The following is a 72,089-nucleotide window of genomic DNA, read 5'->3' as shown; positions in this document are numbered from 1 at the left end:
AAAAATTCAAGAATTGTTTTTCGTTTTTTTTTTTAAGGCCATTCCGCGTGTGGTATAATTGATAAGGCAGCTTTATTCTTCAGGTCAGTATGTTTACAGCAATACCACATTCATATCTTTTTTTAAGTTTTGTCACTCAACTCAAGGGGGCCGAATAATATTGCACGCCCCACTTTTCAGTTTTTAATTTGTTAAAAAAGTTTAAAATATCCAATAAATTTCATTCCACTTCACGATTGTGTCCCACTTGTTGTTGATTCTTCCCAAAAAAATGTGAATTTTATATCTTTATGCTTGAAGCCAGAAATGTGGCAAAAGGTAGAAAAGTTCAAGGGGGCCAAATAATTTCACAATACACTGTATATATATATATATACAGTGCCTACAAGTAGTATTCAACCCCCTGCAGATTTAGCTGGTTGACACATGCGGAATTAACTTGGCATTGTGACATTTGTACTGTAGATCAGCCTGGAAGTGGGAAATGCACTGCAGCAAATTTTGTTTTTGTTTTTTTGAAAACGTTAAAAGTTAATTCAGAGTGTCATTTATTATTCAACCCCTCAAACCACAAGAATTCTGTTTGGTCCCCCTAAAGTATTAAGAAGTAGTTCAGGCACCAAGAATAATGAGCTTCACATGTGTGGATTAAAGATCTCTTTTGCCAGCCTTTTCTGACTATTTAAGACCCTCCCCAAACTTGTGAACAGCACTCAGACATGGTCAACATGGGAAAGACAAAGGAGCATTCCAAGGCCATCAGAGACAAGATCGTGGAGGGTCACAAGGCTGGCAAGGGGTACAAAACCCTTTCCAAGGAGTTGGGCCTACCTGTCTCCACTGTTGGGAGCATCATCCGTAAGTGGAAGGCTTATGGAACTACTGTTAGCCTTCCACGGCCTGGACAGCCTTTGAAAGTGTCCTCCCGTGCCGAGGCCAGGCTTGTCCGAAGAGTCAAGGCTAACCCAAGGACAACAAGGAAGGAGCTCCGGGAAGATCTCATGGCAGTGGGGACATTGGTTTCAGTCAATACCATAAGTAACGTACTCCACCGCAATGGTCTCCGTTCCAGACGAGCCCGTAAGGTACCTTTACTTTCAAAGCGTCATGTCAAGGCTCGTCTACAGTTTGCTCATGATCACTTGGAGGACTCTGAGACAGACTGGTTCAAGGTTCTATGGTCTGATGAGACCAAGATCGAGATCTTTGGTGCCAACCACACACGTGATGTTTGGAGACTGGATGGCACTGCATACGACCCCAAGAATACCATCCCTACAGTCAAGCATGGTGGTGGCAGCATCATGCTGTGGGGCTGTTTCTCAGCCAAGGGGCCTGGCCATCTGGTCCGCATCCATGGGAAGATGGATAGCACGGCCTACCTGGAGATTTTGGCCAAGAACCTCCGCTCCTCCATCAAGGATCTTATGATGGGTCGTAATTTCATCTTCCAACAAGACAACGACCCAAAGCACACAGCCAAGAAAACCAAGGCCTGGTTCAAGAGGGAAAAAGTCAAGGTGTTGGAGTGGCCTAGTCAGTCTCCTGACCTTAAACCAATTGAAAACTTGTGGAAGGAGCTCAAGAATAAAGTCCACATGAGACACCCAAAGAACCTAGATAACTTGGAGAAGATCTGCATGGAGGAGTGGGCCAAGATAACTCCACAGACCTGTGCCGGCCTGATCAGGTCTTATAAAAGACGATTATTAGCTGTAATTGCAAACAAGGGTTATTCCACAAAATATTAAACATAGGGGTTGTATAATAATTGACCCACACTTTTATGTTTAAAATTTAATAAAATTCAACTGAGCAACATAACTTTTTGGTTTGTAAGATTTATGCTTCTGTTCATAAAACCTACTCTCGTTTGCAGTTTGAAGGCTCTAACTTATTTGCATCTTATCAAACCAGCTAAATCTGCAGGGAGTTGAATACTACTTGTAGGCACTGTGTATATATATATATATATATATATATATATATATATATATATATATATATATATATATATGGGTGTACATACGGTATATATTATATACACACAGTATATAGTAAGTGTGTGTCTGTATATATATGTATACTGTATGTGTGCATGTATGCAGTATATTGTGTGTAAATACATTTTTAAACTGAATATATATGTTACTATTATAGAGTATCGCCAAAAGCCTACTAAGTGGGTGCAAAGCTCTTTGAACACATACCGCCTGGTCCAATATGATGCATAAAGAAAAAATAAGCAGCATTCCAGGTCACAGCTACATGGGCCAATAAAAAGTCCTCTATTTTTGCATCTTAACCTGGAATGCTGCTTATTCTTTCTTTATGTATCATATTGGACCAGAGGGTATGTGTTCCTAGTGCTTTGCACCCACTCAGTAGCCTTTTGGCTCTGCTCCATAATATTTTTTATATATATGTATACTGTATGTGTGCATGTATGCAGTACATTGTGTAAATATACAGTACAGACCAAAAGTTTGGACACACCTTCTCATTTAAAGATATTTCTGTATTTTCATGACTATGTAAATTGCACATTCACACTGAAGGCATCAAAACTATGAATTAACACATGTGGATTATATACTTAACAAAAAAGTCTGAAACAACTGAAAATATGTCTTATATTCTAGGTTCTTCAAAGTAGCCACCTTTTGCTTTGATGACTGCTTTGCACACTCTTGGCATTCTCTTGATGAGCTTCAAGAGGTAGTCACCGGAAATGGTCTTCCAACAATCTTGAAGGAGTTCCCAGAGATGCTTAGCACTTGTTGGCCCTTTTGCCTTCACTCTGCAGTCCAGCTCACCCCAAACCATCTCGATTGGGTTCAGGTCTGGTGACTGTGGGAGCCAGGTCATCTGGCGTAGCACCCCATCACTCTCCTTCTTGGTCAAATAGCCCTTACACAGCCTGGAGGTGTGTTTGGGGTCATTGTCCTATTGAAAAATAAATGATGGTCCAACTAAACGCAAACCGGATGGAATAGCATGGCGCTGCAAGATGCTGTGGTAGCCATGCAGGTTCAGTATGCCTTCAATTTTGAATAAATCCCCAACAGTGTCACCAGAAAAGCACCCCCACACCATCACACCTCCTCCTCCATGCTTCACGGTGGGAACCAGGCATGTAGATTCCATCCATTCACCTTTTCTGCGTCGCACAAAGACACGGTGGTTGGAACCAAAGATCTCAAATTTGCACTTATCAGACCAAAGCACAGATTTCCACTGGTCTAATGTCCATTCCTTGTGTTCTTTAGCCCAAACAAATCTCTTCTGCTTGTTGCTTGTCCTTAGCAGTGGTTTCCTAGCAGCTGTTTTACCATGAAGGCCTGCTGCACAAAGTCTCCTCTTAACAGTTGTTGAAGAGATGTGCCTGCTGCTAGAACTCTGTGTGGCATTGACCTGGTCTCTAATCTGAGCTGCTGTTAACCTGCAATTTCTGAGGCTGGTGACTCGGATAAACTTATCCTCAGAAGCAGAGGTGACTCTTGGTCTTCCTTTCCTGGGGCGGTTATCATGTGAGCCAGTTTCTTTGCAGCGCTTGATGGTTTTTGCAACTGCAGTTGGGGACACTTTCAAAGTTTTCCCAATTTTTCGCACTGACTTACCTTCATTTCTTAAAGTAATGATGGCCACTCGTTTTTCTTTACTTAGCTGCTTTTTTCTTGCCATTATACAAATTCTAACAGTCTATTCAGTAGGACTATCAGCTGTGTATACACCAGACTTCTGCACAACACTACTGATGGTCCCAACCCCATTTATAAGGCAAGAAATCCCACTTATTAAACCTGACAGGGCACACCTGTGAAGTGAAAACCATTTCCAGTGACTACCTCTTGAAGTTCATCAAGAGAATGCCAAGAGTATGCAAAGCAGTCATCAAAGCAAAAGGTGGCTACTTTGAAGAACCTAGAATATAAGACATATTTTCAGTTGTTTCACACTTTTTTGTTAACTATATAATTCCACATGTGTTAATTCATAGTTTTGATGCCTTCAGTGTGAATGTACAATTTTCAAAGTCATGAAAAAACAGAAAAATCTTTAAATGAGAAGGTGTGTCCAAACTTTTTGTCTGTACTGTATATATATATATATATATATATATATACACTATATTTATGTGTGTAAGCATGTATAAACTGAATATATGTGTTGCTGTATGTATATACTTTATATATGTGTTTGTACATACTGTATGTGTCTGTATATATATATGCAGCATATAGCGTATGTTTGTATGTGTAACATACCTGGCGGCGTCCTTGCATGGTGGTCCATCTCCCACTGTGCAAGAGCGCGCACTTGATCTCCAGTCCAGAATGTCTCTCTGGCTTCCCTCCATGCTGTCTGTTTGTGTCTGTTTCTGCTGCTTAAGGGCGGCGCCCGATCACTTCCTGCTTTTTGTACCTGCTGTGGGTCACACCCCTTGTGCGTCCTCAGCCTATTGTTGTCTGTCACCTGGTATATAGCTCAGCTGCTCCAATCAATCCCTGCCTGAGCATAGTGTTTCATTCAGTGTGTGCTTGCACTCTGAAGGTGCCAGGTCCCGTTCTGTGTTCTCTTGTCTGCCTTTCCTGGAGGCTGTATTTCCAGGCCTGTCTGAACACGCTCCTAGCCTGTTCCTCCCGCCTTCTAGGGGCCGATTACCTAGACCCGCTCCTGTATCTTGTCTGTCCTGTCTGAACACGCTCCTAGCCTGTTCCTCCCGCCTTCTAGGGGCCGATTACCTAGACCCGCTCCTGTATCTTGTCTGTCCTGTCTGAACACGCTCCTTGCCTGTTCGTCTCGCCTCTCTGGGGGCCGTATTCCCAGACCCGCTCCTGTATCCCTCTGCAGTGTCGGTCTCCTCCGTACACTCAGTTCCAGTCTGAACTCTCTCCTATCCTTTACCTGTTTTGCCTCTATGTCCGATGTCCGTTCCCTTCCTTTTTTTGCAGAGTCTGAACTCGTACCTAACTCCTGCTTGTTGTCTCTGTACTCCCGTTTGTAAGTTTGTGGTCCACTCGCTACTTCACTGCAAGTACCCTGTGGGTATCTGGCTCTGCCTTTCTCTTCCTGTCTGTTCTGTGTGAACAGAGCCCTGTCCCCCCTGCTCTGCCTTGCTCACCGCTCCGGCGGTTCTAGCCTGCTCTGACTCCTTTGCTCACCACTCCGGCGGTTCTAGCCTGCTCTGACTCCTTTGCTCACCGCTCCGGCGGTTCTAGCCTGCTCTGACTCCTTTGCTCACCGCTCCGGCGGTTCTAGCCTGCTGACTCCTTTGCTCACCGCTCCGGCGGTTCTAGCCTGCTCTGACTCCTTTGCTCACCGCTCCGGCAGTTCTAGCCTGCTCTGACTCCTTTGCTCACCGCTCCGGCGGTTCTAGCCTGCTCTGACTCCTTTGCTCACCGCTCCGGCGGTTCTAGCCTGTTCTGACTCCTTTGCTCGCTGCTCCGGCAGCCTTGCTCCGCTCTGACCCTTTTGCTCACTGCTCCGGCAGTCTCGCTCCGCTCTTATCCTTTTGCTCACTGCTCCGGCAGTCTTGCTCCACTCTTGCTCACCGCTCCAGGCGGCCTCGTCCTGCTTTACTCTTGCTCACTGCTCCGGCAGTCTCGCTCAGCTCTGACCCTTTGCTCACTGCTCCTGGCGGCCTTGTCCTGCTCTACTCATTCTCACCGCTCCAGACGGCTTCATCCTGCCCTGCCCTGCTCTCGCTCACCTCTCTGGGCGGCCTCACTCTGCTGTGTTTGTCCGCCACATCTGTGGTTCTGTTCCTGAGTCCCAGTGTGTACTGGGTCCTATCCCACCAGTGTCCCTACCTGCTAGTGCCTCCCTGTCTGCACTCTAGCTGTGCTTGCCTGTACCCCTCTGCCTGTATTGTTCCTGAGTCCCAGTGTGTACTGGGTCCTATCCCGCCTGTGTTCCTACCTGCTAGTGCCTCCCTGTCTGCACTCTAGCCGTGCTTGCCTGTACCCCCCTGCCTGCATACCCGCCTGCCTGCATACCAGTCGTGCCTGCCTATACCCACCAGTCTGTGCGCCAGCCTACCAGTCTGTTCCTGTGTTCCCCTGTGTGGGTCAACAGCCGTGTCTGGGGTCTGTCCTGGAGTAGCACCTGGTCCCTCTGCTCGGTTCCTCCTTGGTGCACTGGCGTCGTATGCCGTCGTGCGACCCTGGTCGGATCGGGTGAATACCTAGTTACGCCCCTCCAGGCATTCACTCTCCGGCACGGTCCAGTGGAATCACTACAATCACACGCACACGCCGCTCAGCCCGGGCGTGTGCATTACAGCATGCTCAGGCCATGGTTCCCGTTGAGCCCCACGGCCTTCGCTCTCTGAGAAGTTTTCCAGCGAATACATGCATTAAAATAAATAAATAAAATTTTTTTTTTCTTAGCTGAGTTCCAGGCGAATTACGCACCCGTCCAGATGGATCTATCTGCTCTCGTTCCTGCGGATCCGCTACGTTACTATGGGGATCCAAGACAAAGTCGTGCATTTGTGGAGCAATGCATGCTACACTTCAAGTTCTACCCTCTATGTTTTCCCACCGATCGGGTTAAGGTGGCATTCATTATGTCTTACCTGGCGGGTGATGCCTTGGAATGGATCAACCCCCTATATGAAACACAGGATCCGATCCTCCTGGACCTAATGGCCTTCCTGGTGGCCTTTCTAATGGTCTTTGATGATCCTAACCCGGAGGCTCCTGCTGAAGCTTCACTTCCCAATATCCCGGAGCAACCCCGATGGGTAATGTGTGTGGGTAGCGCAATAGTCCTCCAGCCCAATGAGACTACTGCCCACCCAGAATCCTCACAGGGTGATTACGCTTTCCGGAATACTTCTCCCAACCTCAAGAGGCAGTCCAGACGTGCTAGACGTAGAGGCAAGCCGTCACGCCAGGGTCTGTCCTCCCTGAGATCTCCTGACCCCAACCTTGAAGTCCCTAATGAAGCTTCATCTCCCTGTATCCCGGAGAAGCCCCAACGGGTAATGTGCGTGGGTAGTGCACCGGTTCTCCTGCCCGAAGAGACTTCTGCCCATCCAGACTCCACACAGGAGAACTTCCTGCACCCGGCATCAGATGCTTCACCCACTTTAACTGGTGTGCATGTCCAAGGATGCTCCAAAGCTGTGGTTACCTCAGAGTCTGTGCACCTCTACTACCTGGCGGAGGACCCCCTGTTGTCTCCTGAATCCTCCGGGATACCACTCGATGACAAATGGAGAGAGACTTCTCTACACCCGGTACTCGATACTTTGTCCGCTTCGTCCTGTGAGCCTGACAATGGGTACCCCAAAGTGGTAGTTACCCCCGAGTCTCTACACCCCTCCGACCAGGCGGAGGACCTCCAGTTGTCTCCAGAACCCTTCGGGGTGCCACCTGGTGGTGAATGGACAGAGACTTTCCTATATCCTGGATCTGATACCTCGCTTGCTTCGTTCAGTGAGTTCGACCTAGTGTACTCTGAAGCAGAGGTTACCCATGAGTCTCTACACTCCTCTGACCAGGCAGAGGACCTCCAGTTGTCTCCAGAACCCTTTGGGGTGCCACCTGGTGGTGAATGGACAGAGACTTTCCTATACTCGGTACCCGATACCTCGCCTGCTTCCTCCAGTGAGTCCAACCTAGTGTACTCTGAAGCAGATGTTTTCTCTGAGCCTCTGCACTCTTCTGACCCGGCGGAGGACCTCCAGTTGTTTCCTGAATTCTCCGGGGTACCACCAGATAACAAAGAGACAGTGACTTTTCCTCATTATGTACCTGATAACCCGTCTATTTCTTCCTGTGAGCTTGACAAGATGTACCTCGAAGCAGAGATTACCCCCAAGTCTCTGTCCCCCTCCAACCCGGTGAAGGACTTCCAGTTGTCTCCTGTACCCTCTGGGGTGCCACCTGAAAATATGTGGAGAGAGACTTCCTCGTGTGCTGTTCCTGGTACTCCACCCGTTTCGTCTGTTGCTGAGGATGGCTGGATAGGAGGTAGCATCCTAGCTAACCAGATGGGATCAGTTTTTCCTGTGGACAGTGGAAGTGATCTCCTTGAAGTGAACGACTGGTCCTCGATTTCCCTGCGGAAGATTCTGGCAGGCCTGAAGAAGAGGGGGCGTAAAGGGGGGGTACTGTAACATACCTGGCGGCGTCCTTGCATGGTGGTCCATCTTCCACTGTGCAAGAGCGCGCACTTGATCTCCAGTCCAGAATGTCTCTCTGGCTTCCCTCCATGCTGTCTGTTTGTGTCTGTTTCTGCTGCTTAAGGGCGGCGCCCGATCACTTCCTGCTTTTTGTACCTGCTGTGGGTCACACCCCTTGTGCGTCCTCAGCCTATTGTTGTCTGTCACCTGGTATATAGCTCAGCTGCTCCAATCAATCCCTGCCTGAGCATAGTGTTTCATTCAGTGTGTGCTTGCACTCTGAAGGTGCCAGGTCCCGTTCTGTGTTCTCTTGTCTGCCTTTCCTGGAGGCTGTATTTCCAGGCCTGTCTGAACACGCTCCTAGCCTGTTCCTCCCGCCTTCTAGGGGCCGATTACCTAGACCCGCTCCTGTATCTTGTCTGTCCTGTCTGAACACGCTCCTAGCCTGTTCCTCCCGCCTTCTAGGGGCCGATTACCTAGACCCGCTCCTGTATCTTGTCTGTCCTGTCTGAACACGCTCCTTGCCTGTTCGTCCCGCCTCTCTGGGGGCCGTATTCCCAGACCCGCTCGTGTATCCCTCTGCAGTGTCGGTCTCCTCCGTACACTCAGTTCCAGTCTGAACTCTCTCCTATCCTTTACCTGTTTTGCCTCTATGTCCGATGTCCGTTCCCTTCCTTTTTCTGCAGAGTCTGAACTCGTACCTAACTCCTGCTTGTTGTCTCTGTACTCCCGTTTGTGAGTTTGTGGTCCACTCGCTACTTCACTGCAAGTACCCTGTGGGTATCTGGCTCTGCCTTTCTCTTCCTGTCTGTTCTGTGTGAACAGAGCCCTGTCCCCCCTGCTCTGCCTTGCTCACCGCTCCGGCGGTTCTAGCCTGCTCTGACTCCTTTGCTCACCACTCCGGCGGTTCTAGCCTGCTCTGACTCCTTTGCTCACCGCTCCGGCGGTTCTAGCCTGCTCTGACTCCTTTGCTCACCGCTCCGGCGGTTCTAGCCTGCTCTGACTCCTTTGCTCACCGCTCCGGCGGTTCTATCCTGCTCTGACTCCTTTGCTCACCGCTCCGGCAGTTCTAGCCTGCTCTGACTCCTTTGCTCACCGCTCCGGCGGTTCTAGCCTGCTCTGACTCCTTTGCTCACCGCTCCGGCGGTTCTAGCCTGTTCTGACTCCTTTGCTCGCTGCTCCGGCAGCCTTGCTCCGCTCTGACCCTTTTGCTCACTGCTCCGGCAGTCTCGCTCCGCTCTTATCCTTTTGCTCACTGCTCCGGCAGTCTTGCTCCACTCTTGCTCACCGCTCCAGGCGGCCTCGTCCTGCTTTACTCTTGCTCACTGCTCCGGCAGTCTCGCTCAGCTCTGACCCTTTGCTCACTGCTCCTGGCAGCCTTGTCCTGCTCTACTCATTCTCACCGCTCCAGGCGGCCTCGTCCTGCCCTGCCCTGCTCTCGCTCATCTCTCTGGGCGGCCTCACTCTGCTGTGTTTGTCCGCCACATCTGTGGTTCTGTTCCTGAGTCCCAGTGTGTACTGGGTCCTATCCCACCAGTGTCCCTACCTGCTAGTGCCTCCCTGTCTGCACTCTAGCTGTGCTTGCCTGTACCCCTCTGCCTGTATTGTTCCTGAGTCCCAGTGTGTACTGGGTCCTATCCCGCCTGTGTTCCTACCTGCTAGTGCCTCCCTGTCTGCACTCTAGCCGTGCTTGCCTGTACCCCCCTGCCTGCATACCCGCCTGCCTGCATACCAGTCGTGCCTGCCTATACCCACCAGTCTGTGCGCCAGCCTACCAGTCTGTTCCTGTGTTCCCCTGTGTGGGTCAACAGCCGTGTCTGGGGTCTGTCCTGGAGTAGCACCTGGTCCCTCTGCTCGGTTCCTCCTTGGTGCACTGGCGTCGTATGCCGTCGTGCGACCCTGGTCGGATCGGGTGAATACCTAGTTACGCCCCTCCAGGCATTCACTCTCCGGCACGGTCCAGTGGAATCACTACAATCACACGCACACGCCGCTCAGCCCGGGCGTGTGCATTACAGTATGTGTATAATGTATATACACTGCTCAAAAAATAAAGGAAACACTTAAACAACAGAATATAACTCCAAGTAAATCAAACTTCTGTGAAATCAAACTGTCCACTTAGGAAGCAACACTGATTGACAATCAATTTCACATGCTGTTGTGCAAATGGAATAGAAAATAGATGGAAATTATTGGCAATTATCAAGACACACTCAATAAAGGAGTGGTTCTACAGGTGGGGACCGCAGATCACATCTCAGTACCAATGCTTTCTGGCTGATGTTTTGGTCACTTTTGAATGTTGGTTGTGCTTTCACACTCATGGTAGCATGAGACGGACTCTACAACCCACAGAAGTTGCTCAGGTACTGCAACTCATCCAGCATGGCACATCAATGCGAGCTGTGGCAAGAAGGTTTGCTGTGTCTGTCAGCGTAATATCCAGAGGCTGGAGGCACTACCAGGAGACAGGCCAGTACACCAGGAGATGTGGAGGGGGCCGTAGGAGGGCAACAATCCAGCAGCAGGACTGCTACTTCCGCCTTTGTGCAAGGAGGAACAGGAGGAGCACTGCCAGAGCCCTTCAAAATTACCTCCATCAGGCCACAAATGTGCATGTGTCTGCACAAACGGTTAGAAACAGACTCCATGAGGGTGGTATGAGGGCCCGACGTCCACAGATGGGGGTTGTGCTCACAGCCCATCACCGTGCAGGACGCTTGGCATTTGCCACAGAACACCAGGATTGGCAAAGTCACCACTGGCACCCTGTGCTCTTCACAGATGAAAGCAGGTTCACACTGAGCACATGTGACAGACGTAACAGAGTCTGGAGACGCCGTGGAGAGCGATCTGCTGCCTGCAACATCCTTCAGCATCACCAGTTTGGCTGTGGGTCAGTAATGGTGTGGGGTGGCATTTCTTTGGAGGGCTGCACAGCCCTCCATGTGCTTGCCAGAGGTAGCCTGACTGCCATTAGGTACCGAGATGAGATCCTCAGACCCCTTGTGAGAACATATGCTGGTGAGGTTGGCCCTGGGTTCCTCCTAATGCAGGACAATGCTAGACCTCATGTGGCTGGAGTGTGTCAGATGTTCCTGCAAGATGAAGGCATTAAAGCTATGGAATGGCCCGCACGTTCCCCAGACCTGAATCCGATTGAGCACATCTGGGACATCATGTCTCGCTCCATCCACCAACGTCACGTTGCACCACAGACTGCCCAAGAGTTGGCGGATTCTTTAGTCCAGGTCTGGGAGGAGATCCCACAGGAGACCATCCACAACCTCATCAGGAGCATGCCCAGGCGTTGTAGGGAGGTCATACAGGCACGTTGAGGCCACACACAATACTGAGCCTCATTTTGACTTGTTTTAAGGACATTACATCAAAGTTGGATCAGCCTGTAGTGTGTTTTTCCACTTTAATTTTGGGGGTGACTCCAAATCCAGGCCTCCATTGGTTCATAAATTTGATTTCCATTGATGATTTTTGTGTGATTTTATTTTCAGCACATTCAACTTTGTAAAGAACAAAGTATTCAATGAGAGTATTTCATTCATTCAGATCTAGGATGTGTTATTTGAGTGTTCCCTTAATTTTTTTGAGCAGTGTATATAAAATATGTGTGTACATGTATAGGGTATATCTGTTATGTGCTGCATATATAGTTCTGTAATTGTAGTGTCACCATAATAGGGATCATCTCTAAGCACAGTTTATGTCTTATGTAAGCGTTTTACATTAGGGCCTGTTCACACTGTTTTTCTTTACTGAGCCTGGTGGTTTCTGCCTGAATTTCCTATGGAGCCATAGACTGCAATGACAGGAATGAACTTCAAATGAATTCCATGTGTGATTTTTTTCTGTATATGTCTGTCTGTTCCAACAGCCACAGAAAAATGGACGCTTAGAAGAAAAAACACAAACAGGGACTTTAAGAAACTAAATCAGAGGATCAATATCAGAAAAAAAAGCAAATGGAATTCATTTGAAGTCCGCTTGTGTCATTGTAGTCTGTGGCCCCATCGGGAATTTGTGTGAATCCTATTTTGGGGGGATTCAAGCAGAGCCCCCGGACGCACTGCAGAAAAAGTGTGAAAAGGGTTGAACATACTATAGTATGGAATAGTGCAGTCTACTATACAACTCCAAACTCTCCCAGTACAGCAGACAGACAGACACAGACCACAAGACACTTTTTTTTTATAAATCCGTTGCATGTCAATTCTTCCAGCATTTTTGCAGTGTTTTTTTTCCCTATTCAAATGAATGGGAAACGAAAAGGCTGAAAAAACGCAGAATTTTTCCTGCCAACACTCTGGTTTTTGATGCAGAACAATCCGCAGAAAAACTGTGCAAGTGAACAGACCTTACAGGGGTTTTCTGCGAGTGTAAAAATAATTCTCATGAAATGATGACTCCCCCGCGGCTCCAGCACTGATGCTCTAGAAGTCTATGGCAGTCGTGGTACTTGGCTGCAGTGATCTTGTGGCTCTACCTCTAGCTGCAAATTGAATAATGACTATCAGGGACACGGGAGCATCGGCACTAAAGCCAGAGGGGATTTAGCAGGGTAGTTTGGGGGACATATAGGACTTTATTTTATCACTTTTTATTCTGCCATTTGTGAGGTAGAATGTACAAAAAGATGGAAATTCTGCTAATGTTTTCTATTTGACTGTTAGATTTCATTCACATGACTGTACTTTCAGTCCGAGTGTTAACCGTGATAAAACCAGACAGCACTCGGACCAATGTGATCCAATGGGGCAGTGCAGATGAGGGATTTTTTTTTCACTGACCGAATTGCAGCATGCACTAGTTCCTACCATAAACCAGATGAGACACCCATTCAAGCCTATGGGTGCGTCATAAAAAATCAGATGCCACAATGTAGAATCCGATTTTACATTGCAGTTCTGTAACATAAGAAACTGTAAATGGTCCTGTAAAGGGTTAATAACTGCTGCTGTAAAACACGGATTGTACACGGAAGACAAGTGAGAAAAAAATTGCTCCACTTTTCAGAATGAAACTCTGAAAGATGTTTTATACGGTCGTGTGACCCTACGCTGAGGCCCCCTTCCTACGTCACTGTTTCCGGCACGTGTGGCATCCATACAGTACGTGTGACATTTTTTTTAGGGATTCCAAATGTACTCATTTCAACCTATGGTGCTGCTCACATGTCCATTTTTTTCCCTGCAGCCGGATGACAGGGGCCAATACAAGTCTATGGGTGTAAACACATCCAGCACACGGATGGCACCTGGGTACAGTCCATGTGCCGTGTGTATGTGTTTAACATTGAAAGCATAGTGGAAGCATTGTAATTTCATTTCCAGTATCCATACAGGAAAAACACGATGACACACACACGGCACACGAATGACACACTGATGGCACATTGATTACACTGGTACCAGTGTAAGGCTACGTTCACACATTCAGTATTTGGTCAGTATTTCACATCAGTATTTGTAATCCAAAAACAGGAGTGGGTGATAAATACAGAAGTGGTGACGTGTTTCTATTATACTTTTCCTCTGATTGTTCCTCTCCTGATTTTGGCTTACAAATACTGATATAAAATACTGACCAAATACTCAACATGGGCACGAGGCCAAACAGTGTTGTTGGTGGAATATTTCAGGATTGGGGGCCCCAATATGTCTAAAACCGGTCCTGCGTGTGTACCTGCATATATAGCGAGGTCTTAGCATTATGGAAACCTGTTTACTATAAATGTGAGTTACTGCAAATTATTACTTCTTGTATAAAAATACTCCTCAAAATTGCAAAAAAGAGTATTCGTAACCTGCTGTAAAATAAGCGGTGCGACCTGTGCTCCTATGAATGCTCACCAATGTACCAAAGTGTATTTTGTTTTTGAACATTTTTCTAGTTTTCTTTTTTCCCAGTGATGTTCATAGGCTTCCATTATTTATGTTAGAGTATCATCCATATTTATTCCCCGCAGCACAGGCAATATGTCCGCTCTTTCCCCATAGAGTAGGACCCACTGACTCATTTTTATTTTATTTTCAGTGAATTTTTATTTCGTTTTCTCAGATTAAAACATTTGTAGCTTTTTATGACAAAGACGCAATCAATTATACAATCAATAGTTGCTTTACAATCAGGATCATTAGGTATGACTCATTTTTGTAAGTAATTTTTATTTGATTTTACAATGCAATGAATACAACACAAAATATAAAGCTCGCTCGCACATAGGGGGTTCATCTACAGAGTGTTGGGCGCGCAGGCCTCAGAATATCACAATACATATTACATTATCAAATGCAGAGAAAAGCGATCCCTATGTAACAAAACCTAAAATCAAAATCTATAATCATTACCATAAATACACAAATACACATAACAATATTCATCTACATTCAACTGGGACATTGAAATCTCAATAAATTGCCAATTTTGCTTTCAGACTCTAGAAGGTCACTTCTACGTTATTTCTTTCTTTGAGCAATATCTAGAAATAGATACAGTAGCTTCCATTTTGTTAGGAATTTACTTGCTTGTTCATCCTTTTTTCGGGATCTACCCTATCGGTGTGTAATATTTTTGTTTTATTTTTGTGATTAGTTCGGACAAGGTGGTAACTGATCTTACAACCAATGTTTCAAGTTGGAGCACATGTAATAAACAAGATGGATACATATAATGTTTGGAGCCATCATTGCCTTCAAGTAAAGTCAATGAATAGTCGACACTATGTATACAAGCTGGTGAACATGGGGAATCAACTTGAACAAATAGAAAGAACCAGCCCGGCACTCACGTGTTGATTAAATGCTTCTTTAATGGCAATCCATATAAAGCAAGACATTTCAGCCTCTCCTAGGTTTTTGTCAATAGTGGAACAACACATTCGACATGATTGTATATCACATATAGCCACGGAAATGACTTCATATAAATTAACATAAAAAGGAGGAACCAATATACCTAGAATGTTTTGCATATTTTTTCTTTTTGTTTCCTCCTTTTTATGTTAATTTATATGAAGTCATTTCCGTGGCTATATGTGACATATAATCATGTTGAATGTGTTGTGCCACAATTGACAAAAGCCTGGGAGAGGCTGAAATGTCTTGCTTTATGTGGATTGCCATTAAAGAAGCATTTAATCAACACGTGAGTGCCGGGGCTGGTCCTTTCTATATCATTGCCTTCAGACCATGAATTAAACAGTATGAGTTGAGACCTCAAATTTCTTTCACCCCCTCCCCGACAATCCTCCACTGATTACCTGAATGAGTACATAACCAAAACCCATGAGATACAGTCTTAGGTGTCTGGCATTTAGGGCAGGTAGTTATTCTGTTCGGTTTCAATTCTGCTCTTAGTGGGTCAAAATAATAAGTTACATTGTACATAGGTTTAACCCTCTGAATTTACCGTCTTGCCAGTAATTTTCCATATATATTCTGTTACCTGGAAGTAACTTGCAGATCATTGGACGGTGACTTGTGCGGAAGACGCTGAGTCTTTGTGCTGAGATCTCTGCTGGAACGTGGACTTCTATGACTTTGATATATCAGCTTGTACATGACACTGTCCCTACAGAAGACATGATATATTGTCATTTACATCCCAGAAGAGGCGGCACGTGACGTCCCATATCTGCACAGTACCAGGGCTGGGGTCAGATATAACCAGAAGCTCCTCACCGGAACCAACCGACACATTCCAACTGTCATCTCACAAGGGGCAGAAAAAGAAAGCATCTGATTGGTTGGTTCTACTGTCACTCTGAAATGATGGAAAACAGAGCAAGCAGCTGATTGGTTCATTCCACCTGTCACTTATATAAATGACAGAATCAAGGAAGAAGCATCTGATCATTCAGAGCTTCACATGTAAAACTGTGTATGGAGAAATATGTCACATGATATGATATTTAAATCATTCATAATCCGTATCTGTTACAACAAGTAGAAGTGCTGTCAGATATAAAGAGATTCCAGCTTGATAATTAAAATATAATTTTATTATTATTAATACATAAAAACAAGAAACCAATTAAAAAGAAAGGGCAATAGGCCTCCAAAAAGGATGGAGACAGACAGTATATTACAGATCCAAATAGTAAGATTGGATATATCTGCATATAGAAATCCTAAGCATAAGTGCAAAGGAACGGACCCCATATTGGAATCCCTCACTAATAAGTCATAAAATATAACTTTAATTTTTAATTGTAGAAAACTTGCTGTAGGGTATTACTAAAATATTGTCCCTAATCTGTTCAATCTCATATTATAAGGTATACACCTATATTTGATATGGACGAAACACGGGAAGTCACCAACTTTATAACAGAATAGGACAAGCAGACATTAAATCACAAGTCTCCCCAACATGTTTCACCTCAGGTGCGGCTTCATCAGGGAATGGGACACTGACATGAATCACATTCATACCATTCATACCCAATTTGTACCCAAGAAACCATCAATGAAATATATACTTATTATTACATAGGAATATACGTGTGTTAGTGTATTTTATGTCTGGCATTCTGTACATGAATCAGGAGTCTCAGGATGCACAATGCTACTCTACACATCCCACTCAATGAAATATTAAGAAAATATATGGAATGAAATATAAATTTGCACTGATACATAGTAAAACATGCTGGAGAGAGCCGCTATCGTTACGGGGTCTGTGTCTGGGGGCCACAGGTGCAGGAAGGACTCTGAGGGAACGGAAGACAGGTGAGCACTTTTTTTTTCCTCTGTCCTCAGTATAGGGGGAGCACTGTGGGCAGTATGGGGGACGAGAACCCTGAGCGCTGTATGGGGGGACGGGGACCCTGAGCGCAGTATGGGGCGGAGGGTGGCCCTGTGCGCAGTATGGGGGGGGACCTGGATGGGGGACATGTCTGCAACATAAGGACCAGGATGGGGGACCATGTCTGCAATATGGGGGACCTGGATGGGGGACCATGTCTGCAATATGGGGGACCATGTCTGCAATATGGGCGACCTGGAGGGGGGACCATGTCTGCAATATGGGGGACCTGGATGGGGGACCATGTCTGCAATATGGGGGACCATGTCTGCAATATGGGGGACCTGGAGGGGGGACCATGTCTGCAATATGGGAGACCTGGATGGGAGGCCATGTCTGCAATATGAAGATCATGTCTGCAATATGGGGGACCTGGATGCGGGACCATGTCTGCAATATGGGGGACCATGTCTGCTGGATGGGGGACCTGGATGGGGGCCATGTCTGCAATATGGGGGACCTGGATGGGGGACCAAGTCTGCAATATGGGGGACCATAATGGGAGACCATGTCTGCTTAATGGGGGACCATGTCTGCAATATGGGGGACCTGGATGGGAGACCATGTCTGCAATATGGGGGACCTGGATGGGGGACCATGTCTGCAATATGGGGGACCATGATGGGAGACCATGTCTGCTGGATGGGGGACCATGTCTGCAATATGGGGGACCTGGATGGGAGACCATGTCTGCAATATGGGGGACCTGGAGGGGAGACCATGTCTGCAATATGGGGGACCTGGAGGGGAGACTATGTCTGCAATATGGGGGACCTGGAGGGGAGACTATGTCTGCAATATGGGGGACCTGGAGGGGAGACCATGTCTGCAAGATGAGGACCAGTTCAAAAGGTGTATAGAAGATAAAATGGTATCACTAAAAATGTCACTTTGTCATGCAAATAATGCGGCCCCCCAAATTAAATGTTTTTCCGTGTGCGGCCCATATGCCCAGCTGAGTTTGAGACCCCTGCTGTATACAATGAAATTCATTGTTATTCTCATAGACCCTAAGTGGAGTTTAAATTTTCTCTAATACATAACAATATACGTGTGTCAGTTTTATTACTTATGAATCAAAAAACTCAGGATAAACAATGCTATACATATAACCTAATGACATATTAATGAAATATACTGACAGAAAAATACATTTCACTTATGCATGTATACAGAAGCATTGTGCATCCTGAGCTTCCTGGTTCTTGTACAGAATGCCAGACATAAAATAGGCTAAAACATGTGTATTGCTCTGTATCAGGGTAAATCTATATTCCATTCACGGTCTATGGGTACAATTATGAATTTCATTGTGTAGTGTTTCATTAGCTTATCTGGTTGGGATCTATGACATTGTTCATCCTGAGTTTTCTAGATGAGCTCTCATCTTTAGACAGACAGTACAGCAGAAATATCAGATACACATAAGATACACTGTACACACATCAGATACATGGTACACACATCAGATACATGGTACACACATCAGATATACTGTACACACACATCGGATACATGGTACACACATCAGATACATGGTACACACATCAGATACACGGTACACACATCAGATACATGGTACACACATCAGATACATGGTACACACATCAGATATACTGTACGCACACATCGGATACATGGTACACACATCAGATACATGGTACACACATCAGATATACTGTACACACACATCGGATACATGGTACACACATCAGATACATGGTACACACATCAGATATACTGTACACACACATCGGATACATGGTGAGCACACATCATTTACACGGTGCGCACACATCAGATATACAGAGCACACACATTGGATACACGGTGCGCACACATCATTTACACGGTGCGCACACATCATTTACACGGTGCGCACACATCAGATACACGGTGCGCACACATCATTTACACGGTGCGCACACATCAGATACACAGAGCACATACATTGGATACAGGGTGTGCACACATCATTTACACTGTGCACACACATCAGATACACAGAGCACACACATCAGATACACAGAGCACACACATTGGATACACGGTGCGCACACATAATTTACACGGTGCGCACACATAATTTACACGGTGCGCACACATCAGATACACGGTGCGCACACATCATTTACACGGTGCGCACACATCATTTACACGGTGCGCACACATCAGATACACAGAGCACATACATTGGATACAGGGTGTGCACACATCATTTACACTGTGCACACACATCAGATACACAGAGCACACACATCAGATACACAGAGCACACACATTGGATACAGAGTGTGCACACATCATTTACACTGTGCGCACACATCATTTACATTGTGTGAACACATCACATACACGGTGCGCACACATCATTTACACAGTGCACACACATCACATACACGGTGTGCACACATCAGATACACAGAGCACACACATTGGATACACGGTGCGCACACATCATTTACACTGTGTGAACACATCACATACACGGTGCGCACACATCATTTACACGGTGCACACACATCAGATACACAGAGCACACACATTGGATACAGGGTGTGCACACATCATTTACACTGTGTGAACACATCATTTACACAGTGCACACACATCACATACACGGTGTGCACACATCAGATACACAGAGCACACACATTGGATACAGGGTGTGCACACACCATTTACACTGTGCGCACACATCATTTACATGGTGCACACACATCAGATACACAGTGCACACACAACATTTACACGGTGCACACACATCGGATACACAGTGAGCACACATTGGATACTCGGTGCACACACATCGTATACACAGTTCAAACACATCATTTACACAGTGTAAACATATGATATACACGGTGCACATACATCGGATACACGATGCACACACATCATTTACACGGTGTACACACATCGTATATCGTATACACGCATCGTATACATGGTGTGCACACATCACTTTGGGAAGACATATCTCGACTTCCTGAAGAAGAAGCCAATAAATGGATAGAGGCAACAGAAATAGAAATAAAATCCATGCATGACTCAAAAACATGGACACTAACAGAATTACCAGAAGGAAGAAAAGCTATAGGATGTAAATGGGTTTTTAAAGTAAAGTAACGAACAGATGACACAGCTGAACGATGCCGAGCAAGACTCGTAGCTAAAGGTTATTCTCAAAAATATGGAGAAGACTATGATGAAACATTTGCTCCAGTTGTCAAACATACTACAATAAGAACTTTGTTTGCAGTTGCAGAAATGAAACAAATGGAACTGAAACATCTGGATGTAAAGACAGCATTTTTGAATGGAAGCTTAACAGAAGATATTTACATGGAACAACCTCCAGGATTCAAAGATGAAAGTAACCCAAACATGGTGTGCAAATTACAGAAAAGTATATACGGTTTAAAACAAGCTGTTAAAGTGTGGAATGATAAAATCACAGAGGTGCTCACAAATGAAAAATTTAAAAGAAGCAAAGCTGATCCTTGCCTGTACACAAAAAGACTAATGGTCAGATGGATCTATGTACTCATATATGTTGATGACATTTTAGTTCGTTTTGAAAAAGAGATAAAGAGGACATACTAAAAATCCTGAATCAACATTTCGAGATCAAAGACTTGGGAAATGTGAAACCGTACTTAGGAATGAAAATAGAAAGAGAAGAAGATGGAAGTTTCCTACTTAATCAAAATCACATGATTCAAGACATATCCGAAACATTTGGATTGAAGGATGCAAAACCAGCAAAGTCTCTAATGGAAACTAATTATCTTAAAGAGATGAGTAGTGAGAAAAATGTGTTACCAAATAATGAAGAGTACAGAATGGCGATAGGAAAATTACTGTATCTAGCGACTGTTACAAGGCTAGACATTGCAGCAGAAGTAGGAATTCTGAGTAGAAAAGTGTCCAAGCGAAATAAAGCGGATTGGAATGCTGTGAAGAGAGTAATAAGTTATTTGAAATGAACCAGCAATGTTAAACTGAAACTGCCTACAAGTGATGAATGCATTTTATCTGTATACGTTGATGCGGATTGGGCTGGAGATCCAACTGACATAAAATCTACCAGTGGCTATCTTTTCTTTCTCTCAGGTGGACCAATTAGTTGGACTAGTAAAAAACAATCAATAGTAATGCTGTCATCAACAGAAGCAGAATATGTTGCAGCAGCACATGCGCGTCAAGAAGTTCTATGGTTTTAGACAATTGCTAACAGACCTAGGACAAGCACAGTTGGAACCAACAAAAATAAATGAGGACAATCAGGGATGTCTTGTTCTTGCTCAGATGGAAAGAGTTAACCCAAGAACCAAGCACATTGATGTGAAGTATCATTTCTTGAGGGACCATCAGGAACAAGGAATCCTGAAATTAGAATATTGTCCAACTGAAGATATGACAGCAGACATTTTCACAAAGGCATTGAATGCTGAAAAACATCAGAGAATAATGAAGAAATTAGGTTTGACTGAATAAGTCCTTACTGTTGAGAAAGGGTGTTGGTATATGCAACAGTTGTGGACTTCTTTGTTTGTGTGAAGGGGGACTTTATGCTGATCTGACAGTAGATGGCGATGTTGTGTAAAGTTTCCTTGTTTACTGTATTGTAAAAGAAAAAAAAGTCTCTCTTGTACTTTCAGTTTTGTTCTTACTTCCTGGTGCAGTACTGAGTGACTGCGCATTTTTTCCTTTACCTCATGTTCTGAGAAGTAAAAGCTTGTTATCCCATGTAATCTGCTCTGTGAAGTTTCTACCGCAACTGTGGGTATCCAGAAGCTGTGCAACACCAATGATGTTTCATTTGAGAATTCCAGTGAATTTTGGGATACTCACACGGGACAACATCAGGAGTCAGAGGCTGCGGACCTTTTAACAAAGCGTCATCTGTGACCTGTGTTTCAGGGGATGGGCTAGTCATTGCTTGCTTCGTGGTCTCCTTACAATTTCTACTGAGAGTGCTCTCTCCTTCTGGCTTGTCATTTCTCTCTAGAATAAGGCGCTAAGCTGAAATGCGTTGGTCTATCTGCACTGTCTCCTGGAATTTTCTTGGTGACCTGCTACTACAGTTTTTAAATTGTTCTAAATAAACTTTTTGCATTTTTATATATAACCTTTTTGGGCTTCTCTTTGCTATATTGTTCTCTCCTTCTGGCTTGTCATTTCTCTCTAAAGCTGGCAAGGGAGCGCACTGTGAATTCAAAAGAATATAGCACAGGAAGCTCATAGTGAGAATACGTCAGAATTTACAACCGACACATTATCATTAGAGTAAGGACTAGCCCAGCCCTGAAACAGACGTCGCTGATGCCGCTTTGTTTTTGGGAGGCAGCAGAGGCTACGGAGGTGACTGCAGCCTCTGCCCCCTGATGAGGGCTCATTTGAGTATCTCAGCATGCATTGGGAGTTCTCAAACAAAATTCCATTGGAAGTTTAAAAAAAAGAGGCAAGAAGTCAGACTGGGGAGGATACGTTAGGGAATTTGTAATTAAAGTGAGCTATAGTGTACAGCCGACAGCTGCTGCATTTTCACCCGTAGGAGGATGCTAAATTCACTTATAGCTCAGGTCAGTTTTAAGTCATATTGGTGGTCACTCAGTGGTTAATCTTTAATTCATATGGACTATATCATCTATAATGTTTGCAGTTATAAATCAATTATATATCTTTTATTATAATATTGATACATTGTTTTAAACTGTTAGAGTAATGGTAGATAGGCATAGAAAGTCTGACTAACAAGATTCATCTGAATAGATGCTGTGCAGGACTATCATCCCATAATTTACATAGGTTTAGCCTTGGACCTTATGTAGTAGGGTTGTCTTGCAGACCTGTGATGGTGAGGCAGGGAAGGTATTTTAGAAAGGTATGCAAGATGATAAAAAAGGGGAATTGTGAAAGAAATTGCTACATTTCCTTTTCATTTTGATTTTTGTTTCCTGAATATTCTTTAGTGGCGTTATCTTATGTCTGCACTTCATCCTTGTTTGTACTATATTGTGCAATATTTGGCTTTGACTGGATGGGAGTTTGGCTTCTGAAGTGAAGATAAAATTTCCCTTTTGAGATGGAACAATGAGAAACTCCAGGCTTCTATTCGGCCAAGGACAAACTATTTACGCTGGTATTTGGGACGTACAGTAGTTCAGGTGCCATAAAGACAATCCATCATCTCACAAAATCAGTATTTCTGCCAAATCATTGTCTTACCAATACTCATGCAAATAGTTATGCAACCATTATGCAATCTCTTATGTAACCAAGCCACCCCTATAAAAAGATGGGCTTATGTTAGTATAAATGAGACTTTCACAGTGACTCCCCGGCACCTGCGCAATAGAACACTGCTGCACTGTACTCAGCCAAACGGGCCTGGGAGGAAACAAAGCTCGCTCCCCGTGAGCTGCGCTTTGCGCATGCGCCGGGAGGTGAGGGGGAAAAAAGCGCATGTCACAGGGCCCTGTGACGTGCAGGGAGGGGGGGAAATATGGTAAACATGAACATAGGCGGGGAATTGGTGGAAGAACAAGCAGATGGGCGAAGATAGCTTGGCATCCGGGGGACACCAAGCCTGTGAAAAACCAAGGAGATAAAACTACATTTCTCTGCATTCAGACCTCTACCATGGGCCATACAGGTATGTATAGATTTACTTTTCTATACTCTGTATGCCCATAGTAGAGGTCTGATAACTCCAAAGTGGTGACAGATTCCCTTTAAAAACCACCAATACACATTAAAACATCAGTCATAAAGAGGCCTCATTCCTGATCGGCGATTAGGAATAAGTGTATAGCACCTGCAAGTGAGCAAAATTCTCATGAGTGACAGCTGTATACGAAAACTGACACCCTGCAGCTTCGGCCCCTACCGGTTTTGGAAACGATCGGGCCCAATTAACCCCTTTCCACTGTCAATTGCGACAACAGCACCTAAGTTGTTAAAAGGGGTTTTAAAGATTCCGTTTGATACCATCGCCCCCCCCGTGATCCTAATCGCTGATGGTGATAATTGCCATGGTACCCCAAGGTCATCTGATGACCCCACAGTACGGTGGTTTGTTGATTCTGCTATAAGCAGGGCCTAACAGGCTGTGTCAGTGAGTCACTGGCACGTCTTACGCACTGCAGTACAAGAGTAAACTTATTATTTCTGTGCTAAAAGGCTCAACGTATAAAAGTACTTAAAGTGTACGTTAAATGGTGGAAGGCAAAAAAATGAAACATCTCTTGGTTTCTGCGCTTCTCCCCAAACATACAATAAAAAACAATTAAACCAATTAAATAAGCCTTCACCCAGTTCCTTGGACAAAAAAATAAATAGAAAAGGTTACCAGTCTCAGAAAATAGTGACAATAACCTTTTTTGTTAAAGAAGGTTCTGAATTTTCTTAACTATTAAAATAAACCTCTCATGTTAAAAAAAAATGCTATTAACCTGCAGATATGGGGTAACTCTGCATGTTAATAGCGTTCTAAAGCTGTCCGGTGCCCACACTGAGAGCCCTGCAGCCGGGAGGAAATTAACTTTATTCCTCTCTTCAGCCTCGGGCTTTCAGTCATACTGGTGCGGCCGGTGTAGCTTCCGTCATAGTGAGTGGTGGCTGAAACCACGCCCTGGCACTGACTGATAGCCGGCTCAACATTAGAGCTCAGGTTTAGAGCTGGCTGTCAAACAGTGCCGGGGCGCAGCTACAGCCATCGCTCATTATGCACTGAGCAGCGACTGAAGCTGCACTAGCCATACCCCTATGGTTGAAAGCCTGAGGCTGCTGCAAAGAATAAAGGTAATTCCCTTCTGGCAGCGGGGCTCTCAGTGCGTGAACCAGGCAGCTTTAGAACGCTATTAACCTGCAGATTAACCTCATATCTGCAGGTTAATAGCTTTTTTTACATGACTGTTTCCCCTTAAAATATAAAAAGTTTGGTATTGTAATCATACTGACTGGGAGAATCATATTACCAAGTAAATTTTGCTGCAGAATGACTTCTGTAAAAACAATCCCCAAAAAAACAGTGAAGAAATTGCATTTTTGTCACCATTTCACCCCACTTGGATTTGTTTTCCCATTTAACAGAACATTATATGGTAAAAAGTTGTCATTAAAAACTACAACTCATCCAGTTTTTTGATCTTACAGTTTCCCTTTAACCCCTTAACGATGAATGATGAACATAGCACTTCATGAGCAAGTGTCAGTTCCCGCATCATGACGAGCTATGTCCATCATGAATTTAAGCGGTCACTGTGTGAAATCAAACAGTGACTGCTTCATGCAGACAGCTTCCACTGACAGAAATGCAGGGACCCATTTCATTGATCCCGCTCTCTGATTGCTGTTAGAGAAATTGCACAACAAATTATATAGCCCATTTTCTCCTGTTACCCTTGTGAAAATGCAAAATTTGGGGCTAAATCGAAATTTTTGTGGGAAAAAGTTCAATTTTAATTTTTTTCCTTGCACATTGCTTTAATTCCTGTGAAGCACCTGCAGGGTTAATAAACTTATTGAATGTGGCTTTGAGCACTTTGAGGGGTGCAGTTTTTAAAATGGTGTCACGTTTGGGTCATTTGTCATATAGACCCCTCATAGTCACTTCAGATCTGATGCGCTCCCTACAAAAAAATAGTTTTGTAAATTTTGTTTGAAAATTGAGAAATTGCTGGTCAACTTTTAACCCTTCTAAATTCCTAACAATAAAAAAATGGTGTTTCAAAAATGATGCTGTATGGAGGACCATGACAGGTGCATTATATTATATGGAGGACCAGGGCAAGTGCATTATATTGTATAGAGGAAAATGGGGGTTCATTATATTGTATGGAGAACCATGGGGGGTGCATTATATTGTATGGAGGACCATGGGGGTGCATTATATTTTATGGTAGACCATGGGGGGTGCATTATATTGTATGGAAGACCATGGGGAGTGCATTATATTCTATGAAGGACCATGGGGGTGCATTATAATGTATGGAGGACTATGGGGAATGCATTATACTATATGGAGGATTATGGGGGGTGCATTATGCTATATGGAGGATCATGGGGCGCATTATACTATATAGAGGATTAAGGGGGTGCATTATCATAGAATGGTAGAGTTGGAAGGGACCTCCTGGGTCATCTGGTCCAACCCCCTGCTCAAAGCAGGATTCACTAAATCATCTCAGACAGATGTCTGTCCAGCCTCTGTTTGAAGACGTCCATTGAAGGGGAACTCACCACCTCTTGTATCAGCCTGTTCCACTCATTAATCAAACTAACTGTCAAAAAGTTTTTTCTAATATCTAATCTGTGTCTCCTCCCATTTAGTTTCATCCCATTGCTTCCAGTCTTTCCTTGTGCAAATGAGAATAAAGATGATCCTTCTACAATGTGACAGCCCTTGAGATATTTGTAGACAGCTATTAAGTCTCCTCTCAGTCTTCTTTTTTGCAAGCTAAACATTCCCAAATCCTGCAACCGTTCCTCATAGGACATGGTTTGCAGACCAGTCACCATTCTGGTCGCTCTTCTCTGAACTTGCTCCAGTTTGTCTATGTCTTTTTTAAAATGTGGTGCCCAAAACTGTACACAGTATTCCAGATGAGGTCTGACCAAAGAGGAGTAAAGACCGATAATGACTTCACGTGATCTAGACTGTATGCTTCTGTTAATACATCCCACTATATGGAGGATTATGAGGGGTCGCATTACATTATATGGAAGACTATGTGGGGGACCATTTTAATATTTGGAGGGCTATGTGGGGGGCCATTATACTGTATGCAAGAAAGTATACAGCATGAAGGTTTGCATGGGGTCCATCATACTGTGTGGAGGGCTGTGTGGGGGCCATTATACTGTTTACTGTTTGGAGGGCCATTATATAGTATGGGGCAATTAAACTGTATGTAGACCCATTATCCTGCATGGAGGGCTGTGTGAGGGCCACAGTTGGGGGATTATACTGTGTTAGGGTCACCATACTTTACCTTAGGAATTGAGGTGGGGTACAGTTGAGTCATTATACTGTGCATGTGGAGGCTAATGTGGAGGAATTCACTGTGGGGGTATCATATTGTGTTTGGTGGGCACTTTTGTTGGCATTATACTTTATGGGGGCACTGAAAGAGGAATCTAAGACTTCAGCAGGAGGAAAATGACTATACAAAGGCTGAAAAGTTGTGAGATATGGTCTTCTGTGACGCTGACAATTATTTTTTTTTTGGGAGGGTGGACCCAATTAGAATTTCTGCTATGGGGCCCCATGATTTCTATGTACGCCCCTGGCTATTGCTAAAGCTCGGCTTTTTACCTGAGAACCATTGCAGACAGCTATTGGCTTGTCTACAGTAAACAGAGGAGAGAGACCGAGCATGCATGTCCAGCAGCACTAAGCACATTAACTGCGCCTGCACATTGATATACACTTTGAACACAAGAGGGTGCCATACTATATATTTAAATGAAGAAAATGACTGCATAATTGATGTTTATAACAACATGTAAATGCATATAACTCCTATTAACTATTTTTTTTCTAACATGAGATACCTACATAAGAGATATGAACACCTGTAGGGGAAAATGTAAATTTGCAACAAAGTATATATAAAGTAAAACACCTTTATAAATCAAATGTGTTTATCATATACATCACTGTATTATATAGAGTTTATAACAAAACGGGAAATTTTTAAAATGTTTTCATCCACCATTGAAGCTCGAGCAGGCATTAAAATATGTGTATCTGATACAATGACAGTAAGTGATGGTGGTACATATAATCCTTTACTTGTTCCATCAATAAACAGAGGTCCAATGAAATGTAAAACAGGGCCGAATGGAGTTTTCACTTTCCAGTATGAGCAAAAAGTGTCCCAGACCACAGAATATTTTTCATTGTTCGAGCTAAAAACCCATATATATTCTCCTTTTTGGAACCCAAATGACTTCGGGGAGAATCTGATGTAAATGCATGGTTAATTCTTTCCCATATCAACTTCATTGGCCAACATGCCTCATCAAATGCCGCCATCTGTACGAAATCCATCTCTGTATTGATTTCTGATGTCTTCTTTCTGTAATGTCTTCAGAAGTGTTAAATTGGTATTGATAATAAAGCATGTCTGGAATTAAAAAAAAAAAATTCATGATGAAAGACGCAATCCAGCTACTATACCCCTCACCAAGTTTATCACACTCTGCAATTCTTTTATATAAAATTTACTCAGTTTCCTGCAGTTAAGCCCCATCTTTGCTTCTCTTTAGCCTCGGATTTCACAAAGAAGTTTTTCTTGTATACTTTGCTATCAGTACCATGATGCATCAGCACAGCATCACATGAGCATCCACAGCCAGGATCATCTGAGCCTCTAGGAAGGACATGGTAATTATCCTCCACTCTGCATTCCCTAGATAGGTTAACATAAGTAAACAGTCAGAGCTGTTTAGTCATCATCAGTAGCTGTGATATGAACTCATGTGCCTGCTTTATGAGACTGTGCTGTAATGAAGATTGTTGCTGTAATATCCCTGAACTGCACTGGCCGTGCTTAAGATTAAATCCCACTGTTAAACTGTTGAAAAAGACTCTTGTCAGATGTGTCTGGTCAGCAACTGAATCTATCATGTGCCTGAGAGAAGCTGCAGCCTATGGTCATCCTGAGTAACAGTTCCTCCAGGATTCCAATGAATTTATGAAACCCGTCTCGCCCTATCTGAACCTAGCGGTGTGCGTGTAACATTGGTGGCCCATATGGGGAGGACTGAGCGGGGATTAATGTCTAGAGGGAGAAGAGGAAAAATGTCTGGAAAAATACAGCAGCACAGCACCTCAACTTAACTCTGCTACACCACTTAAAGGGGACCATCCCTAAAGAAAACTCACTAGCAGCAATGGATGTTGAAATACAAATAGACAGAATTAGTGAGCGGTTTCTTCAGTTAACCTGCGAAGAATTAAGAACAGTAGCATATAAAGATGTCAGAAGAACAGATTTCTAAAGCACACAACCGCAGGCAACTGTTAGCTGCCATTAATGCAAAAATGGATGAGCTGGGGGAGAAAGAAGCTGAAGACGTCATGGGGACATGCCTCCAGGAGCTAACACAGTTTCTAACCAGGTTGAAGTTGGAGGATGGAGGGACGGCACCAATTACCAAAAGCGGGAATCTCTGTCCGCAGACTGAACTACGGGAATTGAAAGAACAACTCAAAACCCTAACAACAGCCCTGCAGGAATCGACCAAAATCTCTTAACGGGTGACAGACTCAGACAGAACCTTTAACCTGCTCGGGTTAGATAAATCAGGAAGACAGTCCTCTCTAACACCACAAATCACCATAAGTAAAGAATTCAAGATCCTGGGAAAGATTGGAGAGTGTGAACAGAAAGAGAAACTGTCTTATATGAACTTGTTTCACCAGATTGATGCAGGCTTACAGAAAGGCTACCAGCCAGATGAAATCGTTGAGGGGGTGGTGAAGTGATCAGCCCAGGAATGAACCTCTGTAGTATGCTAGAAATGAAGAGTCAATTGACCTTGCAACAACTGAAGATGATTTTAAAAGGGCACTATAAAGAAGAGAGTACTTCAGAATTGTTCCACCGACTCATTAACCTCTCACAGAAAAATAATGAATCACCCCAAAGTTTCTTGTGCAGAGAAATTGAACTGAAGGATAGACTGTTGTTTGCATCCAGAGATGTAGAAGCGGACGAGAGGTTTGATGCTGGACTAGTCCAGAAGAAGTTCTTGAGATCATTGGGAACAGGGTTAATCAGTACATACATCAAGTCGCAGCTGAAACAGTACCTAGAAGATCCTGGCATTCTGGACAAAATCCTAATTGAACAAATGAATGAGGCAGCTAGTTTGGAGTCAGAGAGCGAACAAAAGATAAAGAAAGGCTCTGCTCCTAAATCAAAAAATATCACAGTAAAAGACAAATTCCTTACCAACACCAGGTCAGATTACATGGAGGGGGTGGCTGTGTAGTATTATACGTGCACACGCACACCGATGGAGCTTGCATATTTTTAATGTTTAATGTTAGGACTCGCAAGTATGGGGACCCTTGATGCTGGGTTGCGAGCTTGCGTATTTTGGTCAAAATATCGACCCTTACCTCATGTGGTGTATTTATCTTATACACTATTTTTCATCTTTTTTACACATTTTTGTGCAGGATGCAGCCAGGCCTCTTTAGTGTTGGCTGGGTAAATTGGGGCGTCTGTCCTGTGGGGGTGCACGTATATAGTGCTGGGCAGCCCCCCTGATCTAATAGTATGGGCGTCATCAATAGGCTGCAAGCCAGACACTGTGCATCACACATATCTGAGTGATTGGTGCCCTATGCAAACTCCATCGGTGTGCATGTATAATACTACACAGTCACCCCCTCCATGAATTGGTAGGTTAGTGAGTGGCTGTCTGCCTCAGTATTTTGCACATGTGCTGCCCCGGCCTTTATCATGGAGGCTTGCTGCATCCTGCAATGCCTTGGTAATCAGACCTGGTGTTGATAAGGCATTATCTTATACTGTGATGTTTTTTTAAATTAGCTTCTAAATCACCAAAATGAGTCAGCTGAGGTTGGAGACCCCCAGTGGCCAGTCTGAAGATAATCATGGAGACCCTCCAGTGCCACCTCCGAGAGGGAACCTTAAAGCACCAACAAAAGAGAGGACCGCCAGCGCTGACTGGGAAGAAGTAATAGGAGAACTGCGAGCTGAGTTGATTGAGATGAAAAAGTTGATTCATTCCAGAACAGAACCTGCATCCCTCAGACCCAGGAGTGGGTTCCAAAACAGAAGATACCCGGCTTGTGAAGCGTGCCGTTCATCAAATCAGAGTACGGTATGTGTACACTGACTAAGATGTGGTGAGGAAGGACATTATGCCAAGGAATGCCAATGGTCATGGTCTTTTGGGTTAAAAGACAGGAGGTTGCCAGAGAGGGGCGACTGGTAACCACGACACAGAGGAGGTCCCAGAAGCAAATCCAAATCTCACCAAACCTCAGAACGGCATATGAGCTAAAACAGCTGCGTCATTACTATCCCCAAGTGTGTTTCCGTCTACAACAGCTGCAAGAGAGACAGGGGCATCAGTTACTTAATGCCCAGTGTGGAGGTCAAATGATGAACTCCTGGGAGGAGGATTCCTCGGTCAGTAAAGATAGCATCATCGGCCTAATCAGCGAAAGATGCTTTATATAGTGCCAGCTAGATGGACTCCTGATAACAGCACTGTGGGACACAGGAGCCCAAGCGAGCCTTTTAAATGAAGAATGGAGAAGGCGCTACCTGCCACATACGTGCCTTCAAACTCTTAGGACCAGTGGAACTCCACGGCAAAGCAGTCAACCTGACCGAAGTCCCTTTCATAGGCTGGGTGGAAGTGACTTTCCAACTGAGGGCCACGAACAACAGCAACACCATTGAGCTTTTGGTACCTTTTCTCGTGACCAGTGATCAGAACGTGGAAGAGGATCCTATCCTGGGTTATAATGTAATCAGTGAGGTCATCATGAAACACAAGTCAGTGACGCTGGTGGTGGATGCAACTGTCACATTGCTTGCCATACCCAATGTCGTGGTGGAAAATGTGATTCATAGAGTAAAGAAAGCACAGAATACAATGAACCTAAAAGAAGTCAAGGTAGGCTGGCGCCCAAACATCATTCCTGCAAACCAAATGGTGGGGGTGAGGTGTGGAGTCCAGGTAGAACTGGTAAGAAAAGTTCAGAAAAGACTGTTCATGCCAAAAGACTCATCAGAACTTCCGGAAGGCCTAGTTCAAGGTGAGACTGTGCTTACCATTCCTACTGGTGGGTTTACTCGAGTGAAAGTACCGGTGATGAATACTACGAAACAAGGGATCCAAAGACTGTGTTAGGTCACATTGAAACCGTTAAAACTGTATATTCAGCCAGTGTGAGACCCGCCCACGGGTCTACCATGAATTCAGTCTCCCCACCAAGGAACAGGAGTTGACCAGGGGAGGAAATTGCACGACCCACCTCGGGGTCCTGGGATCCCCCAGTACCCCTAGAACACTTGTGTGCTGAAGATAGAGCGGTAGCAAAACAGATGCTGAGAGAAGAGTGTCATGCATTCTCCAAAGATGACTCTGATATAGGCGGTATCCCGTTGGTGCAGTTGGAAATCAATTTGAAAGACATGACCCCAGTAACCAGAAGTTACATGTCTGTGCCAAAACCATTACACCGTGAAGTGAAAGAGTATTTACAAGATCTAATCAACAGAGTTTGGGTCCAAAAGTAAAAGCCGTCTTATTCCTCTCCTATTCTTTGTGTTAGGAAGAAGGACGGTACGTTGAGACTCTGCTGTGATTACCGGGAACTAAACCGAAAGTCAGTACCTGATCAGCACCCGATACCACAGATTCAAGATATGCTGGATAACCTATCAGGAAGTACCTGGTTCTCTGTCCTCGATCAGGGTAAAGCATACCATCAAGGGTTTGTTGAAGAGTCCAGTAGACCTTTGACAGCATTCATCACACCATGCGGGATATACGAGTGGATCTGCATACCGTTTGGGCTCAGTTCAGCTCCAGAAAAATTCCAGAGGAGCATGGAGACATATTTAGAAGGATTGAGGGATAATATCTTCCAGCTGTACTTGGATGACAATGTGGTACACAGAAAAACTTTCTGGGAGCATGTTGAACACGTGAGGACCGTATTACAACGATATCAAGTCAACAATATGGAGTTAAGTTGACCCCCAAAGAAGTGTGAACTGTTCAAAAGGCAAGTCCGATTTCTAGGGAAAATTGTGTCCGGAGAAGAATATACCATAGACCCAGCAGAAATCGCTCTGGTACCGGCCTTAAAAGACAAGCGGCCCTCAACTGTCGGGGAGTTGAGGTAGATATTATTATTCCCCTCCTACTGTCGTACTTACGTTCGGAACTTCTCCAGGATTGCCGCCCCACTATACCTCCTCTTGGTGGGGGGGGGGCGACAGAGTCAACAACACCCACGGAGAAAAAGAAGAATGCGGGTAGAACTGGGCTTAAAAGAAGCAACGCCGTTTCATCCCAAAAGCCCATTCTCTGGACAGCAGACCACCAGGAGGTATTGGAAGAACTAGTAGACTACCTGGTAAAACCACCCATCTTGGGATATCCTGATTTCAACTTACCGTTTGTTCTTCATTGTGACGTTTCTCAAGTTGGACTGGGAGCTGCCCTGTATCAGCATCAAGATAGAAAATTGAGAGTCATCGGTTAAGGTTCTAGAACGTTGACAGACGCCGAGAAGAATTACCATCTACATTCCGGAAAATTGAAGTTCCTGGAGTTGAAATGGACTATCTGTGAACCATTTAGAGATTATCTCTACTACAGCAAAGAGTTTGAGGTATACACTGACAACAACCCTTTGACCTATGTCCTCACTACAGCCAAACTGAATGCAACAGGTCAGAGATGAGTCGCTGAACTAGCTGACTTCAATTTCAGCATCAAGTACAGGCCAGGAAAATGCAAGGCGGATGCTGACAGATTGTGGAAAATCCCACTAGAGCCTGATCAGTTCATGCAAGAAAGCTCAGAGGAAGTCAGTTTGGAAGCAATTGAGAGCACTGCCCAAGCAGTACAAGCTTATCAAAAGGACAACACACCATTGTGGTGTCCGTTGACGGTGGAAACCACCATAAAAGCGAGAGAACAAGATTACCCCCTGTCTATTCAACGACTACCAAAAGGAAAAATCCATAGAGCACAACGGGAAGATCAGATAAATGGTAGAATACTACTTTATGTGGACCAAAATTGGTTTCCAAGTAAATGGGAGAGAGATAATGAGTCACCAGCAGTATCTGTTTTAGTTAAAGAATGGATGAAGCTCTACCTCAGTGAAGACGGTATCCTGTATCGTAAAGGAGGTCAAAACCGGCAGTTGGTACTACCCAGAGTATTTCGTAGATTGGTCTTAAAAGAACTCCATGAAAACATGGGACACCTGGGAGTGGAAAGGACAACAAACTTGATCCGTGAACGTTTCTTCTGGCCGTACATGCAGTGAGATATTGAGAGATACGTGACCAGGGAGTGTGGGGGTCTGAAAGATAAACGTCCCAACACATCAACCCGGGCACCTATGGGCAACATCCAAACTACGTATCCGTTTGAGATGGTCTCAATAGACTTTCTACATCTCGAGACGTGCAAGGGTGGTGACGAATACATCTTGGTGGTGATGGACCATTTTACTTGATTTGCTCAAGCATATGTCACCACCAATAAAGCGGGTCGAACAGCAGCAGAGAAGATCTTCAATGATTTTGCTTTGAGGTTTGGGTTCCCTACGAGGTTACACCATGACCAAGGAAGAGAATTTGAGAACCAGATCTTTGCCAAGATAGGAAAGTACTGTAGGATTCAGAGATCCCACATAATGCCCTATCACCCAGAGGGTAATGGACAAGTGAAACATTTTAGTAGGACATTATTGTCGATGTTGCGCACTTTAACAGCTGACGAGAAGAAAGACTGGAAGAGTTCTCTGTCAAAAGTGGTACATGCCTATAACTGTACAAAGAGCAATGCAATGGGTTACTCACCCTTCTTTCTATTGTACGGTCAATCGCCAAGACTGTCAATCGACATCATGTTCGATACTCCAGTATCAGAGACTTACAGAACATATCCAGAGTTTGTTCGGAAATGGAAGGAACGGATGGCAGAGGGATACAACATAGCGTCCAAAGTGGTTACGCAAGGACAGAGCAAGAGCAAGGAGTACTATGACTGAAAATGTTATGGAGCAGAATTGGCACTGGGAAGCCGTGTGCTAGTCAAGAACAAAAGGCGGTCCGGGAAAACTTTGTTTGTACTGGGAAGACAAGGTGTATGTGGTCGTAAGGAGGAAAGCCGATGACAGTCCAGTGTATGAAATCCGATTGGAAACCAGAATAGTCCATCGGAATTTACTACTACCCTGTGATTATCTCCCACCACAACAAAACTTTCCAGAAGTAGAACAACATCGTCCGAGATCGACTAAGGGACCACCACAGACTGAAGCTCCGAAGATGGATAGTGATCTTGAAAGTTCACATGAAGAAGAACACACCGTTGTATTTCTCGGACCGGCAAGGAGAGGGATGTACCATCCTCAGGAGAGTGAAGTAAGTCCCCAGGCTCCAGAGTTTGTACCAAGGAGTACAGATATAGTCCAATTCAGATTTGATGATCTAACACCGTTCACTGAAGAGACCGATCGACACTTAGGAGTAGCAGAATTACCAGACCAGGTGGAAACGAACGATTCAAGAGAAGTACAGTAACTTACAGAGGCAGTTCCAAGATCATTTGAGGAAGTTCGAGAAATGAGTGTGGCAGAAGAAACTCCTGCAACCGAGGAACCCGTGGTATCTGAGGAACAACCTACCAGGAGGATGTCGACTCGAGAAGTGAGGAGGCCTGTGATGCTGACATATGAGACACTCGGTGAACCGAGTCAAGTGCCAAGGACTGTCCATTGGAAACAGGTATTTCTGCCTACGGACCAGGTAAGCTCACTTGAGTGGTATTCACCACCGAGAGACATTATGGACAATGTTACCTGGTGGAAAGACTTGTTTTGGCCTAGTGAGAGAGAGAGCTGGTTGAAGACGTATGAAAACCTCCAGCGGAAGAGATGCTGATTGTTTTAATTGTGTATTTCTTTCAGGAGTTCTACAAGCAAAAGGTCGTAAGAACAGGTTGTTATTGATGTTTGTAAATTTTATGCCAATATGACAATGCCAATTTGTATATAAAGTTATTCAACTTTTAGCACTGTCTCAGAATTGGTCAGCTTGACCAATTAAAACGAATATCGAGAACGACATTAAAAAAGAAGGGAAAGTGTGACATGCAGAAATAGTGCTGTTGCTTCAAAAGGATCCAGCAACTATAAGAGTTAACACAGTCACAAGAGACAGGGAGTGGTTAGCAGAGCCCCAGGGGGATTGTGGGGAACTTGTTTACTATTCTGGCTGCAGCCAAAGGGAGAAGTGGTATGTGATCTGTATCTCACAGAAGTGCAGGAAAGAGAACAGGATTCAAGTCTAGGGTGAAACTCAACACAGGTCAGATACCTTGCACTGTTAGTTCAGGAAATCTACCATCGGGCAGGAAGATAAGGAATGGAAGGAATTGTGTCACAGAGATCATCTTCCTCATCAAACCCTCCCCCCTCCATCTCCATGCAGAATAAAGAATGTTGTGTACTAGTGAGTCCTTGTGAAGGAAAAGCCTGCTGTTTACGTATAGAAGTGTGCTGCCAAGAGATCTAATTTGTGCTGAATTATGCTACTGAAGAGACTGAGGTTCCTGTGCCTGCTTTATGAGACTGTGCTGTAATGAAGATTGTTGCTGTAATATCCCTGAACTGCACTGGCCATGCTTCAGATTAAATTCCACTGTTAAACTGTTGAACAAGACTCTTGTCAGATGTGTCTGGTCAGCAACTGAATCTATCATGTGCCTGAGAGAAGCTGCAGCCTATGGTTGCCCTGAGTAACGGTTCCCCCAAGATTCCAATGAATTTATGAAACCCGTCTCGCCCTATTTGAACCTAGTGTCGTGCGTGTAACAAAAGCCTAGTTTTGTTGGTTGGCTCTGTCAGGCACTGTAGTAAGGGCACTAGCAGCAGCTATCTCAGTCATAGCAAATTTAAAGATGTGAATAATGTGTGGGAGCATTGAGCTCAGGACCTTTTTCATACTGACTCCGGGATAGTGATGATTTTGTAAAGGTGTCAGTTGTGTCAGCCAGACCTGGAGATTATCTGTGAACGAATGCATGGTCAGCAAGGCTACAGCATGTTAGAGAGGTGGTAGCTAGAGAGAGCCCCCTTAGGCTGCGTGCCCACGATGCCCACAATGTTTTTTAAGCACTTCCGTAGCAGCAATTCCGCCGTGGAAACGCTTAAAAAACGCTTGGTAGAAGGTCTGCAATGTTCCCCAATGATAATCCGCATTTGCTGAGCACATGCTGGGAAATTTCCGCTGCAGATTATCATTGCGGAAAAATCCGCAGCACTACCATTAATTTTGCGGAATCGCGGCGTTTTAGCCACCATTGACTTGTATTGGACCGCATAACATCCGCATGACTACATGTGCACATGCGGATATTATGCGGTTCAATGCGCAGATGGTACCTGTGTCTGGAGAAGAGGAGACTCCCTTTCAGTCCCGGGTACCATACTACCTGTAGTTAAAAAAGAATTAAAATAAAAAATAAACATATACTCACCTTCTGATGGCCCCCGGTCTCCTTCTCCGGTGTCTTCGGCTGCTCGCGGTGGTAAAAGGACCTTCCATGATGTCATTTAGTCATGTGACCTGTCACATGACTAAATGACGTCATGGAAGGTCCTTTTACACCACCGCGAGCCGCTGAAGACACCGGACGCAACGGAGAAGGAGATCAGGGGCCAGGTGAGTATATGTTTTTTTTTTATTTTTCACCATTTGTATTCTTTTTTTTACTATTGATGCTGCATTTGCAGTATCGTAACTTGGTCACACTATATAAATCCATGCCGTTTGCATGGATTTATAGTGTGACCAAGTTGTCAAGCACTTTTCCAAGTGATGCTAAAATCGCTTAGAAAAGTGCTTCACAACTCGCATGCGAAATCGCATGTTAAAAAAGCTTCACTTACGCTTCTACCTGGCAGAAAAAACGCATGTAAAATCCGCATGCGTTTTTTCTGCCAGAGAGATGCAGAAACGCTCAGGAAAAATCCACAGCATTTCTGCATCATGGGCACATAGCCTTACACTGTTTCACAAGAGTGCAACTAGGGTGCAGTGGTCACAGCGAAACACATGAGCCATGTGGCCCTATATCAGGAAGGTGGAGGTGATGTTATCAGTGTGGGATGATGTTGACAACAGACGCATGCTCAGTAGAGGAGGAACTAGCCCAGACCCTGAAAAGGACATCACTGACGGCTCTTAATTCAGGGAAAGGACAGGCGCTACTGCAATGACGGCAGCCTCTGCTCCCTGATGATGGTTTGTTTGTAAATCCCAGTATGCACTTGGGGTTCTCAAACGAAGCAACGTGAAACAGGAAGAAGATAAAAAAAAAAATAAAAAAAAGGAGTCAGATAGTCTAGTGAACAATAGGGATCTTTTAAGTAATGTATATTAGAAAAGAGATTAGGTAATGACATTAACCCCTTCACGACCTATGACGTTAATGTACTTCAAAGGTCATGTCCCTGACTTTAATGCAGGCTCATATGCCGAGCTCGGATTTTTCACAGCAGATAATGGCTGATTTAAGCCCAGATTCGGTTGGTCAAGACCCAAACCCCAGTCTTCACCAGTCAAGATGCCGCAGGTCAAGCACCGAAGATCAGACGGTGGTCATTGGATGAAGCAGGACGTCTGCCGTGCTGACGAGAAGACCCAAGTGAACCAGGCCTTTAATTCAAGCGTAGACGAACGGTACAGGGTGTGGGCTGCACTTCAGAAACGAACGAGGGTGGCCAGTGTGAAGAACCCACTAAGTGACTCACATATGAGGCACTTGTGGCTTAGCGGAAAGTACCGGTGTCCCCCGTTAGTGCCAGTATAACAATCAAAGGCGCTTGAAGCGCATATTACAGCTACAAGCCTGGCGCTGGCAGTGACGCTCTTTGAGCTAAAGACATTAATAGTCGTTTAACTGTGAAATGAGACTGCACGCAGATAGAACATAGAGTAAGATATTGCATTTATTACACTGCTTTTATTGTCATTACTGCTAAGATTGTGTTAGTTGTCTCCATATACCTGCATCACCATGTGTTCCTATAGTTAAACGTTCTTTCTGTGGTAGGAAAATAAATAGCTTTGGTTAACTATCCCTGCATCCTCACTATCTGCATCATTACATCTAGATCATTTCACCCGATAAATGAGCAATTAGCTTGTTTATTGTGTGTGATTGGCTGCCTCTTTAGAAGGGACTGAAAGCTGTATTTTAGGTGTAAATGCAGCTTTCAGTCCCCCATACATAAGTCTAAAGTCGGTCGACGCATTCATATCAATAAGTATGCCTTACACTCTAATATGTGTGGTGCCCCTGAGGGTTCAGTCGCCACAGAGGTACTGCATCTCACCCAGAGGTGTGGTATCTCACTCTCAGGTAAGGAAGGAGTACAGCCCGGGACCCTAACACCTGCATCCAACACATCCACTTCAGTAGGGCAGGGCGAGATTGCTCCTACGGGAGTGCACAGTCCCTGGCTGGAGTGGTGGGGAACCTAGCGAGGGGGAACCATGTAGTGGGTGTGAGTGGAGGACGTAGATCAGGGGAGCACTGGTGAGGGAGTGATATAAAAGAGGGAACCATCTTAGAAAGACAAGCCAGTCAGAGGAGGAGAGTGTGTGGAGCAGAGGCTCTGCAGGAGCTCTGCTTCGGAGGCGGGCCTAGTGAGAGGCCCAGGACTGAGAGAGGAGAGGGAGCAGGAGAAAGGCTCCAGGAACAGAAGGGATCCCAGGGGTACGGGCAGTGCTGGAGGCCACCCGTACGCCCGAATCTGCCAGGCGGTGGAGGGATCGAGCCGCAGAGGGGACCGACCCCTAAACTAGTGGAGAACTACAAGGCTCAGCTAGGGACCGGAGGCTGCTGTACTTGCAAGGTGCAGTGGCCACATCCGCAACTATGTCGCCGAAAAGGTGGCCACAGAGGGTCCAGGGGACAGCAGGTCGCCCGACAAGACCCGAGGCTACCGGATTGGGACACTGGTTGCGAGGCACAGGGCAGGAGGGCGAGAGCCAGCGCAGGAAGACGACTGAGGAAGGCACATAGAAAGGGGTCCTGTCAGACACTCTTGAATCACCTGAGGGATTGCTGAACCCCTGCCTGGTGAACGCAGCACGATGTGGGAGGTTGTAGTCCGGACCCTGTAACCGGAGGAACTTATCAACTGTAAGTAAACTCGGAAGACTGCACCCCACTGTCTCTGTGAATATTGCTGCGCCATCAACCCCTGCACTACAACGCCCAGCATAACCTATAACATCTACACTGCCCTGGAGCTGAGTTCTACCTGTGGAGAGCTACACCATCCCTGCTGCACTCACATCAGCTCCAGAGGACCTGCTCCGCAGCAGCGGCTCCCTTAGCCGCATACCACAGGTGGCGTCACGTACTTTATACAATCACTATAAATCCCCAATCAATAACCCTTTTTATTGACCGCCCTGGGTCACGGACCGGGTCACTGCCACTGTAACATCCCCCAGCATCTACCAGCCCGGCACCGGGTACCCCACGGCCCAGTGGGAGCGTCATATGTATGTGTGGCGCCCCTGCGGGTTCAGTCGCCACAGAGGTACTGCATCTCACCCAGAGGTGTGGTATCTCACTCTCAGGTAAGGAAGGAGTACAGCCCGGAATCCTAACACCTGCATTCAACACTACACTACTACAGACCAGCAGGAGGGGCAAAATGCGCTGCTCCTCTGCTGAGCCCTGTCCCTGGCTGGAGTTGGGGGAACCAAAGTAGGGGGAACCATGTAGTGGGTGTGGGTAGAGGAAGCAGTTCAGGGGAGCACAGTAAGGAGCAATATGAAAGAGAGGGTGGAACATTCTAGAGTGAGTGAAGTTCTGAGGGGGTTGAGTCAGAGAGAGAGTCAGAGCAGGAGCTCTGCTCAGGAGGAGGGCCTAGTGAGGAGGCCCAGGAGAAGGAGAAGAGGAAGGAACGGGAGCAGAGGGAAGGCTCCAGGAGTGAAGAAAGGATCCCAGGGGTATGAGCAGTGCTGGAGGCCACCCGTACACCCAAATCTACCAGGCGGTGGAGAGAGCGGGTCGCAGAGGGGACCGGCCCCTAACTAGTGAGAATTGCAATATTCAACTAGGTAACCGGAGGGTGCAGCATTTCAAGTGCTGCAGCCAAAAGCCACATCTATTTCACCGAAAAGGTGGCCATAGAGGACCCAGGGGACAGAGAAAACGTCACCCGACAAGGTCCGCGGTCACTGGATTGCGACACTGGGTGTGAGGTGTAGGAAGACAGCCAGAAGGAACACACAGAAGGGGGTCCTGTTATGTACTCAGGAGGTACCTGAGGGTTTGCTGTACCCCTCCCTGAGTAAGCACAGGACAACGTGGGAAGTTATGATCTGCAGTTGTAACCAGGAGCAAAGTGAGAACTGTGAGTAAATCCGGAAGACGGCACCCCACTGTCTCTGCGACTTATTACTGCGCCATCATTCCCTGCACTACACTTCACAGCAAAAGTGTTTAGGGGTGATAAAGTAAGAATTTTTTTGTTTGTCAGTTAAACTCATTGATGGTGATGTGTGTCGGGGCTCTTTAAATCACTGTAAGCAATAGCAGACACTTGTGCTAATTAGTTTGGCAGGTGTGTCCAATGAAAGGCAAGACTACTTAAGAAGGCTGTCCCACATTATTAAGCAGCCTACATTTTCTGCCAAAATGGGAAAGAAAAAGGATGTGTCGGCTGCTGAGAAGCAACAAATTGTGGAGCGTTTAGGTCAAGGCATGACTACAATCAACATTGCCAAGACACTTCATCGTGATCATCTCACAATCAAGAAGTATGTAGCTGATTCACAGTACACACGTGTGCGTGCTGATAAGGGAAAATTGAGGACTTTCCTACAGGCAATTACGTCAGGTTAAAAGAGCAGTGGCAAAAAAGCCTTGTCATAGCAGCAGACAAGTTTTTGAAGCAGCTGGTGCCTCCAACGTCCCCCGAACAACAAGATGCAGGGTCCTTCAGAGGTTTGCAGCTGTGCGTAAGCCAACCTGTCGACCTCCTCTATCCACTGCACACAAGCAGAAACGGCTCCAGTGGGCCAAACAATATATGAAGACTGACTTCAAAACTGTTTTGTTCACCGATGAGTGCTGTGCAACGCTCAATGGTCCAGATGGATGGAGTGGAGGAGGAGGATGGCTGGTTGATGGACACCCTATGCAAATACGGCTATGGCGCCAACAAGGAGGAGGTGGAGTAATGTTTTGCGCGGGAATCATGGGAAGAGAGATTGTCGGCCCCTTTAGGATCCCTGAAGGGGTAAAGATGAACTCCATAATGTATGTTGAGTTTCTCAAACAGCATTTCCTGCCATGGTTCAAGAAGAAGAACCGTGCATTCCGCAGCAAGATCATTTTCATGCATGATAATGCCCCGTCTCATGCTGCACATAACACATCTGCATCTCTGGCTGCTATGGGCATAAAAGGGGACAAACTTATGGTGTGGCCCCCATGCTCCCCTGACCTCAACCCCATTGAGAACCTCTGGAGCATCATCAAAAGGAGTGTCTATGATGGCGGGAGGCAGTTCACATCTAAGCAACAGCTCTGGGAGGGTATTCTGTCCTCATACAAAACAATTGAAGCAGAAACCAGCCAAAACCTGACAAATTCAATGGACGAGAGAGTTCAAAAGCTCCTTTCGAACAAGGGGTCCTATGTGCAAATGTAACATCACCTAGAATAAAGTTTTGAGTTGAAAACTGTTTGATTTCAGTTTGTAATAACCTGCTAATGCTTATAATTTCAAAAATGACCATTTTTTTGTTCTTTATTAAAATGAAAAGGTTGAAAACGCTGCTGTGCATAATAATTTGGAACATGCATTTTGAGTGCAGTTTGAGTGTTTTATTTTTTTTTAAATATACTGTTAACATAGGCAGTTTGTACAAAAACCTTTCAATTGTACTCTAATAGTTATTTGACTGGAAAATTACAATGACTGCAATTCATATAGGTAATTTGGGAAAATCTGAGAAAATATTATTTGCATAATAATTTGGAACACAGTGTACAACATCACCATTTCCTACCCTGGAGCTAAGCTCTGCCTGTGGAGAGCTGAACCAACTCTGCTGCACTAACATCAGCTCCAGAGGACCTGCTCCGCAGCGGCGGCTCCCTTTAGCCACATACCACAGGTGGCGTCACGAACATTATATAAAAACTATAAATCCCCTGTAAATATCCCCTTTTATTGACCACCCTGGGTCACGGACCAGGTCACCGCCACTATGACATCTCCCCTAGCAACGACCAGCCCGGCACCAAGTACCCCAGGGCCCATGTGGCGCGTCATATTGGCGCGCCAATCAACTGGTCAGGGAAGATATTATTTGGGCATATACAATTTTGGACTGCCGATCACTTCATTCTCTCTGAGATAAGCTGCTGACAGAGATGTTTGTCAGTTTCTCTCATAGAGAACACAGGAGCACTCGGCCAAGTGAGCGCTTCCGTGTATGGGAGAGACGGCCAAGATGGTTGTCGGCCAAATGATCAACTGAAGCATCATTTGGCCAACAATTCGGTCACAGTTATCAGATTCTAAATAATATTATCAGTAGGTCACACCAAAGGCTAAGCCTGTCCTGTTAACCCTTTCATGACATGCGCCGTACATATACGGCGCATGACGTGTCTTCGCCTTAGATGCAGGCTCCGACGATGAGCCCGCACCTTTCCGGGGACTTGACAGCGGATCTGATCAGCTGTCATGTGCTCCTAACAGCCGTGGGTGGAATCGCGATTCTCTCGTGATTATTAACATGTTAAATGCCGCTGTCAATCTCTGACAGCGGCATTTAAGACGGCTCCGCTGGAAGAGCGTCACAAGACCCGCCCATCGGCGCCCATGTCACATGACTGCGCATCGTCGATGGGTTGGCATGACAACCCGGTGTCTGCAGGAGACCCCTACAGTTGTCATTGCAGGGATGCAAGTGAACATTTTTGCTACATACAGCGCTATGTGTAGCACAGGCGATCGGATGATTGCAGCTTCTAGTCTCCCCAAGGTTTACCCCAAAATGGTATCAATAAAAACATCAGCTCGGTGAGCAAAAAATAAGCCCTCACCCAGCCCCAGAAGCCGAAAAATGGAGACGCTACGGGTCTCAGAAAATGGTGACTTTTTTTTTTTTTTTTAACAAACTTTAGATTTTTTTACCATTTAAATAAAAAAAAAAAAACTATACATGTTTAGTATCTACAAACTCATAATGACCTGGAGAATCATAAAGGCAGGTCAGTTTCAGCATTTAGTGAGCATGGTAAAAGAAAAACCCAGAAAACAACTGTGGAATTTAATTTTTTTTGCAATTTCACCACACTTGGAATTTTTTCCTGTTTTCCAGTACAACCAATGGTGTCGTTCAAAAGTACAACTTGTCCCGCAAAAACAAGCCCTTACACGGCCATATTGACAGAAAATGTAAAAAGTTATGGCTCTGGTAAGAAGAGGAGTAAAAAACAAAAGTGCAAAAACAGAAAAGGGTCGCACCATGAAGGGGTTAAATAGGGAATATGACCTATTTATTCTACCTATTTCTCTACTCCCACATGGGTGACTAGCCGTCTTTGCCTCTCCTGAATTCCTACGCTGGCTAAGTGATAGCAATATGTCAATTTGACCATGATACTTGATTTCTCCCCAATATGATGACAAAATAGATGTCACATCTACAATCCAGGGGAGTAACTATAGGTGCAGGGGTTGCAATAGCACGCGGGCCCTGGAGCCGAGGGGCCTCAAAGGTCCCTTTGGCCCATGTGAAAAGACCATTACTATTGAAGATTTGCAATAACTAGGGGCCCCGTTGGAGCTTTTGCATCAGGGCCCATGAGCTTCAAGTTATGCCACAGCGAGAATCATTCTGACCCATGTTCACAACACATTCAAAGCCATGTAAATCTGCAATAACATATCCAGCAAATAATCATTATCACACAATAAGTGCAACATAACACATGCAATATCTCCCATGGGGAAAAGAACAACGGCCCCTGCAGCCTAAAAAATCCCTAGTATGTAATATACAGTGAGCCCCAAGTATAACAATGTGTGCAGAAAATAAGAAGAGCAATAGTTTGTAGATATAATGGAAGTAGGAAGCGTAATACTAATTATGAACCTATCCTAGTGATGCAGTTAGTATTATTTAGACGATATGAATCATGACGAGGGTTTATATAAATTGGGCAAAAAATAAACATTTAAGTCTCTTCTACATGTTTGATGCCTACCTGCTATATCATTTCTTCAGTGTCTGCTGCTTTTGACCTTTGATTTCTTAGGAAAAACTTATGGTCAGTGACCTCCTGTGTAATCAGTGGCTCCGTCCCTCCTTTCAGTACTGCAGCTCTGTGAACTCGGATTGGAACAGAGCCCTAAAAGATACAGTTACCAGAGTTCATAAATCCATACCCAAACCAGACTCTCTCTTAAAGAAGTTGTCCACTACTTGGACAACTCCTTCACCCCCACGCTTGGCCCCAATAAAATAAAAAAGCTTATACTCACCTATACTCAGGCGTTTTAATTTTATTATGGCCAAACATTTAGATCAAGAAGGGGTTGTCCAACAACCCCTTTAATGCAGACTCCTGACCACAATCCTCTGTAATACAAACCCCAGACTTCCTTTTGAAATAATGCCTAATCAGACTCCCCTCATGCTGTGGCACCCTGCTGTTCACAGGTACCACAGGACCCAGGGTGCATGGATGGACTTCTCCACAAGAGGCCCTCATTACATACAAACACCTCCACCCTTCCACCTCACACCACCAGAGGGAGCCTGTTAGGGATATATATATGGAGGGTGGAGCCAGGCAGCTCAGTCAGTGAGAAGTTCAGTCAGAGTCAGAGAGCGTGCTGACGCTGAGAGCAGCGAAGACGCAGCGCGTCTGCTGCTAAGTTCTGAGGGCCCCGAGTGTGGCCGACGGCAGAGAGGAGAAAGGAGAGAGGAGTTGAGGGGGCAGAGGAGCTTCATAGGCTCACCCCGATATACAAACCGGACACCAGGTCCGCGCCTACAGGGTCCCTTTATACCCAGTAGGGTTCACCGGCATTCCAGGACTACAAGTCCCTCGACGACCTGAAGCTAGACCCATTACAGGATCAGGTACCACGAAGGCCCCAGCTTTACCAGGGATAGTGGTTGCCAGCAGAAGGTCCTACTACCGAGCGACAGGTGAAGGAACAACACGACACATAAGCTAGGCCCAGTTGCAGGCTGGCCAGGAGCATACAGAGAGGCAGACACGGACCAGGAGGCCTTATACCCACTCACTGGGGAGAAGTTCTGAAGTGCACCCATCCTACTGAGTACCCTGGACCGTACCTGACATCCGCACCAGTAAAGGTATTGAAGCGAATCCCCTGACTCTGTCAGTTACTTCTGCTGCGCCATCCGCCTGCACTACAAGTCCCAGCATCACCACCATCAAACTCCACACGGCCCCGGGGGCCGCTCCACCTCAGCTGCCATCCCATCACCCCCCGAAGGTCTGCAGCAGCGCTGGTAATCCTTACCAGGTACCACAGGTGGCGTCACAAACTATTTATTATATTTTTCCTATCCAAGTTACAAATCCCCCTTTTTGGTTGACCACTCTGGGCCACGGACCGGGCCAGCCACCGTGATATCCCCCACCAGCATCCACAGGCCCGGATGCCGAGTACCCCATTGCCCCGGGGGCGCGTCAATGCCTCATTCAGACGACAGTGTTTCACGTACGGGTTATATCCGCGGTGTTCACCCACCCATTATAATCTATGGATCAGATCACATAGCCTTGTTGTTTTCCAGACTGTGTGTGTGTGAGACCCGCAGCAAATTTTAACCATTTTTGAGCCATTAAAGATAAATCTTTTTATTCAAAAACTGTTAAGAAATGTTTCATGATAAATTCCACCAATTCTATTTTTACCACAGACAGGGAACTCCAAACAATCCAGGCATTAGAAAATCTCTTGCTGGGGCAGGCGAAGTATACAAGGGTAAGTTTCCCTCTACCATTAGTAAGGAAGGCCAGGGAGCCCCATAGGGCGTATAGGCCACATGACAAGATAGGAGGGTGGGAGTGAAGGAGTTAAAATTTTGAATAAGGGATTAGGAGTAGTGTGGGGAGTTTTGATTGGAGGGGAAGAGGTGGGGGGAGGAGCAAGAGATGATATAAGGAAGGGCAGGGGTCAGTTACCTCCTCTTGCTTCCTGGATCGCAGCTGAAGCAGACCAGACCCTGCAGTGGAGCCATGGCAGATCTTGTGGCCTTGCTGGACCTAGCGCGGCCTGTCTCAGCAATCCATGGGGCAGACTTGGTGCAGCAGCAGCTGCGGGTGACCTGTGCACAGTCGTCGGCTGCAGAAGAAGCTTCAGGGAGGCCTGCAGCGGTCACGGCCGCCGGAGCGTTACTCACCAGCAGGTGAGGTTCGGAGCAGGAGAAGCTCCAGGAGCCCCCTCGGGGACCTCTGCAGCCAGGGGAGCAGCGCGTGCCTGAGGCTCCTTCTCCGATCCCCAGGAGGAATCCTCGCCGGAGACGCAGCCTACCAGAAGTGGGCGTGCCTGCGCTGCGGCCCTCTTCCGGTTTGCGGCCTAAAAGGCCCCCGAGCAGCGCGGCGGTGACCCCCGGTGACAAGCCAGCCGTGGGTTATACCTGGCAAGATGGCGGGATGAGGAGTCCTCCCACGGTCTGCGGATGAGGGCGGGACCAGCGTCCAGTGTACTGCGGGGGAGGAGTTGCTGTCTGCAGCGGTGGCCCCGATGTCATGCTGGGGTCGACCCCGGCGGGGGAGGGAGCGTGAAGGGCCTTCCCACAGTCGGCAGGGAGGAGCACGGCTTGCAGGGCGGAGGTGCAGCAGAGCCATGAGGAACACTGGCGCAGCAGCAGGTGGTCAAGAAAGGGGACGGATGAGAGATGAGCGGCCCTCCTGCAGGCGGCAGGGTGGGTCTGTGGATGGGAGGATCTGGGGTCCAGGAGTGCCACGGGAGATTGCGGGGGCAGGCTGTCCTGCGGGGCCCTTTTAAGATCATCGGGCAGGAAGCGGCCGGCAGATGTGCGGGACCTTAGGGAGCTATCTTTGGATCCGGAGCGGCAGCGTCGTCAGGCAGCTCCTTCTGCGCCTTTATCAAGACCTGACAACGTTGAAAACATGGAGAAAAGCTGAGAGGAGGGCGAGATTTCATAGGGACCGTCAGAACATGAGCAAGTTCCGTCAGGAGATGTCGCGGCCGGTCAGAGGATCTCTCTGAGGCAGCCTGATGAGGAGACTACCCTTGTTCATAATTTAACTGATGTGGGTGGTGCTCGGGGTGTGTTGGGGGTTAGTAATTCAGAGGGTGTTATAGGGAATATTCAAGGGGCAATTGGTGGGTGCATTATCTATGGGGTCAATTATTAAGTGTATTGCAGGGCTTGGCGTCACAGGGGGCAAGTGATGTGAGGTCGCCGGCAGTGGCGTGAGTGGCTTCCGGAGGTTCAGGAGCAGGATCTGGGCAGGCGGGAGTGCGCCTGCAGGGTGGTGGCTCGGTGTTATCACAGGAAAAGAGTAATACTGAGAAAGAAAAGGAGGATGAGGTGGTTCGGTTGGATAATTGAAGTGTATGTGGCACCCCAGGAGTCCGGGTGCCACAGTGGCATTGCCTCCCTCACAAGGGGTGATGCCATGCCTCGAAGCAAGGAGGGGTCCCCTAATCAGGTTTTGCTAGCATGCAACACTTTCCTGGCTCCAGACCAGCAAGGGGAGCTCCTCCCCTTAGCAACTGGGATCTGCAGGCGGGGTTAGTTTGAGGAAAGAAGAAAGGAGTTGAAGTCAGGACGTCGATGAGGAAAGACCTAGGGAGTGGAGCTGCATGGCAGTTCACCCCAGAGGAAGCGCAGAAGAACTGGACACCGGAGTCCGAGGTTGTGGGGCACTGAAAGCCCAGCAGCAGAAACCGGAGGGCAGGAGACAGCCAGCGGATCTTCAGTGTCTATAAAGAAAGGTTTTTGTTGGCAGTTCAACTAGGGGCAATGTAAGTTTGGGGGCACATGCAAGTTTAAGCACGAGTGTTTTGGATGTAGGGGAAGTCAGGGGCTCAGTAAGTGCTTTAAACGAGCAAAAGGCAAAAGAGGTGAGGGTTCTGGAAAGAGGGAGGACTCCCGTGAAGGTCGAGGCGATGCTTCCATTTTTAAATAGATATCCAGATATGGAGGCGGCTAGGTTAATTGAGCTGGGTTTTTCTGAGGGTTTCAGGATTCCGTTTGATCCTGGAGCGCCAAAATTTAGGCCGGGAAATTTGAAATCGGCAGGGGAACACCCGGAGGTGGTGATGGAAACGCTGTATAATGAAGTGGCTTTGGGGAGCACGGCGGGACCGTTTCTGGATCCGCCTTGGCCAGAATTGAGAATTTCCCCTTTGAATGTTGTACCCAAGCTGGTACCAAATAAGTTTTGGCTTATTCATCACTTATCTTCTTTAGAAGAGGACTCCGTGAATGGCATCCCGGTAGAGTTATCGTTTGATAAGTCATTAGGGTTGGTAAGGGCAGCAGGGCAAGCTGCGTTGGTGGTGACTCGCCCCCTGGGCCGTGGGGTACTCTGTAGTGGGGCAGGTCGGTGCTGGGGGTGTCACAGTGGCAGTGACCCGGTCCGTGACCCAGGGCGGTTAATAAAAGGGATTAAAGAAAAGGGAATATAGTTTTTATATAATGTTCGTGACGACACCTGTGATATGCTGCTATATGGGGCCGCCGCTGCGGTGCAGATCCTCTGGAACTGATGATGACACAGCAGAGTTGGTTCAGCTCTCCACAGGGAGAGCTTAGCTCCAGGGCAGTAAGTAGTGATACTATAGGGCGGATGTGGTTGGTGCGGTGTAGTGCAGGTGATGGCGCAGATAATAATTCTAGGACACAGTGGGGTGTAGTCTTCAAGGTTTACTCACAGTTGTTGAACTCCAGGTTACCAGGACCAGGGTAACCTCCCACACCATCCTGTGTTTACCAAGGCAGGGGTTCAGCAATCTCCCAGGTGCCTCAGGAGTACATAACGGGACCCCAGTCTGTGTGCCTTACTCGGTCGTCTTCCTGCGCTGGCTCTCACCCTCCTGCCCTGCGCCAGTGTCCCAAGCCGGTAACCTCGGATTTTGGCGGGTAACCTGCAGTCCCCTGAATCCTATGTGGCTACCTTTTTAGCGATGTAGTTGTGGTTGTGAGCAGCTGCACCCTGAAAGTACAGAAGCATCCGGTTTCTAGCTGAGCCTTGTAGTTCTCCACTAGTTAGGGGCCGGTCCTCTTTGCGGCCTGATACCTCCACGTTCCTGCAGATTCGGGCGCATTGGTGGCTTCCGCACTTGCCGTGCCCCTGGGATCCCCTCACTCCTGGAGCCTTCCTCTGCTCCCTTCCTCTTCAGCCAGTCCTCCTGGGCCTCTCTGTCTAGGCTCTCTTCTCTGAGCAGAGCTCCTGCTTCCACCACTCTCTCCTCAGACTGAACACTGACTGACTGGACTCTCTCTCTCAAGATGGCTCCCCTTTTTATACACCTACTGAAGTGCTCCCCTAGCTGCTTCCTCCACCCTCACCCAATACTTGGTTCCCCCTCAGTCGGTTCCACCGCACTTCCAACAGGGACAGGGCTCAGCATAAGGCAGTGCATCTTGCCCCGCCTGCTGGCCTGGAAGGGTGTAGTGTTGGATGCAAGTGGGTGGGTCCCGGGCAGTACTCCATCCTTACCTGAGAGTGAGATACCACACCTCTGGGTGAGATGCAGTACCTCTGTGGCGACTGACCCCGCAGGGGCGCCACAATGGCAAAATCGGATATTGAGGCGGCTTTTCGCTTGCTTCCAGTGCATCCGGACACTCTTCATCTGTTAGGCTGCATGTGGGATGAAAACATTTTTGTAGATCGTTGTTTGCCCATGGGCTGCTCTATATCATGCTCATACTTTGAGGTTTTTAGTTTATTTGTTGAATGGGTGGTTCGGGACATGTCCGGGGTCTCTTCAATAATTCACTACCTGAATGATTTCTTTTGTGTTGGGCCTTCTGGCTTGTTAGTGTGTTCAGTTTTGTGGGTAACTTTAAAGAAGGTGACGGTGTTGTTTGGGATCCCATTAGCCGCAGACAAGACGGAGGGCCCTGCTACGGTGATGTGTTTTTTGGGTATAGAAATTGACAGTGTGGCGATGGAGTGTAGGCTTCCTAAAGGAAAGTTGATGGATTTGCGGCTGGCGGAAGCGGCGGTGCGACGCGTCAAGAAAATAAGGTTGAAGGTAGTACGGTCATTGTTGGGCAAGCTTAATTTTGCTTGCAGGATAATGCCGATGGTCAGGGTGTTTTCCAGGTGATTATCGGAGGCGTTGGCAGGAAAATCATCGTCGCATCATTTTTTCGCGTTACTCAGGAGATCAAGGCGGATCTGGAGGTTTGGGACTCTTTTCTGGCGAAATATAATGGTTGCACGCTGTGGATGGACAAAGTGGTGTCCAATGATAGTATATCTTGACTTCAGCAAAGCATTTGACAAAGTATCTCACACCGTCCTTATTGAAAAAATGACCAAGTATGCAATGGACCAGGCAACTGTTAGGTGGATTCATAACTGGCTTAGTGATCGGACTCAAAGGGTGGTTGTAAATGGCTTCACATCCAGCTGGATGAATGTCTCAAGTGGGGTACCACAGGGCTCCGTCCTGGGACCTGTATTGTTCAACATCTTTATCAATGATTTAGATGAAGGAATTGAGGGTAAACTGATTAAATTTGCTGATGACACAAAGCTAGGAGGGATAGCTAATACTAGAGAAGAGAGAGAGAGGATTCAAAAAGACCTAAATAAACTGGAGCAGTGGGCAGCAACCAACAGAATGGTTTTTAACCGGGAAAAATGCAAAGTACTACATCTGGGCAATAAAAATGAAAAAAGCATATACAGAATGGGAGGAATAGAGCTAAGCAACAGTACATGTGAAAAAGACTTAGGTATACTAATAGGTCATAGACTGAACATGAGTCAACAGTGTGATGCAGCAGCAAAAAAGGCAAATACAATTCTGGGATGTATTAACAGAAGCATACGGTCTAGATCACGTGAAGTCATTATCGGTCTTTACTCCTCTTTGGTCAGACCTCATCTGGAATGCTGTGTACAGTTTTGGGCACCACATTTTAAAAAAGACATAGACAAACTGGAGCAAGTTCAGAGAAGAGCGACCAGAATGGTGACTGGTCTGCAAACCATGTCCTATGAGGAACGGTTGCAGGATTTGGGAATGTTTAGCTTGCAAAAAAGAAGACTGAGAGGAGACTTAATAGCTGTCTACAAATATGTCAAGGGCTGTCACATTGTAGAAGGATCATCTTTATTCTCATTTGCACAAGGAAAGACTAGAAGCAATGGGATGAAACTAAATGGGAGGAGACACAGATTAGATATTAGAAAAAACTTTTTGACAGTTAGGGTGATTAATGAGTGGAACATGCTGCCACGAGAGGTGGTTAGTTCCCCTTCAATGGACGTCTTCAAACAGAGGCTGGACAGACATCTGTCTGAGATGATCTAGTGAATCCTGCTTTGAGCAGGGGGTTGGACCAGATGACCCAGGAGGTCCCTTCCAACTCTACCATTCTATGATTCTATGATATTATTATTATGGACTCTTTTTTTTTTTTTTTTTTCCAAAATCATTTTTATTACAGTTTGTCAATGGTACAAAATAGCAAAATAACAAAATAACATCATAAGAGCACAAAATCAAAATCAAACATAAGCCCCCAATATAGATACATCCACAAAATGCAGTACAGCCATCTATCATGTATATCAAATGACTCTAGTAGTGTCCTGAAAGATATCGAATGAAGGTTCCTCCGCTATCACCACAAACAATAAAACCACTTCTATATCTTTAAGATCCCCAGAGTACCATTCAAGTCTTCTAGTAGATACCAGTTGGAATTTTTAAATGGAAGGACCGTACGAACCAACTCGTCCGGGGTCAGATGCAAAATTTTGAAGGCTCTCCACGTATTAAAAAAAATTTCTGTCAAGATATCCTTGTTTCTCTCAGCTTCCATCCTCTCAGTCAATATGTTGTCTTTCAGCATTGTTACTAAGTCTGGGATCTTGGGGCATGCCCCACTCAGCCAGTCCCTTAAAATAAGTTTCTTAGCTGTTATAGCTATAATGTGCAATAATCTAGCTTCTTTTCATCTCCAAATTTTTCCGCCGGGAAGTGTAACAGCCATGTCAAGGGGTCGTGACCTATGTCATTATTATAAATATCTTGTGTTGCCGTAATAACCCGTCTCCAAAAACCCTGAATAGCTGTACAAGTCCACAGGCCATGAATCATATCTGTCTTAGGGGTGTCACATTTTGGGCAACTTTGTAACCTATCAGGTGCTTGTGGTGTTGGTGGTATGGTAAAGCCAAATATCGCTCTATACATGATACGGAATTGCATGTTCCTCCACTTTTCATTAGGTATATACTTTCTCACCAATTCCCAGCCTTTAAGTATTTTGTCCTCCAGATCTTCAGTTTAAATCAATCTCTCCCAACCTTTAAATCTCTTATCAACGCCCTCAAATGAGGTTATGTCTTTCAATCGTTTGTATAAGTAAGAGATTGTAACGCATTCCATCGAGACATCCTTCAGCTGGTTTAAGACATGGAACTGTAGTTGTCCATATTGCATCAACTGCATGGCCGATAGACCGTACTTCTCTAACACTTCCGACCCACGTAACCATCTTTTCTTAGTCACATGTAACAGGTCACCCATCCTCTGAATGCCCCTAACTCTCCATTCCTTGAATAGAATGTTCTCCCTTCCCATTTTAAAGCCGATATGGGCCCAGGGATTCAAATATTTTGAAACCCTCCACGCCAACTTAAATTTCTTTCGGACCGCTTCCAGCACATCGCTGTGTCTCTGTATATCAATGAGTGTTTCAAAGACTGTGGAATGTCAGACCAAGAGGCATGAAGGAGACTAACCGGGTCCCATGGTCTACATAGTTCCACCTCATCTTCATAGTTAGAGTGTTTGCTAGATTTCTTTAGCCAGTCTAGCACATGTCGGGAAAGACAAGCCAAATTATATCCCCTAATATCCGGGAGTCCTAACCACCCCCTGTCTTTGGGAAGCGTCAGGGTATCAGTTCTTATTCTCGCTCTCTTTCCTCTCCATAAGAATCTCGTGAATGCTACATTGAGTCGTTTGATGTCTGTATATCGGAGGAGAAGAGGGATCGTCTGTAGTGGGTACAGCAGTCTCGCTAAACTAATCATCTTTATCAGATGACACCTCCCCAATAGAGACAATGGGAGGTTTTTCCACTCCTCCAACTCTTTCTCTATCTTGGCAATTAACGGGCCAAAGTTCAGAGAATACACAGAGCTCGCAGACCTCCCCAGATAAACCCCTAGATATTTTATGTGGTCACGTCTAACCTTAATACCTCCTATCCGGTCCACCAACCTCTCATGATGGATGTTGCGACCTGACTCACCCAGTCTGAGCAGCTCACATTTAGATTTGTTTAGTTTGAAGCCAGAAAAGGAGCCATAGACTTCAAGCTGTGCAAGCAGGTTGCCCATATCTCTTCCCGGTCTATTTAAAAATAATATTACGTTGTCAGCAAATAAAGCTGATTCAACAGTTCTTTGCCCTACTCGTATTCCTTCAAATGCATCGCCATCATTGAGGAACCGAGAAAAAGGTTCAGTTGCCAGGTTGAAAAGCAAAGGAGACAAGGGACATCCCTGGCGTTTTCCCTTCTCCAAGGGGAAGGCTGCAGACAGAAAGCCCGGGGTGTTCACCTTCGCTCTTGTGTTAAAGTATAGTGTTTTTAGAAAGGTACTAAAGGACCCGAGAAAGCCAAAGGCATCCAAAACCATATCAAGCCATGCCCAACTTACATTGTCAAACGCTTTTTCGTCGTCCAACAATAGTAATGCCGGTGGATCATCCCTGCATAACCTCCCCCTTCCCACCTCATCCAGGATCAATATAGCCTTCCTAATATTACCCACTGCCGACCTTCCCTTTATAAACCCCGATTGTTGGCTCCCGATAAGCCGTGGCATAATTTGTGCCAGACAGTCTGCCATAATCTTGGGCAGAATCTTGAGATTCTGATTGATTAGTGAAATGGGTCTATAACTGGAGGGATCGGTTGCTACCCTTTCTCCTTTCGGGAAAAGTTTAATATATGCCATATTGGTTTGATCAGACAGGCGCTCACCCCTCAAGATCTTATTAAAGTAAGGGACCATGCAGGTGGCAACTTTATCATTAAGCGCTTTATAATATTCCCCAGTGAACCCGTCAGGACCCGGAGCCTTGTGGGAACCCAGGTGTTTTATCGTCTCAAGGACCTCTTCTTGGGTTATTTCTCTATTTAACCCCTCTAGTTCTCCCTCTGCTAAGTTTGGTAATTTTACTTTTTTCAACCAGTCCTCCCTTCCCTCTCTTGGCCCTAGATTGTCTTTGTAGAATTCTGAATAGTATTTTCCGAGTAGATTGTTAATCCCCCTTGGAGTGGATTCTAAAGTACCATCCTTCTTTTTCAAAGATGTTATTGCCGTATGCGGCCTCTTTCCTCTGGCTAAATTGGCTAAAATTTTTCCTGCTATATCCCCGTATCTATATAAATCAACCTCCCATTGGGCTTTCCAAAATAGCTCTTTTTTCTTGGCCCATGCGTCAAATTTTTGTTTAGCTGTCACCCACTGGGATTTCAAGTCCAAAGTTTGTAGATTTTTTAATTGAGTGTACGCCTTCCTGACGGCCTCGCTAGCAGTTTTAAACTGCTCATTGGCCTTACATTTCTGTGTCTTTGTGTAGGCTAGGATTTTACCTCTCATTACGGCCTTACTCGTTTCCCAAAATAACCGTGGATCAGACCTGTGAGCTTCATTGTCTAATGAGAATTCAGTCCACCATTCCCCTAATAATTTGTCAAAATTCCCGTCTCGTCTAAGATATGACGAGAAGCGCCACAGATAATCTGTCCCTCTTGGCGATGAATCTGTCAATTGTAGAGTGACTGGATTGTGGTCTGAAATAGCCATGTCTTCTATGGTCACATCTTCTACTCTATCTATCGGCACCCCCCCCCAGTAAGAACATGTCTATACGTGACCACTAATCATGCGGGTGAGAATAATGTGTGAATTCACCACGATCTAGGGGATGATACATTCTCCACACATCCCCCAAGCATAAGCAGGAAATCAAATTGTGGAGTAGTCCCGACCCCTCCTGGAACTCCTCGTTTTGGGCAACACAGAGTCCATGACGTCCTACCCTTCTTCTATCTTCTAAGCTAGATACTACTGTATTGAAGTCACCCCCAAAATTTTTGTATCCTCTCCATCTTCCAGGACCAACTTTTGAATGTATGTAAAGAAGTCTTTCTGGGCCGAGTTAGGGGCATAAATATTATAGAGACTTAGTCTACCTGACGGACTATCCAGTACCAGGTGTATCAGGCGTCCCCCATCGTCCCTGACCTCAGAGAGGATTTTGTGTTGGAAGGCCCTGTTGACCAGAATTAGCACGCCTGCTTTCCTCCCTTCCGCCCCAGAGCCATATACTGCCCTACCCACATTCTATGCATTCTAAACATTTCATTTTGGGACAAATGAGTTTCCTGTAACATGGCAATATCAGCGTTAAGTCTCTTCAGATGTCGCAATATCATTGATCTTTATTCCGGGGATCTTAATCCTTTAACGTTCCAGGTTATAACCTTAACCATGTTCTTTGTTATATAGTGAGATTAGGTGATGGTACTCTCTAACTGGGTAAGCATAATTTGTGGTATAACAGCACATTATAATTTGAGACGACGTTGCATTAAGTGGATCGCGCTCTGAAAACTCTTTATACAACAACAGTAAAAACCATTCCCATTTCCCCCCCTTGTAAAAATACCCTCCCCCTCCCCTCAACAATTATCCCTCTAAATATTCGACGTAAACGAACTTCCATATACTGACAGGTAACCTCCTTTCTCTCCCGCCCAACGGCTTATGAACAAAGTTTAAAGTGTAGCAACCGTCTTTGCATATACATAGCGCCTCTCCTCAACCCCTGTTCCAATCCTCCAAATGCTCAAGAAGTCATCCAATAGTGTAGAATAGAGTCCACGGAGGAAGGAAAAGAGGGAAAAGATTAAAAAAAAAGGGGAAGAAACCCCAAGAAAAACAGCTTAATGTTACCAGTGAGAGACAGACTTAGCACAAATCTTCACTGTCTTGAATAGGCAAAGGTTCAGAAGCGATTGAGTGCTGACCTCATGTGGGCCCACTGTAGTTTGTGCCCCCCTTTTCTTTCGGGGACAAGGTTTGGACACCTCCTCCCGATGACTAGGGCAAGATTTCACCATGCCGGGGCCCAGGCGATCGGGAGTCTGCATCACGGCAAGGTCCGGAGACCCCGACGGTCTAATTTCATCCGATCTGGGAGATATGTGATTACTTCTATCCGCAGGCTCTCTTTGCGTGAGATGTCTTAGCGCTTCCTGGGGATCACGCTGCACTCTAAGCCTGCCATCAGGGCCTCTATATTTAAGCACTGCAGGGTACAGGAGTTGGAGACGGATGTTCCTCTTGTACATGATGCTACATGCCGGGCTAAAAGCTTTTCTCAACTTGGTAACCGCCACAGAAAAATCTCCAAAAATCAGGATCCTATGCTCTCCAATCAATACTGGACGTCTCATACCCTTAAAGGTGCGCAAGATATTTTCTTTGTCTTTATAATCAAGGTAGCGCACAATCACTTGTCTTGGTCTTGACTGGAGGGAGGTGCGGTTCTTTTCACGCATCTGAGACTCAGAATTGTTGATTTTGCTGGAATCTGGTCTTGTCGCTGGAGGCATGCCAACTCTGTGGGCTCTTTCTACCTTGCATTTGTGCGAAATCCCTAAGGCACGAGAAATTTCAATTTTCAGATGTCATTTAGTGCCCCATTTGGTATAGATTCAGGCAGCCCTATGATTTTCAGGTTGATGCGTCTCGAGCGGTTCTCCAGATCCTCTAGTTTGTCTTTAGTGTAAGCTGACTGTTGGAGAAGATCAGAGACTTGGTTCTCCAGTTGTGACACCCTGTCCTCCGAATCAGATAACCTCTGTTCTAAGGTATGGAGTCTGGATTCATGCTGGTCAGATATGATTTGCAAGCCCAGCAGAGCCTCTTTCATCACCTCTCTGATTGTCTCCCTGAGATCTTCTGCTAGGTAGTGTGATGCTTCCTGTGCCAGCTTTTTATAATCTAGTGGGGGCATAGTGTGACCAGGTGAGGGTACTTCTTCGTCTCCTTCACTACACTCCCCTCCACTGGCTGCCACATCTATGCTACTGTCTGCGCTTACGGAACCCTCCAGCTTCTTCTGCTGTCGTTGTCCCCGCGTTGTGTCCCTCTGCTTCCCGCCCGCCGCCATCTTGGCGGTTACCTTCTGCCGCTGGGGCTGAGGAGACGAGGTTCCGTGCTCGCTCCCGGTGTTGCGGAGTCACCTCTCCATGCGTCCCTCCTTTGCTGCCGGTGACGCTGCCTTCTTAGAGCTCATTTTGAGCGTTGTGGCGTCGGTGCGTGGTGCGATGTTGCTGTTTAACCGCCACGGGGGCTGGGAGCTCAGACGCATCCCTGTCAGAGCCGGAACCGGAAGTCTGTATGGACTCTTTTTAATCTTGTGCACCTTTATTTATCCTATGGAAAACTGATATTTTGTGAAATTGTGCTGTTAACTTGTGCCTATTAATATCACTATGTTCTTAATATCACATTTTACTTCTTTTTGAGGTTATCATTTTACTTATTCCTTTTTTTGGGTCTATATAACTTACCATATTGTAAGTAGCGCGATAGATTCAGTAGTTTTTCACAGTTAATTTATGTTTAAAGGAGGGGGGCAATCACTTTTTCACACAGGTCCCTGTAAGTTCGGATTTCTTTTTCCCTTAATAATAAAGACCTTTATTTAAAATAGCATTTTGTCTTTACTTGTGTTATCTTTGTCTAATATTTACATTTGTCTTGTGATCTGAAACATTTAAGTGTTAGAATAAGAAATCAGGGATGGGGCAAAAACTTTTTCACACCACTGTATATAGTGTATAGGTATAGAGTACATAGTAATATAGTATACAGTGTATGTGCATCTGTATAGTGTATCTGCATCTGGCAAAACGAGCTCTGATTAATATTAGTACCAAGATGAGTCCTTTATAGATTTATACATGTCATCATTTTATCATGTTTAACAGAGAGATATCTCTAAATAAATATTTATTCCAAATTATATAATGAATTTCTGTAGGAGATATTGCTATGCTAGTCCTGGGCTTCTCTCTTCTCTTATGACATCATCGGCTTCTCTCTTATGACATCATAGCCTTCTCCTATATGACACAGCTGGATCCTCCACATGCACCAGTTGCAGCCGATCACTTGAGCAGAGCAGTCTTCTTCCCAGCGGATGTTTCCCCTTAGATGCCAAACAAGACCAGCATTTTCTCCGTGTAACTGATGGAAGATTGTGATTGACTAATCTCAGACTCAGCAGAAAAAGTTCATCACAAAGTCACAGGTAAATATCAATAATCCAGTTCTATGTTTTTACTATGTATTTACTTATATATAAGGTGAATGTGTTTATACAGTGTATAAGAATGTGTATATATGCGTGTAGTGTATATAAGGTGGATGTGAAAATATGAAGATATGTAGGTGTAGCATATATAAAGTCTATGTGCATTAGTATGTAGTGTATATATGGTAGGTTTGTGTATATAGATATACAGTATCCAATATACAGTGTACATGCATTTGCATATAGAGTATATATGGTAGGTTTGTATATATAGATATACAGTATCCAATATACAGTGTACATTCATTTGCATATAGAGTATATATGGTAGGTTTGTGTATATAGATATAGAGTATCCAATATACAGTGTACATGCATTTGTATATAGAGTATACATGGTAGGTTTGTGTATATATAGTATATAGGTATAGAGTATACAGTGTATGTTCATTTATCTGTATAGTGTAACTGCATCAGGTAAAATGAGCTCTGATTAATAGTGCCAGGATGAGCACTTTAAATATTTATACATTTTATCATGTCAATAATAATAATAGTAGTTATGGAGTAAATTGCCATAGTGAGTTTTTTGGGGTGAAAAAGTTTAACAAGGAGATATCGCTAAATAAATATTTATTCCAGATTATATAATGAATTGCTGTAGGAAATATTGCCATGCTAGTACTAGGATTCTCTTCTCTCTTATGACATCATCAGATTCTATTTTATGACATCATCGGCTTCTCTCTTATGACCTCATCAGCTTCTCTTTTCTCTCTTATGACATCATCAGATTCTATTTTATGACATCAACGGCTTCTCTCTTATGACCTCATTGGCTTCTCTTTTCTCTTATGACATCATAGCCTCCTCCTATATAACACAGCTGGATCCTCCACATGCACCAGTTGCAGCCGATCACTTGAGCAGACAAGTCTTCTTCCCAGCGGATGTTTCCCCTTAGATGCCAAACAAGACCAGCATTTTCTTTGTGAAATTGATGGAAGATTGTGATTGACTAATCTCAGACTCGGCAGAAAAAGTTCATCACAAAGTCACAGGTAAATATCAATAATCCAGTTCTATGTTTTTACTTATATATAAGGTGAATGTGTTTATACAGTGTATGAGAGTGAGTATATATGCGTGTAATGTATATAAGGTGGATGTGAAAATATGCAGATATGTAGGTGTAGCATATATAAAGTCTATGTACATTAGTATGTAGTGTATATATGGTAGGTTTGTGTATATAGATATACAGTATCCAATATACAGTGTACATGCATTTGCATATAGAGTATATATGGTAGGTTTGTGTATATAGATATACAGTATCCAATATACAGTGTACATTCATTTGCATATAGAGTATACATGGTAGGTTTGTGTACATAGATATAGAGTATCCAATATACAGTGTACATGCATTTGCATATAGAGTATATATGGTAGGTTTGTATATATAGATATACAGTATCCAATATACAGTGTACATGCATTTGCATATAGAGTATATATGGTAGGTTTGTGTATATAGATATAGAGTATCCAATATACAGTGTACATGCATTTGCATATAGAGTATACATGGTAGGTTTGTATATATAGATATACAGTATCCAATATACAGTGTACATGCATTTGCATATAGAGTATACATGGTAGGTTTGTATATATAGATATACAGTATCCAATATACAGTGTACATGCATTTGCATATAGAGTATATATGGTAGGTTTGTGTATATAGATATACAGTATCCAATATACAGTGTACATGCATTTGCATATAGAGTATATATGGTAGGTTTGTATATATAGATATACAGTATCCAATATACAGTGTACATGCATTTGCATATAGAGTATATATGGTAGGTTTGTGTATATAGATATAGAGTATCCAATATACAGTGTACATGCATTTGCATATAGAGTATATATGGTAGGTTTGTATATATAGATATACAGTATCCAATATACAGTGTACATGCATTTGCATATAGAGTATATATGGTAGGTTTGTGTATATAGATATAGAGTATCCAATATACAGTGTACATGCATTTGCATATAGAGTATACATGGTAGGTTTGTGTATATATAGTATATAGGTATAGAGTATACAGTGTATGTTCATTTATCTGTATAGTGTAACTGCATCAGGTAAAATGAGCTCTGATTAATAGTGCCAGGATGAGCACTTTAAATATTTATACATTTTATCATGTCAATAATAATAATAGTAGTTATGGAGTAAATTGCCATAGTGAGTTTTTTGGGGTGAAAAAGTTTAACAAGGAGATATCTCTAAATAAATATTTATTCCAGATTATATAATGAATTGCTGTAGGAAATATTGCCATGCTAGTACTAGGATTCTCTTCTCTCTTATGACATCATCAGATTCTATTTTATGACATCATCGGCTTCTCTCTTATGACCTCATCAGCTTCTCTTTTCTCTCTTATGACATCATCAGATTCTATTTTATGACATCAACGGCTTCTCTCTTATGACCTCATTGGCTTCTCTTTTCTCTTATGACATCATAGCCTCCTCCTATATAACACAGCTGGATCCTCCACATGCACCAGTTGCAGCCGATCACTTGAGCAGACAAGTCTTCTTCCCAATAGACGTGTCGCCTTAGATGCCAAACAAGACCAGCATTTTCTTCATGCCATAGATGGAAGATTATGATTGAATAATCTCAGACTCTGCACAAAAAGCCAATCACAAAGTCACAGGTAAGTATCAATAATCAAGTTCTAAACGTTTACAAAAGGTAGGTAGCAACATTCAGACTTTGTCTCTCCTGTCAGTGTTTCTCCCCTCCACTGTGCTCCCTATAGTATAAATTTCTAGGACCCCAGAACAATGACCGAAGTACTGCTGAGTACCAGGATTGCAGAGGTTGCCTCATATCATATCTGTTTATTGTACGGCTGAAGCTGTGGGAACTGTGGGAGAAACCATGTAAACCCTATCCCATATTACTGCCACCATTCTGTGGGTACAGGAATAAATCCTTTCCATAGGACTTGATCTTCTGCGCTCACATCAATATCGCAGAGCTCCCGAAGCTTCATCCAACACTGTTACACATTTATGAGACAAGGGGGTGGGGGAGGTTGTGATAACTGATGCTGTAACTCACGCATTTTGAAACACAGTTGTCATTCTTCATGCTTTGGATACTTACACTGTAAGGACACAGACACATTTTGGCTTGGATTTGGCATCGGTATTTCTAAGCCAAAATCAGGAGTGGGTGAAAAACCCAAAACAGGTGCAGATCTTTTCATAATAGATTATGTTTATGTTTCACTCTTGATTTTGGTTTCACAACACTGATATAAAGACATGACTAGGTACCTGTGGCCAAATAATATTGAGACATGATTAGGTACCTGTGGCCTAAAAAGTACCGTTAATGACACCCAATCCAAGAGATGGATGGGTCCTATAAGCTAATACCATGTCATTATGTACTAATACCTGATTATCAAAACACGTAGTAGGCTATGTGCCCACGATACGTTTTTTAATCGTTTCCGCAGCGGCAAAAATGCTGCAGAAATGCTTAAAAAATGCATGGTAGAAGGCCAGCCATGCTCCCCAATGATAATCCGCATGTGCTGCGCACATGCTGCGGAAATTTCCGCTGCGGATTATCATTGCGGAAAAAAACGCAGCATGTCCATTAATTTTGCGGAAACGCTGCGTTTTCGCCGCCATTGACTTGCATTGGAACGCATGGATTACGCATCACTGGAACGCATGGAAGGCGCATCTACAGATGAAATGTGTGGATGGTACCCGGGTGTGGAGGACAGGAGACTCTCCTCTGGACCCAGGTACCATAGAACCTGTGAAAAAAAAATAAAATAAAAAATAAATATCATATTTACCTTCTGGCGGCCCCCGCAGCGCTCGTCCTCCTTTGCCGGCATCTCGCGGTGAACTGTAGGATCTGCGCTGACGTCATAGTCATGTGACAGCAGGTCCTTCAGTACAGTGCACCGAGAGTTGCCGGCAGCCAGGACGGAGCGTAGCAAGACTGCGGGGGCCATCGGAAGGTGAGTATAGATTTATTTTTTTTATGTTTTCACATTCTTTGGGGGTCACACTATATAAATCCATGCTGTTTGCATGGATTTATATAGTGTGACCAAGTTGACAAGCACTTTCCAAGTGATGCTAAAATCGCTTGGAAAGCGCTTGTCAACCCACATGCGGAAATGCATGTGAAGAACGCTTCACATCCGCATGTCCCTGGCAGGAAAAACGCATGTACAATCCGCATGTACAATCCACATGCGTTTTTTCTGCCAGGGAGATGCAGAAACGCTCAGGAAAATATCCTGAGCATATCTACATCGTGGGCACATAGCCGTATACTTCAGACATATAAAAAACTAAAGTGTTGTGAATACAAATTTCAAATATTGAAAAATAGGTGAACTTCACATGTAGAGTTTGAATGATATATACTCCCGCTACTCATGGAGATGGATAGGGCAGCTTTAAGGGAAATTGAGGAGGCTGTTTTTTTGATAGGTGTAATTTCAACATTTTCCTAATACTTAGCATAAATTATCATATTTTTCACTTTAATGCTTTCTATAAAAAACTCAGGAGGACTACATAGTAAAAAATTAGGAAAAACACTTTTCCAACTAATTACAAATTTCCTGGAGGTGTAGATATGTGGAGAAGTCAATTACACTAATTTTAATGCTTTAGGGTACAATAGAGTAGTTAGAGATCTAATATTAATGTTTCTCTGCAGCATGTGTATTATACTCATACAGCTTTACAGCAGGCAAATTATATGCATTCACTACAATGCACAAAAACACATCACTTCTGCATCCACAGGACATGCACATCAAGCTCTGCTATATATGCATACACAGCTCTGCTACATATATACACATAGTTTTCTAATATAACCACCCAGCTTTCCTACAACATCATGAAATTCCTTCCAGGAATGTGACTGATCACATGACCTGAAAGGTTCAATGGCTAATCAACAACTTTGTTTGATTGGGACCCTATCCATGCCACCTCACATATCAGGAGTGGCGTTATTCTTTTCATAAAGAGGTCCAAGGGCTAGTCTTGCAGAAGTTTTTTCAGCTACACAGGATGTGCAACATCCGTGCAAGTCCTGGTGTCTTTCTCTCCTGCACTGCACCGATCAGATAGATCAGTGTGGGGCAGGAGAAAGGAGAACAGTTCTTTCAGTGATCATGAAGGATGCTGTCAGCGTTTTCCTCCATCAGAATAAGCTGCCTCTAGACTGCAAGAAACACACACATTTTAGCATCATTTTGATTGTCTAAAATTTACTGCAGCTAAAAATTACATTTGGTTTACAATGCATTTTGCCAGGTATGTTGTCACTTGTCACAGCTAAGAATTTTACATGCTGGGTTTTTTTATGGCACATTTAGCACTGATAAGTTGTCACACTCTTGCTTAATATGTTAACATTCTGTCTGTAAACTGTATATGCATAACTACCTTTTTGAAGCAATATTGAGATTTACTTAAGAACGTGGGGCCCAATAAATACCATCAATGGTGCCCAGTCCAAGAGATGGTGGATCCTATAGGTAAACACCACCTCATCATGCACTAAAACTTACTAAAAAAAAAAAGATGTGAAGTTCACACATATAGAAAATGGACATTTTGTGAATACATATTACACGTATTGTAAAATAGATAGAGCTCATATGTAGAGTTTGTTTGATAAACTTTCCTACTACTTTGTCTAAATTAGAAGCAAATTGGTTGAACATTACTTCTACCTAAAATGGCAGAAAACGCACCTATCTTGGTGATGGACAGGACAGCTAGAGGGGATATGGAGGAGGCTGTTATTTTTTTTTTAATAGGTGTACTTTCACCAATTTGCTGATAATTCATTGAAAGTAGATGATCGGTACAATTGCTGCCAATGCATTTTTTAAAGCTGTATTGTCATGAGTCAAATTTGATCATGTTAGGTTCTTGCATAGGTCCTATAGCATTGATAAGTTTCCACCCTCTTTCCTACATACACACATCTCTCCTGCATACACACAACTCTACTACTATCACACACGCAATTTTCCAAAATACACACACAACTCTCCTCCATACACAAACACAGTTCTAACACATATAGCTTTTCTACAGCTTTGAAGTATGCACTCACACCTCTGTTACATACACGCACTGTTTTGCTACATACTTGTACACAGCTTTCTTACATACACCAACAGCTCTCTTATATACTCATGCAGCTCCACACACACAAACACTTATATATATATATATATATATATATGTACACTCATCCATCGTATACATTACCACATCTTGAAATTCCTTCCAGGAATGTGACTGATCACATGACCTGAAAGGTTCAATGGCTAATCAACAACTTTGTTTGATTGGGACCCTATCCATGCCACCTCACATATCAGGAGTGTCGTTCTTCTTTTCATAAAGAGGTCCAAGGGCTAGTCTTGCAGAAGTTTTTTCAGCTACACAGGATGCGCAACATCCGTGCAAGTCCTGGTGACTTTCTCTCCTGCACTGCACCGATCAGATAGATCAGTGTGGGGCAGGAGAAAGGAGAACAGTTCTTTCAGTGATCATGAAGGATGCTGTCAGTGTTTTCCTCCATCAGAATAAGCAGCCTCTAGACTGTAAGAAACGCACACATTTTAACATCATTTTGATTGTCTAAAATTTACTGCAGCTAAAAATTACATTTGGTTTACAATGCATTTTGCCAGATATGTTGTCACTTGTCAAAGCTAAGAATTTTACATGCTGGGTTTTTTTATGGCACATTTAGCACTGATAAGTTGTCACACTCTTGCTTAATATGTTAACATTCTGTCTGTAAACTGTATATGCATAGCTACCTTTTTGAAGCAATATTGAGATTTACTTAAGAACGTGGGGCCCAATAAATACCATCAATGGTGCCCAGTCCAAGAGATGGTGGATCCTATAGGTAAACACCACCTCATCATGCACTAAAACTTACTAAAAAAAAAAAAGATGTGAAGTTCACACATATAGAAAATGGACATTTTGTGAATACATATTACACGTATTGTAAAATAGATAGAGCTCATATGTAGAGTTTGTTTGATAAACTTTCCTACTACTTTGTCTAAATTAGAAGCAAATTGGTTGAACATTACTTCTACCTAAAATGGCAGAAAACGCACCTATCTTGGTGATGGACAGGACAGCTAGAGGGGATATGGAGGAGGCTGTTATTTTTTTTTTAATAGGTGTACTTTCACCAATTTGCTGATAATTCATTGAAAGTAGATGATCGGTACAATTGCTGCCAATGCATTTTTTAAAGCTGTATTGTCATGAGTCAAATTTGATCATGTTAGGTTCTTGCATAGGTCCTATAGCATTGATAAGTTTCCACCCTCTTTCCTACATACACACATCTCTCCTGCATACACACAACTCTACTACTATCACACACGCAATTTTCCGAAATACACACACAACTCTCCTCCATACACAAACACAGTTCTAACACATATAGCTTTTCTACAGCTTTGAAGTATGCACTCACACCTCTGTTACATACACGCACTGTTTTGCTACATACTTGTACACAGCTTTCTTACATACACCAACAGCTCTCTTATATACTCATGCAGCTCCACACACACAAACACTTATATATATATATATATATATATATATGTACACTCATCCATCGTATACATTACCACATCTTGAAATTCCTTCCAGGAATGTGACTGATCACATGACCTGAAAGGTTCAATGGCTAATCAACAACTTTGTTTGATTGGGACCCTATCCATGCCACCTCACATATCAGGAGTGTCGTTCTTCTTTTCATAAAGAGGTCCAAGGGCTAGTCTTGCAGAAGTTTTTTCAGCTACACAGGATGCGCAACATCCGTGTAAGTCCTGGTGACTTTCTCCCCTGCACTGCACCGATCAGATAGATCAGTGTAGGGCAGGAGAAAGGAGAACAGTTCTTTCAGTGATCATGAAGGATGCTGTCAGTGTTTTCCTCCATCAGAATAAGCAGCCTCTAGACTGTAAGAAACGCACACATTTTAACATCATTTTGATTGTCTAAAATTTACTGCAGCTAAAAATTACATTTGGTTTACAATGCATTTTGCCAGATATGTTGTCACTTGTCAAAGCTAAGAATTTTACATGCTGGGTTTTTTTATGGCACATTTAGCACTGATAAGTTGTCACACTCTTGCTTAATATGTTAACATTCTGTCTGTAAACTGTATATGCATAGCTACCTTTTTGAAGCAATATTGAGATTTACTTAAGAACGTGGGGCCCAATAAATACCATCAATGGTGCCCAGTCCAAGAGATGGTGGATCCTATAGGTAAACACCACCTCATCATGCACTAAAACTTACTAAAAAAAAAAAAGATGTGAAGTTCACACATATAGAAAATGGACATTTTGTGAATACATATTACACGTATTGTAAAATAGATAGAGCTCATATGTAGAGTTTGTTTGATAAACTTTCCTACTACTTTGTCTAAATTAGAAGCAAATTGGTTGAATATTACTTCTACCTAAAATGGCAGAAAACGCACCTATCTTGGTGATGGACAGGACAGCTAGAGGGGATATGGAGGAGGCTGTTATTTTTTTTTTAATAGGTGTACTTTCACCAATTTGCTGATAATTCATTGAAAGTAGATGATCGGTACAATTGCTGCCAATGCATTTTTTAAAGCTGTATTGTCATGAGTCAAATTTGATCATGTTAGGTTCTTGCATAGGTCCTATAGCATTGATAAGTTTCCACCCTCTTTCCTACATACACACATCTCTCCTGCATACACACAACTCTACTACTATCACACACGCAATTTTCCGAAATACACACACAACTCTCCTCCATACACAAACACAGTTCTAACACATATAGCTTTTCTACAGCTTTGAAGTATGCACTCACACCTCTGTTACATACACGCACTGTTTTGCTACATACTTGTACACAGCTTTCTTACATACACCAACAGCTCTCTTATATACTCATGCAGCTCCACACACACAAACACTTATATATATATATATATATATATATATATATATATATGTACACTCATCCATCGTATACATTACCACATCTTGAAATTCCTTCCAGGAATGTGACTGATCACATGACCTGAAAGGTTCAATGGCTAATCAACAACTTTGTTTGATTGGGACCCTATCCATGCCACCTCACATATCAGGAGTGTCGTTCTTCTTTTCATAAAGCGGTCCAAGGGCTAGTCTTGCAGAAGTTTTTTCAGCTACACAGGATGCGCAACATCCGTGCAAGTCCTGGTGACTTTCTCCCCTGCACTGCACCGATCAGATAGATCAGTGTGGGGCAGGAGAAAGGAGAACAGTTCTTTCAGTGATCATGAAGGATGCTGTCAGTGTTTTCCTCCATCAGAATAAGCAGCCTCTAGACTGTAAGAAACACACACATTTTAGCATCATTTTGATTGTCTAAAATTTACTGCAGCTAAAAATTACATTTGGTTTACAATGCATTTTGCCAGATATGTTGTCACTTGTCAAAGCTAAGAATTTTACATGCTGGGTTTTTTTATGGCACATTTAGCACTGATAAGTTGTCACACTCTTGCTTAATATGTTAACATTCTGTCTGTAAACTGTATATGCATAGCTACCTTTTTGAAGCAATATTGAGATTTACTTAAGAACGTGGGGCCCAATAAATACCATCAATGGTGTCCAGTCCAAGAGATGGTGGATCCTATAGGTAAACACCACCTCATCATGCACTAAAACTTACTAAAAAAAAAAAAGATGTGAAGTTCACACATATAGAAAATGGACATTTTGTGAATATATATTACACGTATTGTAAAATAGATAGAGCTCATATGTAGAGTTTGTTTGATAAACTTTCCTACTACTTTGTCTAAATTAGAAGCAAATTGGTTGAACATTACTTCTACCTAAAATGGCAGAAAACGCACCTATCTTGGTGATGGACAGGACAGCTAGAGGGGATATGGAGGAGGCTGTTATTTTTTTTTTAATAGGTGTACTTTCACCAATTTGCTGATAATTCATTGAAAGTAGATGATCGGTACAATTGCTGCCAATGCATTTTTTAAAGCTGTATTGTCATGAGTCAAATTTGATCATGTTAGGTTCTTGCATAGGTCCTATAGCATTGATAAGTTTCCACCCTCTTTCCTACATACACACATCTCTCCTGCATACACACAACTCTACTACTATCACACACGCAATTTTCCGAAATACACACACAACTCTCCTCCATACACAAACACAGTTCTAACACATATAGCTTTTCTACAGCTTTGAAGTATGCACTCACACCTCTGTTACATACACGCACTGTTTTGCTACATACTTGTACACAGCTTTCTTACATACACCAACAGCTCTCTTATATACTCATGCAGCTCCACACACACAAACACTTATATATATATATATATATATATATGTACACTCATCCATCGTATACATTACCACATCTTGAAATTCCTTCCAGGAATGTGACTGATCACATGACCTGAAAGGTTCAATGGCTAATCAACAACTTTGTTTGATTGGGACCCTATCCATGCCACCTCACATATCAGGAGTGTCGTTCTTCTTTTCATAAAGAGGTCCAAGGGCTAGTCTTGCAGAAGTTTTTTCAGCTACACAGGATGCGCAACATCCGTGTAAGTCCTGGTGACTTTCTCCCCTGCACTGCACCGATCAGATAGATCAGTGTAGGGCAGGAGAAAGGAGAACAGTTCTTTCAGTGATCATGAAGGATGCTGTCAGTGTTTTCCTCCATCAGAATAAGCAGCCTCTAGACTGTAAGAAACGCACACATTTTAACATCATTTTGATTGTCTAAAATTTACTGCAGCTAAAAATTACATTTGGTTTACAATGCATTTTGCCAGATATGTTGTCACTTGTCAAAGCTAAGAATTTTACATGCTGGGTTTTTTTATGGCACATTTAGCACTGATAAGTTGTCACACTCTTGCTTAATATGTTAACATTCTGTCTGTAAACTGTATATGCATAGCTACCTTTTTGAAGCAATATTGAGATTTACTTAAGAACGTGGGGCCCAATAAATACCATCAATGGTGCCCAGTCCAAGAGATGGTGGATCCTATAGGTAAACACCACCTCATCATGCACTAAAACTTACTAAAAAAAAAAAAGATGTGAAGTTCACACATATAGAAAATGGACATTTTGTGAATACATATTAAACGTATTGTAAAATAGATAGAGCTCATATGTAGAGTTTGTTTGATAAACTTTCCTACTACTTTGTCTAAATTAGAAGCAAATTGGTTGAATATTACTTCTACCTAAAATGGCAGAAAACGCACCTATCTTGGTGATGGACAGGACAGCTAGAGGGGATATGGAGGAGGCTGTTATTTTTTTTTTAATAGGTGTACTTTCACCAATTTGCTGATAATTCATTGAAAGTAGATGATCGGTACAATTGCTGCCAATGCATTTTTTAAAGCTGTATTGTCATGAGTCAAATTTGATCATGTTAGGTTCTTGCATAGGTCCTATAGCATTGATAAGTTTCCACCCTCTTTCCTACATACACACATCTCTCCTGCATACACACAACTCTACTACTATCACACACGCAATTTTCCGAAATACACACACAACTCTCCTCCATACACAAACACAGTTCTAACACATATAGCTTTTCTACAGCTTTGAAGTATGCACTCACACCTCTGTTACATACACGCACTGTTTTGCTACATACTTGTACACAGCTTTCTTACATACACCAACAGCTCTCTTATATACTCATGCAGCTCCACACACACAAACACTTATATATATATATATATATATATATGTACACTCATCCATCGTATACATTACCACATCTTGAAATTCCTTCCAGGAATGTGACTGATCACATGACCTGAAAGGTTCAATGGCTAATCAACAACTTTGTTTGATTGGGACCCTATCCATGCCACCTCACATATCAGGAGTGTCGTTCTTCTTTTCATAAAGAGGTCCAAGGGCTAGTCTTGCAGAAGTTTTTTCAGCTACACAGGATGCGCAACATCCGTGTAAGTCCTGGTGACTTTCTCCCCTGCACTGCACCGATCAGATAGATCAGTGTAGGGCAGGAGAAAGGAGAACAGTTCTTTCAGTGATCATGAAGGATGCTGTCAGTGTTTTCCTCCATCAGAATAAGCAGCCTCTAGACTGTAAGAAACGCACACATTTTAACATCATTTTGATTGTCTAAAATTTACTGCAGCTAAAAATTACATTTGGTTTACAATGCATTTTGCCAGATATGTTGTCACTTGTCAAAGCTAAGAATTTTACATGCTGGGTTTTTTTATGGCACATTTAGCACTGATAAGTTGTCACACTCTTGCTTAATATGTTAACATTCTGTCTGTAAACTGTATATGCATAGCTACCTTTTTGAAGCAATATTGAGATTTACTTAAGAACGTGGGGCCCAATAAATACCATCAATGGTGCCCAGTCCAAGAGATGGTGGATCCTATAGGTAAACACCACCTCATCATGCACTAAAACTTACTAAAAAAAAAAAAGATGTGAAGTTCACACATATAGAAAATGGACATTTTGT

General features: G+C 44.2%; 1 long non-coding RNA gene across 1 annotated transcript; it reads right to left on the bottom strand.

Annotated features, from left to right (window-relative positions):
• Positions 1 to 26,316: 26,316 nt before the first annotated feature.
• LOC141240610 (uncharacterized) lies at positions 26,317 to 47,070 on the bottom strand. Its single transcript, XR_012305795.1, has 3 exons — positions 46,988 to 47,070; positions 45,029 to 45,172; positions 26,317 to 28,098 (listed from the first exon to the last, which is right to left on the bottom strand). It is a non-coding gene; the product is annotated as an uncharacterized lncRNA (long non-coding RNA).
• Positions 47,071 to 72,089: the final 25,019 nt, after the last annotated feature.

The sequence above is a fragment of the Phyllobates terribilis genome, unplaced genomic scaffold (assembly GCF_046119375.1).
Source record: "Phyllobates terribilis strain yellow unplaced genomic scaffold, ASM4611937v1 Scaffold_909__1_contigs__length_551106, whole genome shotgun sequence".
Classification (NCBI taxonomy): domain Eukaryota; kingdom Metazoa; phylum Chordata; class Amphibia; order Anura; family Dendrobatidae; genus Phyllobates; species Phyllobates terribilis.
The sequence above is the reverse complement of the archived record's forward strand: the minus strand, read 5'-3'. Positions and strand labels throughout refer to the sequence as shown.